The 72089-nt window shown below is 37.6% G+C and overlaps 1 protein-coding gene across 1 annotated transcript; it reads right to left on the bottom strand.

Annotated features, from left to right (window-relative positions):
- Positions 1 to 41023: 41023 nt before the first annotated feature.
- USP38 (ubiquitin specific peptidase 38) lies at positions 41024 to 71720 on the bottom strand. Its single transcript, XM_046656587.1, has 10 exons — positions 71034 to 71720; positions 69346 to 69481; positions 64017 to 64146; positions 62180 to 62281; positions 58254 to 58412; positions 55946 to 56139; positions 52516 to 52609; positions 49994 to 50100; positions 47432 to 48791; positions 41024 to 42107 (listed from the first exon to the last, which is right to left on the bottom strand). Exons 1-10 carry the CDS (start codon positions 71713 to 71715, stop codon positions 41946 to 41948), a joined length of 3126 nt encoding a protein of 1041 aa, XP_046512543.1. The 5' UTR covers positions 71716 to 71720; the 3' UTR covers positions 41024 to 41945.
- Positions 71721 to 72089: the final 369 nt, after the last annotated feature.

Raw genomic sequence — 72089 nt, 5'->3', positions numbered from 1 at the left:
CACACAATACAGGTCCCAGGAAAAATATTCTATGAGGTATTCATGTATAATTTAATTCAAATCAACAGTAAATAGAATTAAGAACTCTACAGCTTTCAGGTGAAAAAAATACGTATAGTAAAGCCTAGTGTCTATATGATAGTGGACACATATGACAGCTGATAAAATGGGATTCGGTCACTCTTTTGCCTTTGTTTACGTATTTGATCATTTTCTGTCATGTGGACAAACGTTATCTGAGTTTTTAAGCTTGTTTTAGATGTTTAGGCTTTCTCTAGAATTTTTTTTTTTTTTCAAATCATTTTTCTTCTTAGCCCTCCAGGTTCTTTATTATAGATAAGTCTAGAAATAATGCTGAAAATTTTTATTACTTCTTCATATTGCAGTGATGGTTAAGGAAAAAAAGCTAATTAAAAATTTTTCTAAATTAAAAAAAATAGCTGCTATGCAAAATGTGATCACTAAACACTATAGAGTATTTCTGACTCTTTTCTCACTACAGAGATAATTAACAAAGAACTGGTTACCTAAAAATAAAAAGTTAAAAAACAATAAAAATAATTGTCAAAGCTAGCAAAGGCAAAATATAGTACAGACGAGTGTGTATATACACATATGTATACATATATATAATATATACGTATATAATGTGTATATATACATAATTATAGTACATACGTATGTGTGTATGTGTATATATATATATATATATCTTTTTCTCTGAATCCTGGATTCATGACAGAATGCTATTAATTTTGTGGCAAATCGCTCATGGGTATTATTGTAAGAGTCATCTTTCTATTCTGTTTCCCTGAGTAAGTGTTTAAAAAGCCAAAAAGGTTGACTCAGCTAGGGCTGGATGCAACCATCATCAACTCATCAAATTCACTAATAAGTGGGCATTTAAAATAGTCTGGGCAAGTTAAGTACTTTTGGCCTAAGTACTAGCGAGCGAGATCATCCTCTGCCTGTACCGCTCCCTGGTGTCAGGCTAGACATTTATAGCAGTTGTCTGAAGTCACAGTGTATATCTTCTGTCTATAGTAAAAATTGGTAACTTTTGCCACATTGGACTATTTTAAAGCTGGTTGCAGACATCATGACCATTATATTTCAACATGCACCTCCTGAGAATTAAGGACATTCTTCCATTATACCATTATCATGCCTAAGACAATTAACAGTAGCTCCATATTTTTATCTAATACCTGGTTCATTTTCAAGTTTCCTCAGTTGCCACCCTGAAACATCTCTTGCAGTTGTTTTTTTTAACCAAGATCCAATCAAAGTTTACGAATTAAAATAGGTGGCTAATCTTCAGTCTTTAAAACCTAGAACAGCACCCACTCTCAGTCCTTTTACTCAAAACGTTTATTTTTAATAATCGTCTAAAAAATGTATCTTGCTGGCAAAAACATCTATAGTACCCATGTTATTTTTTTTTAAATTCATCTTTACTCAAATTTATATTTACTATAGCTTTTTAACTTATGGTGTATATCTTTGTTTTTACTATGTTATTTTGCATTTTTCATAAGTAGCTTTATAATAGCCTCTACTTATTTTGTGCATATGTATTCTTTCTCTACATAGATTCTGAATTCTGTATAGGGGGTTAGTTTTGGTATCTTTTTATAGAGAAACTATTTTATGACTCTGGTATTTTTTGTTTTCTTTGCTGAGGAAAATTCGCCCTGAGCTAACATTTTTGCCAATCTTCCTCTATGTTTTAGTATGTGCGCTGCCAGCACAGCATGGCCGCTAACAGAACGGTGTAGGTCTGCACCCAGGAATAGAACCTGGGCCACTGAAGGGGAGTGCACTGAACTTAACCACTAGGCCACTGGGGCTGGCCATTATGACTCTGTTTTAAAACCTTATTTTTCAGGTATTCTCATACACAGTTGTTGGTAGTATATATTGAAGTCATCTTTTTGGAGGGCAATTTTAAAAGTACCTATCCAAATTTAAAAAAAAAGAAATATACATATATATCCTTTGACTAACAATTCTGTACTTAAGAATTTATCCAACAGAAATATTTGTAAAAATCAGTAAGGAGGGGCCGGCCAGGTGGTGCGGCGGTTAAGTGTACACGTTCCGATTCTCGGCGGCCTGGGGTTTGCCGGGTAGGATCCCAGGTGCGGACATGGAACCGCTTGGCAAAAGTCATTCTGTGGTAGGTGTTCCACGTATAAAGTGGAGGAAGATGGGCACGGATGTTAGCTCAGGGCCAGTCTTCCTCAGCAAAAAGAGGAGGATCGGGAGCAGATGTTAGCTGAGGGCTGATCTTCCTCAAAAAAAAAAAATTAATAAGGAGATATATGGATAGTAATTGTAACATTATTTGTAATAGTCAAAAATTATCAACAATCTAAAGACACATTCATAGGTGGCTGATTAAATCATGGTAAATCCACAAGATGGAAAGCTCTTAGTCAAGAAAAATGAGGCAGATCTCATTTTACCCATGAAAAGATATTCATGAAATATTAAATGACATATTGCCTAATCCCATTTTGTTTAAAATGTTTTCTATATGTATATATATATTTTAAATGTTTAATGGGTACATAGATATGTTTTTATATACATTATGTATATTCGTATATGCATGGGAAAATGTCTTAAAGGTAGAAGTGCTAGTAAAAGTAATTTTGTGTACTTAAGAATTGTTTTCTCCAGCTGAGAGTTTTGGGAGATGGGGAAAGAAGAATTCTTTCCTTGTTATGTTTTAAACTTCTTTTTCTTTTATATTTTGCAATGAGAGCATATTGCTTTTGTAACTAAAAATCTAACAAAGATTTTAAACATTTGTCATATCAAAGTAAATTCTATCATATGTCAACCTACAAAGATAGAAACCAGTTTAAGAGGAAAAGCATTTATTTGGGATCAAACAATTCAGGGAACATAGAATCAGGTAGAAACCCAAAGGGTGTCCTGCTGGGGAGCAAGAGTCAGGGACTTTTAAAGGCAAAGAAAGGAGGTTGTATGACAAAGAATTTTAACTAGAGTTGGAGGCAGAAGCTACTATTGGCTAAACATTGACTGCCTGTTGATTCTGTCTTCAGAAAGTCCGCAATCCTCAGTCTTTGTGATCAGGCTGTTAGTTTTCCTGCTGACTTCTCAAACAATGGCTTATAAAACAATTGCTGTTTTGGTCCAGCCCAAGGTTTTGGACCAGTCCAAGGCTCAAGACAGCAAGGCAGTTTTTCTGGAAAGGCAGCTCTGTCTCCATTTTAAAATGGTTCCACTAGGGGCTGGCCCCGTGGCCGAGTGGTTAAGTTCGCGTGCTCCACTTGGGTGGCCCAGGGTTTCACCAGTTCGGGATCCTGGGTGCGGACATGGCACCACTCATTAGGCCATGCTGAGGCAGCATCCCACATGCTACAACTAGAAGGACCCACAACTAAAATATACAACTATGTACTGGGGGGATTTGGGGAGAAAAAAACCCCTCACTTTAAAAAATAAATAAATAAAAAAGTAAAATGGCTCCACTGAAGTCAACTTTGACACATGTATCAAAATTATTTCCAGAGAATATAGAGATAAATGTAAAATTCCAGTCTTTTAAAGAAAGTAGAAATAAATATTTATCAATTAAAACTAAAGGAAAAAATAAAGAGGCTTTTACAAATGTTATATTTCTGTATGTAAACCAGTAGCCACCCTAATTAAAAAGTCTGCTTATTTAAATATAATTTTTTACGTTTGGTTAAGAAGTTTTGCTAAAGCAAACTGAACAATAATAGGTAGCTTTTAAAAGAGTTTCAAAAGTAAGATGGACAAGTGCTGGGGAACTGTTGCATCACAAGAACATCTTTGCTTTTTTTTTTGAGTCAAAACATGTAGAAGTTTCTTTTTCTCTCAAGTAAACAGCGTTTGGAAGCATCCAGTCCAGGACCGATGCAGCAGCTCCACCTGCTTATGTTTTAAAAGAGTCAGGAAGAAGGAAAGGAGGGCCCTGGGAGACTGGTCTCCAACTGGAATGTCAGAAGCCAGGAAAGGTTTCGAAGAGCTCCAGTGTCAGGGGGACTGGGGATGGGGGAAAGGCAGAAGGAAATATCTGGAAGGCAGGTTATTGTGTTACCGGGTGATCTCTTCCTTTTTCTGTCTGGCCACATGCAAGAGCCTCAGAAGAGACAGGAACAGAACGGCCACTTAAAAAGGAACGCCTGGTAGACCAACCACCCTCTCAGGCCCACCGGCAGCTATGGCTTTTGACACCAAGCTGGCATGCAGAGCCCTGAGGGGGCCTGACATAGAAAGGAGACTCAGGGTCAGTTAGGAAGAAACCAAGCCTGGAGAAGCTGAGTAGATTTCAACCAAGAGGTCATTCTGAACGAGGAAGGAAAGCTGAGAAAACAATTTAGTTGCTCATATTTTTTAAGCGTTAAGCTGATTTTGATTTCAGTATAAACTTAGCATTTAAAATACCAGTTAATCTTTTCATGTAGATTTTTTTTTCTAAATGAAGAGCTCTATTTTGTCATGGTGTTGGTTTTTAGAAGTATAATTGAACGGAATAATATGCTAATATCTTTGTTCCAGTAAAACCACACCTGTGAATGGCCTCATCTTGAAAACCGTGAGGTCACAATGGAAGCATAGCTCCTGTTACGGATGGCCTGGCTCAGGACGGGTCAAGGACATTCCCTCTGATTTCCCATTTTCTCTTAAACTGTACCAGGCTGAGCAAATTAAGCAGCCAACACCCAAAGTGTTCTTGGCACACCTTTAATTTAGCACAGCAATAAAAAGAAGTCTGCCTTACCCTCCCATCCCCTTTCTTCCAGTTCTCCTGGGCCCAATGTGGGGTACACACATAATCAAGACTGTCCTCCTGCCATGAGGGAGAGGAGATGGAATGGTTAGGGGAGGCTCTGAATCAGTGCGCAGCAGAGCTGGGCTGAGTCTGGTTGCTATTTGCAGGAAGGCTGAGGAGCAGAGTTAATTCTAGGTATCGCCCTAAACAGGCAGGATTGGCATGTGCAGAGCCTGGTGGATCCGAGTCAGCCTGCAACTTGCTTGGCTGCCACAGTGTGTGTTCCTTATTTGTGTGTGTTACTTTATAATTACTTATAAGCTATAAGGCTCAGGAAATTGCAGAGTACTCATCATTTACAAACAGGCATTGTAGAAGGTGGACTCGATTTTTCACTGCATCTTTTACTTTTTAAAGTTTGGACCAGCCTTCCTCAGGTCGGCCTTCTGCTAGTTTGCTGCAGTTTCCCAAAGTTTGGCTGCTGTTGAGCATGTGTCCAGTTCAAACTGTGGAAGTCCCTCATTCTCTCTAAGCACTCAGTCCCCAGCTGACCTCTGACCTAGGCTGTGTATTCTGTCCCAAGGCCGTACCTCCTGGCCCCTCTGCCTGAGAGTGTGGTGCTAACTCTTAGGGTATGTTGGACTTTAACAGGTTCAGAACTCACGTGCTGTGTTCAGGGCCCCTTTTTTTCAGTCTGTTCTTGTTTTCACGTATTTCCTGCACACTTGAGCATTTTATTTCTTGTTTTTTTTTTTTAATGCTGAGGAAGATTAGCCCTGAGCTAACATCTGTGCCAATCTTCCTCTACTTTATATTTGGGTTGCCACCACAGCATGGCTGATGAGTGGTGTAGGTTTGTGCCTGGGATCCAGACCTGCAAACCTGGGCCACTGAAGTGGGGTACACCAAACTTAACTGCTAGGCCGTGGGGCTGGCCCCTTGAGCAGCTTTTTGTACTTGCAGTGCAGCTTGGTTAAGGAAAGCTAGCGTTTTTTGTTTGTTTGTTTGTTTTTGAGGAAGATTAGCCCTGAGCTAACATCTGCTGCCAATCCTCCTCTTTTTGCTGAGGAAGACTGGCCCTGAGCTAACATCTGTGCCCATCTTCCTCTACTTTATATGTGGGACGCCCACCAAAGCATGGCTTGCCAAGAGGTGCCATTTCCACACCTGGGATCCGAACCAGCGAACCCCGGGCCACCGAAGCAGAACGTGTGAACTTAACCACTGCACCACTGGGCTGGCCCCAAGCTGGCATTTTTGAACTTTATTTTCTCCTTGCTGGCTCACAGGAACAGTAGTAAATTAATTGTTGCTTCCTCTGGACCACCAGCATTTTTTTTTTCCTTCAATGATGGCTACTAATCAGCATATCAACAATACTTTCTAAATTTACATAATGTGTGAGTGATCCAGTTTCTCTACGTCCTCACCAGCATTTGGAATTGTCACTATATTTGATTTTAGTTGTTCTGACAGGTTATGTAATGACACCTCACTGTGGTTTTAATTTGCTGTCCCCTAATAGCTAATGTTGCTGAGCATCTTTTTATGTGCATGTATACCATCTATGATCCTCTTCAGTGAAGTGTCTGTTCATGTCTTTTGCCCATTTCCCAGTTGGATGTTTTTGTGGATTTTCCTGTTGAGTTTTGAGAATTCCTCACGTGTGCCGGCTATGTACTTTGCAAATATTTCCTCCCACTCTGTACCTTGTCTATTCATCCTCTTCACATGGGTTTTCACAGAATGAAAATTTTAAACTTCCTGAGTTCCAGTTTATCAATTTTTTCCTTTTATGGATTGTGCTTTTGGTGTCAAGTCTAAGAACTCTTGTCCTCGCCCTACATCCTGAAGACTTTTCTCTGTGCGTAGACTGTGTTTTTCACCAAACTTGGGAAGTTTTCGGATGTTATTTCTTCAAATGCTCTTTCAGCCCCACTGTCCTTCTCTGAGTCTTATGCAACTATGATGATATGAATGTTGAAACTTTTGTTATAGTCGCACAAGGAGTTACTTCTTCCTGTCATCCTGTGAACTTCCCATGAACTTCCTTCCATGAAAGTTCGCTGCTTCTATCCTGTCATCTTCACTCTACCATTGAGCCCATCCAGTGAGTTTTTTATTTCTGTTACTGTATTTTTCAGCTCTGTAGTTTCTATTTGGTTCTTTTTTTTTTTTTTTTTTATAACTTCTGTTTCTTTGTGGAGATTTTCTATTTTTTCGTTTCAAGAGACTTTGTTATTGGTGAAGCATTTTTATGATGCCTGCTTTAAAATCAGTTAATTCCTACCCTTGATATGTCTTGGGGTTGGTGTCAGTTCATCATCTTTTCTTACTCAAGTTGTGTTTTTTTGGTTCTTGGTATGATGGTGATTTTCAATTGCACCCTGGACATTTTGCCAATTGTGTTAGGATACTCTGGGTCCCATGGAAATCTTTTACTTCAGCAGGCATTCACCCTGTTAGGTTTAGTGTACAGGTCCCAGCCTACTTTTGTGGGCTGTGGCTCCAATGGCAGTTTAATTCCTAGAGCCTTTGTGGTATTATTTTAGTTGGATTGGATTATCAGTGTTCCTGGGCTTCCAATACTCCCTGCTGGTGCTGGCTGATGAGGTGGAAGGGTTGTCCCCAGGCCTGGATGCTCAGTGACTCTTGGTGAGGAGGGGTGTGGTAGGATTCTCCTGTCAGTACCCCATGGCTCCTATCAGTACCCCATGGCTGCTTCAATGTTTCTGGGCAAAGGAGAGTGTCAGACCCATGGGAATAAAGAGCCTTCTTGGACCAGACTGCTTGCTGTAGCCAGGTCTCTCCTGCCAGTTCTGTCCACCTACCTCAGTTTCTCTTGGCAGAACAGGAAAGTCTCAGGCCGTGAAGGGAAGGAAAGTGCCTCCTATAGCTCGGGGTTCCCCACTGATCCCCCTTGCCTGTGGAGTTGGGCTTGCCTGAGGTTGTCAGAGGAACTCCTCTTCAGTATGGAGGAGGAATGAGCCTTCCATCGCTAGGTCAGGAGCTGGGAAACGATAAGTCTGGGTGGCCTTCTTGTGTTGGGTAGGTGGGGGATGCCAGACGCCCTGCCACAGTGCTGTTCCTTTTGTCCTGGAGTCACAAACCAGCCTGCCTTCTTCTTGCCACTTTTCAGAGTTCTCCAGTGGTTTGCTTGTCTCCTGTGCTGTATCCAGAGTCGATAACTGAGCAGGAGGAAAGGGCTCCGTGCCGTCCTGTCCAGACTGGAGTCTGTGTGTGTTTTATGTCTTCTATTGTCTCCCTTCGAGATGTTGGGCCGGGACATGGTGAGACAGCTGTCCATGTGGCGGGCACATCTTAGTTAAAGTAAGGGGAGAGTTACTTCTCATTGGCTTAGAATTTGATAATTTACTTCTTGTAAGTTTATCTCCTGAAGATCGCCCCCCTATTTGCCTCAAAACATTATTTTTCCCAAGCAACCTTTTTGCACTCACACAAGTTTGTACGACTGGCAGAGTACTCTTTCTGCTCACAGTACTCCGGAAGACCACAGGATGTGCTGAACAGTGAGAATTATCCTTTCTATTTTGTCCCACTTCACCTTCACCTGCGCTTAGCCAAGCTGCAGGAAAAGTTTCTAGAAAGCAACGGCAAACTTACCAGATTTAACAATCCCCAAACTCTAAAATAACTACAGATCTCACAGTTGTAAAACAGCATGCATGTAATAGTTTATCAATAATTATCAGTTGAATGAATGAATCATAATTTCCATTTTCATTTTCTTGGTATATTTGAATCCTTGTTTTTCTCAAGTTTAAATAACCATTTATTCATGATTCGGTGGAATGTGTGTTGGAACTCCGTTGAGTGCTCTGGCTGTGTGTTTCCCCAGCTTCCTGTACTTCCCTTCATGCAAGAGACATCTCCCAGTCTGGTTCACTGAACTCCTCATGAACGATGAAGCTTGCATATGTGTAAGCATAAGCAAGCAATTGGCTTCAGGAATATGGAGAAAGACATTCATTAAAAGGAACAATCAGCAGCTGGCCTGGTGGTGTAATGGTTAAGTTCACGGGCTACTCTTCTGCAGCGGGCCAGACCTACACACCGCTCACCAAGCCATGCTGTGGCAGCATCCCACATACAAAGTAGAGGAAGGTTGGCATCAGATGTTTACCTCAGGCCAGTCTTCCTCATCAAGAAAAGGAAAAAAAAAAGGACAATCAGCAGAGCTGGGAAGTTGGAGGAGCTACAGTCCCCTCTTCCGCATCCCAAAGCCTCAGGATGGCTTCAGGGACCCTTTCAGTTTAGTGCATATACAGGCTGGGTGTGAGGCTCATGCGATTCTTATCAAAGACTCAGAGACGAAGAATTGACATCTGAACTTGCTCAGCTTCCCAAGAATTCATACTCAACCTCAAATGGAATGCTACCAAACACACCACACTTCATTTTACCTGTGGGAGACTGCCCTCGAGGCACTTGTAATGCAGGCATGCCATCAAAATGAACCCTCATTGAACACCTCCACTCCTATCACAGGACGCACAGTGTTTTGTTGTTATTGCTTACTCAGTCATATCTTTTACCCATTCTAGACTGCAAGCACTGGGCAAAGAGAACGGTGCTAACTTTCCTCTCCATTTTCTCTCCAGTAGCTAACACAGTGCCTGACACAGAGTAGGAGTTATTATTTAATAATGAACTCTTCCAGACACTGATGGGGGTGAGGAGGAGTCAAAAAATGAGAAGCACAGGTTGTTTCCCCAAGAACTTACAACTTTGGTAGGGAAGATGGATGAGGAAATAACTAATAGTAGTGTAAGACATTAAACTAGATGCTAGGAGGAGATTAACATTATCAGCCCTAGTAGTTTCCAGCACAGGGAAGTTAATTACTGACTGATGAGATCGAGGAAAACCAAGGAAGTGGTTTCCAGCTGCCTCTGGAAATAGCGCGGTCTAGCATGCTGTAGATTCCTTCTCTAGAATGCATCCGTCCTTTCCTGACTTCTGTTCTTCTTCCTGAAAGGAGAAATTTTTACAATGTCTTCCTGTTATTAAGGGTCTGCTTCCTGCGCAAAGTCCTAAATAGCGTTCAATGATTTAAAAACAAGAACCTCTGTGTGATAATAACAGATCCAGATCTGGGTGCTTAAGACTGGAAGGAAAATATTAGCCAAATTTTCAACCCAAATACTGTTCCAGGGCCTTTGGGAGTCTCTCTGTTTTGGTATAAGCAATTTGTTTTTGGCTCATAAGTAATCTCAGAGGGTAGCAGCATTTCTAATTAGATCTTAGTCCTGCTGACTGTAATTCATTTAAGGGTGTGAACATTTTTTTTTTCTTAATTGGATTCATAGTGTTTTTGAATTCTCCAATGACCAGGAGAAATTAGATGGACTTTAGTAATTGGATTTTCCAACTGAGGGATGATTAACTCTCTCAAAAGAGAGAAAATGTAATACCTCCATTTGAACTGTTATTTTCTTATAGTAGGACTGCACATTTTCATAAAATATTTTGCTAAAATACGACCACATTTTTTGGGGCCATCTCACTGATCTTCACCAGGAACCTGGCTGAAAAGGTGGGAAGGAGACAAATCATATTATTTTTCTTTAAATGATTTCTTCAGCCCAGAAAGTTTAAGTGACATTCTGTTTATCACACAGCAGATCAGAAGCAGAATCATTAACTGTATCCTATATTATGTGCTTGTTTTGTGGCTATAGAAGAGGTTTAAAAAACCTTTGACTCTAATAATAGAGTTTTCACTAACCACTCAGAAAATGAGGATGTGGGGGTGGGGATGAAGGAGGTAAAACGAATGTTCTAAAAAAGGCAGGAGAAGACGGGGAAGACGAAGACTGCCTGAGGGAAGCAGGATTTCTTGAGGCAATGCCATGCCACCAAAATGGTGGGCTACGTAACATCAGAAGAGGCTGTGGCTCTAGGGTAAGAGCTGATCGAGAAAGAGCTGTGGCATAGCTGACTACATGAGGGTTGGTTGAATGAATTAAACATTTCCAGACCTTTCCTCCCTCCATGTGAAGTAGTTTATGTCCCATAATCTTCAACACAACTTGTTGGGGTCAAAACATTTCTTGTCTGTACCTCATAATTAGTTCTCATCTATTTCTTGTAGTGCTGTTTACACTGGCTTCTCCTCAAATAGCTTGTAGTCTCTTTAGGGGTGAGGACCAAAGCTTATAGATTGCATCCCTGCAGGGTCTGGTACAACTCCTCCCACGAGTTAGGAAGTCAATAAATACCTTTTGGTGGTATTTCATTTACCTTAGATATAAGGGGTGTCCACCAGCTCATGTGTTTATCTCCAGCTCAAGACAATTTCCATCTTTTGAGGACTGATGCCTTCTCCTTTTCCACCTGTGAATTACCCGAGGAGGCACCAATAGCCATGCTTTTTGAGATTTTCCCTGATAGGCCAAGTGGAGCCACTAAGATTCTCTCTGTGACATTTAGAGTTTCTTTTTTTTTTTTTGAGGAAGATTAGCCCTGAGCTAACATCTGCTGCCAATCCTCCTCTTTTTGCTGAGGAAGACTGGCCCTGAGCTAACATCCATGCCCATCTTCCTCTACTTTAGATGTGGGACACCTGCCACAGCATGGCTTACCAAGTGGTGCCATGTCCGCACCCAGGATCTGAACCTGCGAACCCTGGGCCACTGAAGCGGAACGTGTGCACTTAGCTGCTGTGCCACTGGGCCAGCCCCGACATTTAGAGTGTTGATCTAAGGAAAAAAAGACATTTGAGTTTGTTGCCAATGGACCTATTAATAGAAGAAAGGAAGGTCCACAAAATCCTTTGTTCCCATATGCAGCACACACTCTGGCTGTCCACAAAGAGGCACAGCTTGCATTCTCCTCCACTCTCAAACACGAAAATTTCCCTCCAGTGTTAGCTGAAGATTCCTTGATCTCATGGAAAATGGGCTCAACTTCTAGTTTAGGGACGATCATAAACCTATGACCCAGTTCCATCTAATGGTAATCATAAATCCAATTCTATCTAACAAGACTTAAGAAGAAGTCTATTGAGGGTACCCTGAGAAACACTTATTACCCCTTGAAAAAAAGAGAAAGAATAATAAGTCTCTCTCTGTCCTAGCCACCATCCCCACCCCCGCTTCTTGCCTTTGAATGAAGTGCCTGGTGTTAAGGCAGCCATCTTGTGATCATAAGGCAACCAAGAATGACTGACACACTGAGGCTGGTGAAATGAAAGAATGGAAAGAGTCTGGCTTCTTGATAGCATTGCTAAGTGGCAGAACCAGCCCTGGATATCTCAAATGTTATTTTGCCAGATAATTAAATCTCTTTATTTCTAAAGCCACTCTTAGTCAGATTTTTGGTAAATAAACAAAAATCAATAATCAATGCAATAAAATATATCCTAAAGGATAGACCGTATGACCCAGATCTTCCTTATAGTCTACTAGATTCACTAATACTTAAAAACTTCCCATAGATTCTTTTTCCCTGTTGTGTGACTCGGGTAAATTTCTCTTTTGTGCAGCCAAAGAAACATTAACTTATTATACAGGCTTTTCCCAAAGTATTGGAAGTTTTTCTTTACATCTCAGGAGGTAATCAGGAAAATATTCATTCAGATACAACAGTAAATGATACTTCCTCTGCCTTCCTTGAGTGTTTTCCTCTGCAATTGGACTTAACTCTGGATAAAAGCAACAAAAAGCTCATAAACTGCTGTTGCTGGTATACTCTCAGCTTTGAGACAGCATTGCAAACAAGAGGTGAGAGAATTTGAGCATAGCTTAATCAGGGAGGTGCTCTTGGTAGTAAGCAAAGAAATGCAATTCAGAGCTACCATTTTACATCACGTGAGGGGAGGGTAAAGTTTAGGTACAAATATGTAGCAAAGAGCTTTTTAAATCGGTATATCTCCTTTTTAAAGGGATGAGGTAACATTTAGTAAAGGATACAAAGATATTCATATCCTTTGACCGAGTAATCCTACACCAGAGAATTTTTCTTAAGGAAATATTTTGACAGATGTTTCCATCCGTAATTAAAAATACTGAAAAAAGAAAAACATTAAATATTCAACAGTAAGAGAATAATGTAGTCAACTATAGTATATCAACAAGAAGGACTATGATACAAGCATTAAATATAATAATTGTGTAAAGAAGGTAAGAATGTAGAAAATGTTTGTGATATGATATTTTTTTAAAGCACAATACATAATGATGTGTAAACTATGATTGCAATTACAAGTAAGATCTGGAAGTTATATGAAAAATATAAAAAATAGTTTTTAGAGCTAGGTGGAATTGAAGGTGATTTCTTTCATTTTTTCAATGTTATTTCAATGTTTTCTTGTTCATGCCAAGCATTGTGTCATGCCAAGATCATCACTTATGCATAGAAAGAAAAGTTTTCTCTCTCTCCCAACATCATGGGGCCTTAAGAATTTGCTTATTTTATATTCTTATGCTGAATAATCTGAGTAATGGAAAACTTTTGAGGAGTACATAGCTGAGAAGTGACAGGACCACAAGAGACACAAATGTTCGAAACAAAGTTCTTCAAGGCCTTAGGATTGATGAGATATGGTCTGAGTAGTGTCAGGGTGGCCTACATTCTTCCTAATCCACAATTTCTCCCCGTCACTTGCGGACAGCTATTTATTTCTTATCCTTGGAAAGGTTTCTGAACCTAAGAAGTGCCTCCTAGGCCTTCTGAAGCTCCCTCACGTGGCTAAGTTCGTGTCAAAGGGCACACCATATACAGTGCTGGGAACAGATCTTAATGAATAAAAGCAGTGCCTCCTACTAGAATTGATAGTCCTTTTCTTGAAGAGAATATAATTGGTACAATAGCAACATCTGGAAAATACTTTCATTCGTCCTTTCACATGAGGGAAGGCTGGAATATAATGAATGTGGGCAGGGCTGGGCTGAGACAACCTGGGCGTGAACTCCTAGGTGAAGCAAACACATTGAATTCTACTGCCATATTTGTTTGTGTCTACAAATAAGATAAGAAAATACTAAATAACGACTCTCAGGTTTAATTGTCAGAATGGACTCGTGTTCAGAAGGAACCATGCTTTCAACAGAGATGAATACAACCCTGAAGACAAACTTCTGCTTTATGCATCAGAAATCCAGTGTCCCAGCCACAAGGAGTGTGAATTGCCTTTTGGGGCTGTGAAAGAGAGCAGCTGTCATACAGAAACAGACGTTTGAGGGATAGTGGTTCTCAACCACATGAGTACCACCTCCTGGTAGGCATTTGGAAATGTGGGAAAGAATCTGTGATGTCAGCGTGACTGGGAGATGTTACTCAATTTCGTGAGCAAGGGCTGGGACTACTAATCTCCTACAGTGTTGTAGACTCCTGCACGGTGAGGAATCAGCCCTCGTCAAATTCCAACAATGCAGTGTTGGATGCCGCGCAACGCAACGATGCAAATCCAACAAATACAGTGCTCCCCTGTAGGAAAACACCAGAAAATCAAAGCTGGGAATAATCACGAATGATCGTCAAAAATGGAAGGAGTAGGGGACTACAGAAGAAAAACAGTTCTCTGAATGTTGAGTTTTGTTTTGATGGTAATGATTCAATGATTCAGGAATGCACCTAGTATATTAGGAAAGGCATTTGGGGAGAGCCTTATACAACACCGTCCCAGGAAAATCCAGCTGCTTTGGAATGCTCCAGTTAGATGCATTCTGAAAGTGGCAACACTGAGAGATTTATTTTAGAGAGGAGCTTACAGAAATCAGGTTTCAAAAATATAACTGCTGGAATATTTATCAGCCTTTATAACTTTTCTAGGCTTTATAATTTCCTCTACACTTCTGCGATGGTAAATCTAATGAGAGAGAATACTAAAGAGATAAATAACACTTTTCATTTACATTTTTCATTTTGAAATTTTTTTGAGCCTAATTCTTACTCAAAACAATCCAATAGTATTTTGGTCTCATATATATATATATATTTTCCAATTTGGGGATAGTTGGGTTTGTACTAATGTTTAGCCATGAAGCATGATGGACTTTTTTTTTTTTTTTAAAGATTTTATTTTTTTCCTTTTTCTCCCCAAAGCCACCCGGTACATAGCTGTATATTCTTCGTTGTGGGTCCTTCTAGTTGCGGCATGTGGGATGCTGCCTCAGCGTGGTTTGATGAGCAGTGCCATGTCCGCGCCCAGGATTCGAACCAACGAAACACTGGGACGCCTGCAGCGGAGCGCGCGAACTTAACCACTCTGCCACGGGGCCAGCCCCACATGATGGACTTTTAGTAGAAACTATCGCACAATGAACTGATTGAACATAAGGAAGTCTAGGTAACATGTGTTCTTCATCTATTAGCTGCATGCAAAGGCATTCCTGTAATCACATGACTGCAGTTATGTTTGTTCAACCTGTAGTTTTAGGGTTTGACTAAGCCTTTTAATTTCAATCTCCTTTTCCTTGTGACTGATTATTCATTATTAAAGGGAATTAACATAAGGGAAGGATTAGTCTAGTAATGATCCTTCCTTAATTGCATTCTACACTTTGTAGTGGGAAAAAACATAAATTGAAGCACACACCCATCAGGCTGAGGGCAAGTGAACACACTGAAAAGAGAAATATTATCAACTTATTTTCAGTCTTTTCTATGTGCTACTAATGTATTTGAAAATGTTTGCAACCCTAAATCCATGTTTTCTCATATTAGAGATTTTAGTTTCTCTTAAAGAAACATTAAAATCCCCCTTGCTCCCTTCTCTCTTGTGGAAGGGTCCTAGTGCTTTGGTTAATTCTTTTTTTTTTTTAATTTTTAAAAATTTTTTTAGGAAGATTAGCCCTGAGCTAACTGCTGCCAATCCTCCTCTTTTTGCTGAGGAAGACTGGCCCTGAGCTAACATCCGTGCCCATCTTCCTCTACTTTATATGTGGGACGCCTACCACAGCATGGCTTGACAAGCAGTGCGTAAGTCACACGAGGGATCTGAACTGGCGAACCCCGGGCTGCCAAAGCAGAATGTAGGAACTTAACTGCTGCGCCAATGGGCCAGCCCCTGGCTAGTTCTGAATGTATTTTTATTCTCCAAGTGCTTTATCTTTACACATCTTGCGTGATGGAACCCAGTGAAGAAGAAGTAACTTTAAAATCTTAATGCACTTGCTTACCCCCTCGCTTCTGTTGTTGCACAACTTCTGCCATGTTGCTTTTGTCTAAGTCCTCTGCTACACTTACTGGAGAGAAGGGGTGTGGTCTTGGGCTGGCCATGGGTCATCTTCGTAGGTGGCTTTTTGGAGCCTGAACTTCCACTGCACTTACAGGAGAAAAACTCTCTAGGGACGGGAGGGAAAAAGATAAAAGAGTGTTTTTCTTGGTTTACAGATCAAAACAGGAACCTGATACTTGGTCTTGTTTTTCAGCACTCCCTAACCCAAGGAAAACTCTCAGAAGAGGGAGAGCAGGGCACTCCCCTCCACTTAGGAGGCCAGAATCCTGTTCCCAGAGGCGTTCCCTCCAGAGCAGATGGCTCACAGCCTGGGTGGCCAGGGAAGCTCCCTACTGGAGAGATGAACTGAGAGCAAGGGAGTGGCCCGAGCAAGAGGGAAGGTGAGCAGTCTGTGCTTATTCTTCCTAACACTGCCTGGGAAACTCAGCTAGGAGCTCAAGTTGGGAGGGCTGATGGAAACAATATTTGGGCTTTGTATTGTTTATATGAGAGGAATATGACTGTACTATTCCACTCTTTATCTTCTCTTTAGTTCAACTTTTAAAGTATGCCATTTTTTCCCCCAACAGCCTTCACTAACCTAAAAAGGGTTTGGAATGGAGGTTTCTTGAGTGGATATGAGAAAACATGTCAGGTAGTCAAGAGAGACACATTTTCCCCTTCTGTTAACTTCCAGTAGAGGCTTGTCAGTTGGTGTTTCTGTTTTCTTTAGTGTCCACTGCATTCTTGTCTGTTTAGAGGACTGCTACTAAAATTTCAACCCTCCTCTGTAAAACCTTCCCTGAGAACACCCACCCTTTCCTCCCCAGCCTGTGTGCCCTCCCAGTGCATCAGGGAACACAACCTGGTGGAGATAAAGCTTTATTGAAATATCATTCTCAAAGCAGTCCACAGGCAATCTGCTTACCAGGGACAAAGTAGTCAGTAGGGCCTACCCAGTCCATATATCTTTCTGTGATGGTACCCAGAGGGATTCTTGAACTTCAGATTTTTAGCAAGACAACAACAGCAAAACTGTAAAAGGAGAATGACTGAATCCACATGATGAGTGAAAGCCATTTACCTTTGACTGTAGACTTAACTAAATCTTTGTGCCAGATTTTCTGTTGGGATCTTAGCAACATTCCAACTCTCATCTATCTCCTCTTGTATTGTAGGGTCTGTAAACCTGGAAACTGCATTTTCCAAATTGCTTTGTCATCAGGTTTCTAGTTTGGTTTCCACGAATGGGAGGCACTCCTTGAGATTTAGAACAAAACGGAAGGAAAAAGAGAAAGAGAAGCCGTCACTGACTCAGCAGCTATGGGCAAGTGTGTAAGCTTTGGCAAAGGGCAGACGTGAGGCTTTGCCGGGAGTTTCTAGGTATTCTTCTGGAAATCACCCACTTTAGTGCTGCAGGAAGCTGACATCATTGGCAGAGGTTTCTTCTGATCCCTGAACTTCCTAATTTCCTGAATGCACTGAGGAGCTTCCCTGACCTGTATTCTCCTCACCTTACACTGGTTTTGTGTAAGAGCTCTAATTCTCTGTGTTAAATCCCTTCCTGCTAGGAATATCTTTGAATACTTACTCTGATGAGAGAATCTATATAACCAAGCAGAAGAGATATTAAGGGCTACAGGGTAGATTTTGATAGGAGCTTTTAGTTACTACTCATCAAGGCTCAGATGACTAAAACAAGAGTCATTGTTTTTTCTCATGCTATCTACACTCTGCTCATCCTCTTTTGTGGGTTCTTCTGTTTTATCTCATACCTGTATTGTAATTTGCTTTTCATATAAGAACTCTTACATTTATATGTTACAATGGTTTGCACAGTAGGTCCATGATTGTTGAATTTTTAAAAAATGAGCTATCCTTTGCTCTTGCTTTATAATCATTTTAGATATATTTGGTAGCTGAATAGCGAACAAAGGACACTTCCAAAACATTTTGCAAAATGTCTGGTACCGAGGAATAGTTCAGCCCTTAGTGTGAAAAATGTCGAATCATTGCTTATTTATTCATGCATATAATCGTTCACTTGGTAAATATTTACTGATCACCTACTATGTGTCAGGAATCATGATATGTGCTTGGGACACATCAGGGAACAAAGCAGGTAGAACTCCCTGGCCTATTTATCTCACTGCTTTGATGTGATCTTGAACCTGAGACTGGGGGCTGCCTCCTTTGTTCCTTTGTGTTAAGTGCCCCATTATGATTAAGGCAATTATTCTTGGTGGGATAATCAGTGTCCTGATTTCAGATCCAAATGGAAACTGCTTCTCCATATTGGGAAGAAGCATAGAGTCCAAGGCCCTGTCTGTGAACCCCATCTTCCTGGGATCCTTAATATAGAGATGATAGTCTCTGACATCCTTGCTACTTGATGGCACATATATATGTGGATAAAATGTCTTCCTGTATGAAAATCCAAACACCCTCATTTTTATTAGTAACAGTAGAAGTTAAGCACAGTTTCTCCTCAAGCCTTGGCAAGTTGTTGTTCTAGTGGGCTGGATAATATTTGGTAGCCCTCTCATTCAAGTTCTTTCTTCCCTGTGGCTTATGATATTGCTGTATGGTTTATATTAAGAGACGAAGTAGTCTGGAGTGGTTTCCTATTCTATATATTGTTTTTTGGCATATTTCCAAGAGGAAGTCTTCATTATCTTTGCTCATATGTCCCCTCTGAGTGATTTCTGGGACGAGACTGACTCATTGCTTATGACTAAGTTTGGTAGATTTCCTTTGAAAAGGATAACTCTATAGTTAATCCTAATACATAGTAATTCTGAAATGTTAATTAATATAGTTATGGGTAAATGATGGAAATGTGTTGACTTCATGTATATATTTTGTCCTTCTTAGTAAATTTAATATATGGGGAGGAAAATTTACCAAATATCCTCAAGGGTAATTTTACTTCTGTTCATGAAGAGGAGGGTGAAGCAGTCACTGTACTCCTGGTGGCCCCAAAGAGTGGCCGGTAGGCAACGAGGGACCCTTAGTGGTTCTGGATGATGAAGTCTCAGGCCATAGAGGGAGCGTCTTTGCCTCTATTTCCTTATTCAGGGTTTACTTCCTGCCTCACACTGAAGGGGTGACGCTCTGACCAGTGCTGAGAAGGGCAGGGCTGGGAGTGGGTGTGGTTGCACCTGCTGATCCAGGCAATAGTGCTGCCTATTTCCAGCCTAAAAGACCTTCGGGCCGCTGGGATTTGGCTCTATTCAAAAGAACCTCTGATTAAAGTCATAACATAGGCCAACTGAACTCAGATTTTCAAAATTTAGGCCAATCGGTACAGCATGGATTATTTTTTTCAGAAGATGGAAAACTTATGCTTCCAAATTCTTATTCTCTAAGTCCCAACGTGAAGATAGAAAACAGCAAGTCATGCCAGATGTATTTTACAGGGTGTATCCTGTTGGCTGCCTGCATATAGGAGCAGACTGAGTTAGGTGGAAGAAAGACCAAAAAATTGTGAAGGGAGTGGGCCGGGAATAAAAAGAGAAAGGTGGTAGGGAAGACTTTCAAATCTGTTATAAAAAAAAAAATACAAGGAAGGGAAATACTGGAGGCCTACTTTTAAATAACAGCTAAGAATTGTCTTTAATAAACAAAAAACTAGGAAATTAAGAGCTAATTTTAATATCTTTTCCACCCAAGGCCATTTAAGTGTTCCAAAAACAAACAAACAAACAAGCCTCATAGGACAGCACACCATTAGAAAAGTTAATTTTACTGTATGTCTAACACAAATAATAATAAACCCAGGGGGAAAAGCGTGTTCCAGGCCTGAGGCAGAGCTGGGGAGAAGCAGAAAGATGAGGCTTAATGGTGACTCTCTCTTTTGTGGGGGATTTCCATTTTAATCCAGTCTGTTAACATTCTGCTTGTTATTTATTTAAATAGAGGAAGGTATATAAATATACTAAATAAAGGAAGGCCTAGCTGGAGATGTTCTGGCTCTGAAAATGTGGTAGGTAAATTGGCAGGAGAGCACCCTTGGCCAGCACATTCCAGTTTTGTTGGCTAACCCAGGGGCTCTACTGCAAAGAAATCCTAAGCAAATATTTTTTCAGTTAATGGGCACAATTACCGAAATCTCACACAACACTTCAATCTTGCTCTGCAGTTCAATTTCCCTTCCACGTTCAATATCCAACCTTTTAAAATACACATTTACAGACCTAAATTTGCTTTAGTAAGTTTTGAAAGGTCCTAACAAATGGGTGGAAACATGCTTTGTCCTGGCTCAGGCTGTGAATTTCTTCTCTTTTCCATTCCTTTTTTTCTTCAGATTTTCCTGTCGTAGGGAACGTGTTGAGGACAGGGAAGGAGATGGGGTCTGGAGGCAAGAATAGGGAAGGGGGCTTCATGTATACTATCTGGAATATCTTTTCTTAGGATGAAATCTCCTCAGGGAGCAGCCACAACTTTTTACTTACCAGTTGACATAACTTTAATATCTTCATTAAATTATCATCTCTATTTCCACCAAGATTATTTCTGCCAAAATTATTTCCACCAAGAAAGATTTGAGCAGATTATAACTAAAACCATTTACAATGAATGGGATAACAAAATTAGGAAGTAAATTTAAAAGCCATATAGCACAAAGAAAATATAATGGACCATTAATTATATTCAGATCTTTATAGTAACCAAAACAAACAAAAAAAGAAATATAAGCATGTATTTATTGAGATCTTGCAATGTTCCCAGCTCTGTATTTGAACACAGAAAAGCACTCATAATAAAGCATAATAATGTCCAACTGTAGCAGTTGGAGAAAAATTTGGTGATAATTAGCTTTATTCTGATGATAGTTAAATGTGATAACCAAAATATGCATTAAGCGAAAGTGATGTCTAGGGAGTTGCAGAGTATTAGTAAGCATGTCTAGGGACATGAAAAGGTGCCGTTACCATACGTAATTGAGGAGTCTGGCTCCAGACCAAAATCCTATGTGTGATCTTTCAAGCTGGACCACAGGCAATTACAAAGGCTTTACGTGGCAGGCCTCTTAAGGTAAAGCTGCCCTCCCACGCTGGGTGCATAGTCTGGAGGGAGTTGCAGTCAAAGACTCAGCCCCACACAGGCTGGCGATGCTCTTAGTGTATCCACACTCCCAGTCTGAATGCCTGCATTCAGAGGCCTCCTTATCAAGGGGCTTTCAAGTCACTTTTCTACATTCTGACTCAGTATTCAGTACTTTTCCACTCCTTGCTCTCCCCCACCATCCCAGGGCCTCCCCAGCAGTAAGACAATCCCCCAATCTGGGCTGATACATCTGACCCCCCGCTGGAGCTGATGGTGGGGAGCACCAAGGGAGCCGGTGCTTTTTCGTGCTTTGCCTCTTGATTATACTGTTGCAGTCAGTGAATAAAGGCTTAACTGTTACTTTCAGTTTGGCTTGTTGTCTTAACTGACCACCTCAACACCTGGCAGCTCAGCTTTCTCCATTTCAGCTCTTGACAGTAACTAGACACCAAACTTCGGAATAGAGTCACAATTTACAGTTCTGACTCGTGGTTGAATGGGTATTTATCCATAACAATTGAGCAGCTTCTCTGAATTTCAGAGTCTCTCTGCTCATTGAGGGGAACTGAAAAGCCTCATGGCTTCGTGGACAGGACACAGAACAAAACGTCAGGAGTCTTGGGTTCTAATATACCTTGCTGTGTAATTTGGGTGTAAAATATCATCCAAATTTTCTGGGTTTCAGTTTTCTCAAGTATAAAATGAGGAAGTCTGGACAAGTGGATATCTAAGATACCTTTCACTCTATGGTTTTATGAGGACAGGACAGTGCTCACCTGGGCCATGGCGTTTTCATTCTGGATGTAGGGCAGAGTATCATTCAACCTTATTAGCACGTGGGAGTGGTGGAGAGAGGAGGTGGAGGTGGAGGGCGTGGTCCTCAGTGCTTTCAGGAACAATGCCCAGTCCTAGATCATCTCATGGGGAGTTCTAGGCCCTAGATAAGAATTTGAGGGGCCGGCCCTGTGGCCGAGTGGTTAAGTTTGTGTGCTCTGCTTTGGCGGCCCAGGGTTTTGCTGGTTTGGATCCTGGGCATGGACATGGCACCACTCATAAGCCATGCTGAGGTGGCATCCCACATGGCACAACTTGAAGGACCTGCAACTAGAATATACAACTATGTGCTGGGGGGCTTTGGGAAGGAGAAAGAAAAAAAAAAAGATTGGCAACAGATGTTAGCTCAGGGGCCAATCTAAAAAGCAAAAAAAAAGAATCTGAGTTTTCTCTAATGTGAAGACAAGAATAATTTGGCCTGGGAATTTTACAACTTTAGGCGTATTTTCCAGAGCCCATGGTTTAGTTTTAGGGCATCCTCAGGTTACTTTCTAGACACTTAGAAAATGATTTGTTGTTGTTGTTAGTGCTGGTGAGTTGATTCTGACTCCTAGTGACCCTGTGTCCAGCAAGCAGAACCCTGCCTGGTCTTCTTGTGCCATCCTCTCACCTTCCAGCACTGTATCAGCCAATGCTCCACTGCTATTCATAGGGTTTTTGTGGCCAATTTTTTCAGAAGTGGGTGGCCGGGTCCTCCTTCCTCATCTGTCTAGTCTGAAAGCTCTGCTGAAACCTGTCTACCATGAGCAACCCTGCTGGTATTTGAAATAGGGTTGGCAAAGCTTTCAGCATCACACCAACATGCAGCTGCTACAATCTGACAACCGACAGATGGGTGGTGTGGTTCCCTGACCGGGAAACGAACCCAGGCTGCGGTAATGAGAGTGCCAAATCTTAACCACTAGACCACCAGGGCTGGCTTGGTAAAGGATATGTTCCCTATTTACAGACATAGGGGAAGAGCTATTCTAGTATTTATTGAATGTGTAGATTTTAAACAAACATGAGTGCTATGGACTAAACTGTGTCCTTCCAAAATTCATATGTTGAAACTCTAACCCTCAATGTGATTGTACTTGGAAATGGGGTCTTTAGGGAGGTAATTAAGGTTAAATGAGGTCATAAAGGTGGGATCCCAATCTTATAGGACCGGCGTCTTTATAAGGAGAGGGAAGTCTTACGGGAGATTGTTCTCTCTCAACCCATGTAGAGAGGAAAGGCCATGTGAGGATACAGGGAGAAGGTGCCATCTACAAGCCCAGAAGGGAGGACTCACCAGAAACCAATCCTTCTGATGCCTTGATCTTGGACTCCCAGTATCCAGAACTGTGAGAAAATAAATGTCTGTTGTTTAAGCCACCCAGTCTCTGGTATTTTGTTATGGAAGCCCAAGCCAGACTAATATAATGGGGGAAACAATGATCTGTATAAAACCCATTGTCTAAATATGAAGCAAACTAAAAATGTGGCATGATATTGAGTGATTGATGGAACGTAAGAAAAGAATATCCATTTGACCCTGACATTGGAAAAGATTCCTTCAAGCAGAACAGGTTTATTGATGTAGGATTATGTTTCAGTCTTTGTGGGTCCGATGACACCCTGTGTTCTGCTGAGAATAGCATTTCCTTATTCATTTAAAAATATTTATAATTGTTTTTCAGTTTTCATAATTCATCCTTTAGACGGTTTAGAACATTTAATTATAATAATTGCATTTATGTAAATCTACATGAGATGAAAATATTATAAGCTTTAATAGTGTAAAACATTAAAAGTAGAGCTGATAAGCTGGAAGGTGGAGGAGGAGAGTTGGAGCAAAATGTAAGGACCTAATTCCTCATTTTATAAATTGGAGAGTTGAGAAATACTATCTGAACTAGATGGATTAAGAGATAGAAGACACAGTTCTTTAAAGTTACAAAGATTGCCAGTAGTAGAGCTAAAAATAAATTTAAAAAAAAGGTTAACAAGTTCTTGGAGGAAAAGGCTAGTTAGTGAGCTAGATCCCTCATTATGTTTTGAACTAAAATCCCAAACAGTTCTTAAGTAGGTGGTATTGGAGCACCAATCAATGGAGCCCCTCTTTGTTTGTTACTGAACAAATTGGGGAACAGACAAGGATAGGTTGACGGGAGATGCGAATGTTACTTTATTATTAATAAAGGCTAAGCTGGAGTGCATAGCTTGCTGTGAGAGCTAAAAGCCTTGTTTAATGCACTCCACGAAGACAACTTTATCCATGCAGTTATAAAAGTGCTGGGCCGGGGCAGCCCTCCCCACATTGCGGGAAGAGCCCACACCTGGAAAAGGGGCAGAGAACGCCTGCCCCTGGAGCTCCAACTCCCAGGGAAAGACAGGAAGGAGCTAAGCTAAGCACACGTGGTTTATCCTTCTCAAATTCACCACCCAGATTAAACCATTTGTAAAATGAATTCCGTGGTAGAACGGAGAGAGGCCAGGACTGACACATCCGTGTGGAAGGAAACAGTTGGAATAGGGAGATTTCCCTTGACAGTTGCCTCTAGGGAGTGGAACCTGTATAGGGTGTGGGGTGGATGGGAGAAGAGTTTTACTTTTCATTTTCTACCCTTTTGTGCTCTTTACACCTCAGTAACTCTTATAATAATATAGAAAGGACTTGGGAAGAATAGCAGTGGGAGGTAGGAGGTGAATGAGGGTTTGGTCTGTGCCTTACCTTCACTTTGACCTGTTTTTGTTCTTATTTTGCCTCTCCTCCATCCACCTGGAGATTTAGGTTGGGCCTACTGAGAGGAGGAGATGATGAAAAGATGAAAGTAAGAAGAAAGGAATAAATGCCAGCTCATTGCCATCAGTCAGTTCTCCTGAATATTTATCTTCGACCCACATTATCTCTAATGTGGAAGCCACACCTCAATGTACTTCCATAGAATTATCTTTATTTTGTTCACTAAGACACAGGCCTGCGAAGACACCTGAGCCACCCCATCCTGTTTGTTTTGGATGCTCAATAGCCTTGTTTTCTTTTCTTCCATGTGAATAAATTCTAACAAGAGTGAGAATTCAGGGAGGACCCTTAGGTCCTTTGAATAGACTGAGGTGGGCTCCTCCCAACAATGCTTGTTTGACCCTTGTCCGTGGTTCTTCCTTCCCTTTACTCCTCCCACTCCACTACACAAAGGACAAATTTCTCTAACCCTCAGAACTAAACATCCCTTCTTCCTCCATTTGCCAGGTGATCAAGAACTTGGTGTTCATAGTATCTTGATCTGGGTGGTAATTATACAGGAAATCTTCGCATGTGAAAATTTATTGAGCTGTATACTTAAAACTAGTGAACTTTATTCAATTTATTATATGTGTGTTATACATCAATTTTAAAAAAAAGGCCTAGCCGTCAATTTCTTGATAGTTTCTACCCCTGCCCCAAACTGGCACAAGAACAGGTGTGGCCCTTCCAACCAGACTTTTATTATGGCAGCACTTTGAAGGTGAGGCTTTGTGAACTCTCCATAATCTGCCAGTGTTTCTCAGTCTTTTAAATATTTCTTTACCCTCAAGTTTTGCTACGCATTTTCAATGCACAATTAAATTTCTTCTTCACCAGATTTTTTAAATTGGGACACAAAATCTATGTCATAAAAATATATTGTTACACTTTGCTGCATTAAAAAAATAACTTCTGCATGACAAAAATACCATGAGTAAAATAAAAATATGGATGAAAAGATTAAAATGGGAAAAAGTAGTCAGAACTGAAATCAAAGACAAAGGATTGTGTCCCTGATATAGAATTCTGGCCAGTTTATAAAGAACCCAATAGAAAAATGGGCAGAGGATATGAACAAAAAATTCCTTAATGTGTAAAACCCCAAACAAATGAAGAGATGCTTAATCTCACTCACAATAAGAGAAATGAAAATGGAAACTACACCAAGATACCATTTTTCAAGCTATCAGACAGGATAAAATTCAAAAATGAGATACCATATGGTGTTGGCAAGGCTGGGAGAAACAGGCTCTGCCATCCATTTCTTGGGAAGGCAAATTTCCAGCTTTCATAGTGGGCAGATTAACAGTACCTATCACAATTATAAATGCATAGCTCTTTGAGCCAGCAGATCCATTTTTAGGAGTTTAGATGGCAGATATGCTTTTGACAGGCAAAATGAAGCCTGTTCAAGGTAACATCATTGTTTGTAATAGTAGAATATTGAAAATAACCTAAACATTAATGAATAGAGGTCTAGTTAAATAAATTATGATACATGCTTTCAATAGAATACTAGGCAGCTGTAAAAAAGTGGAAAGTTCTTTTTAATATGAAAAAGTCTGAGTTATTGTTGAACGAAAAAACCAATAGGTAGGGGCCAGCCCTGTGGTGTAGTGATTAAGTTTGGCATGCTCTGCCTTGGTGGCCTGGGTTCTCAGGTCCGGATCCCAGGCACAGACCTATACTACACCACTCATCAGCCATGCTATGGCAGCAACCCGCATGTAAAGTGGAGGAAGATTGGCACAGATGTCAGCTCAGGGTTAATCTCCCTCAAGCGAAAAAAGAGGAGGATTGGCAATAGATGCTAGTTCAGGGCTAATCTTCCTCAGCAAACAAAACAAAACCATGGGTAGAACCATGTGCAGGATGTGCTAACACTTGTGTAAAAAAAGAGGGTATGGATGAATGCATGAAGGGGCAGGTCCAGATCTGCCTAGAATGTGAGTTTGGGGGACCTAGGAGGTCAAGGTTAAAAGGGAGAGACGCTGAAGCATCTGTAACTTCTTTTGCATAGCCTCCCCTCCCATCCTCACTCTTCTTGTCTTTTAGGTCTTTGTTCGTTTCCTTAACTCTACGCCTTCAATCCCAGGTGCTCAGAGTCCTGCTCTAGCTCTCAGTATGGCCAACCTCTTTGACAAACACAACCACACTGAAGTGTTAGTGAATTGTTGTAGAACTTCTCCCAGTTGTAAGTGAATTTTAAAGGAGGACCCGCAGGATGCACATATCCATCATCCTTTCCATGCTCCATGGCTCATAACTCTTGAGGCATTGTGCTGTATTTGGTACCTTTTGGGCAGCTGTGGCTGGAAATGTTTGAAACGAGAATGCTTAATAATTTATATTCTCAGAAACCAGGAAGTACTGGAAATGAGGGTATTATTTTGTAAGGAGGTTTTCTCCCTGGTGACTCTGCCTGAAAGCCCATTTATTTTATCAAAATAATAATGTTTCTGAAGGAAAATAAAGAGCTCCTTTGACCTTCTCCCTAGAGAGAAAGGAGAAGAAAACATGAGGTCCTTCAAGATATTGCAGAGTACAACATGCCCTCAACACAGAGTGAAGCAAGGACAATGCAGGAGAACGGGCGAGGGTAGGAGAAAAGAGAGGCAGGAAGCTGAGAAATAGAGGGCGTCTAGGAAGGAAGGATGGCAGTCAAAAGAACGGGATGGCAGTCAAAAGAACTGCCAGCACATCTGGTCTCTGTGGTGAGGCAGTGGAACCTTGAACCCTCTGAAGTGCATAGACCATGTGTAGTTGACACTTCAAAAGAGGGTGGCAGGCAAACAACTCCATGTCCATCAGTGAGGACTCGCCTAATGGACCACTCTCTATCTGCGCAATGAGACGGTTCGAGCTCTAAACGGGAGGGAAGACTATCTCTCTATACTACTATAGAGTGATCTCCAGAAGAAATTTCTTAAAAAGTAAGGTGGATAAAATCATGTACAGCGTGCTACCATTTATCTCAGAGATGGATATGAATATACATATGCTTTAAAAAAACAGGAGGATAAATTATAAAATTACACACAATGGTTACTAATGGAGGAGGGAGTAGCATGGTGAAAGGGACTGAAGTTGATCTTTGAATATACTTTGTTTTGTGGTTTTGACTTTGGAATTATGCGTATATTTTACATAATTATGAAATAAAAATTAAATTAAAAAAACAATTCCTAAGTATTGAAATTAAGAAAAAGACAAATGAATCTAACTCTATATCAAGTTAGAGGCATGATCATACAGTGAGTAACTATCCTAAGTGCCTTTAAAACAGTAATTTGATTGTAATCCCTATGGGAAACTACAGAACAAGGAAACTGGTTTATTCAACAGTGACAATAACAAAATTTGCAAGGAAAGTGAAAGAGGGAGATGGAAAGAGAAATTCATAGACTTAAAAATTCTGAAGAGGCGTCTCTAAATCAATCGCAATGTATGGACCATATTTGGATTCTTATTCAACCAAAAACATTCTAAGACAATTGGGGAAATCTGGATACTGACTGGAAATTGCATGACATTAAGAAAGTATAATTAATTTGTAGGTGGAGACATTTTATGATGGTTAACTTTTGTTAAAAAAGAATTCTTAGGATTTAGTGATACAAATGGAAATGTTTAAAGACACAACGGTGCATGGGATTGCTTCAGAATAGTCCCGGGGGAGGGAAAGTGGGTGATAGGTACATGGAGGTTCATTATACATCTTATGTTTTTATATCTTTGAAATTTTCCAGTCTAAAAAATAAGTTATATACACGGCAGCAGCAGAGAGACAGTTCCCATTGAATGGTACATTAACAAATGCCCTTGGTAAGTCTTCTTCGCACAATTGAGGTCTTTTGGTTAGACTTGGGTATCTGTGTTCTCTCCCCTGAGAGTCAAACCCCTAGAGATAATGTTCTCTTTCAGGCCACAAGAGAATGATAAAGGCTTTAAGGAGATCAGAATTTAGACGGTCCATGGGGCCTGCTGATTTTAAAACTGGCCCCAAAACTTGTTTCCCTTGTTCATCTCCTTTTTTTTTCCTGCTGCTTCCAATTCCAATTTAGCCTGATTCCATCCTTTCACCAATTCACGCCTAGGCTATTATAGTAACACTTCCATTTCTTCCCATAGCATGAGGCTAATAGAACAGAATTGTCTCTATAGGAAATGCACTTAAGATCTCCCTAAACATGGACGTTTAAAAAAGGTCTAACCAAGAAGTCATGGCATGGAGAGGCATTATTGATTAAAAACATTTTACACCTAATGATCAGAATTTATTTAGGCTTACTGTTTACTTAGATAAATGGTGATTTCTTTAGAACAAATTGAAAAAATAGAATTACATACGCATAATAAAAAATTCAAAAAGTACAAAAAATATACTGTACAAGACAAATCTCCTTGGTACCTCTCACCCCCTTCTTCTCTCCCTGGAAGCATTCATACTAACAGTTTGTGTATTCCTCCAGAGATATTCTAAATATATTTGCAGAAAATATAATTTTGTATCACACATGGAAGTAAATTACATATAATTATTGAATGATACTTAACTTTCCCCAATCTGTGATTTTTTACAGCTCCTTTTTACTTCTGGACTGTCATTTTCACAGTCAGCACAGAAAAACCATTCTGAAAAACCTTTCCTCATGTTTATTTTTTTCTTTGGTTTTGAAAAATTATTTCTTGATTTTGACAACTCAAGCAATTTCATATTTTCCAGATGAATAGTCACAGGACTGCGTAAATAAAAATTTAACTAGTATGTGCATGAACCCACTGAACAGATTTCAGAGAACATTTTGCTTTGGCTTCTAGCAGTGTCCTAAAATTGATATTTAAAAATATTAATAAAACTCGACGATCCTGCTTTCACCTCTTGTCTCCCTAGTTTCAGAATTGTGAATTTTTATGAAGCCTGAAACCATGGGAATTTTTAATAAAAGGTAACTTGATTTAAGTGACAGTGCACTGCAGGATGGGAAGGCCACTAGGCAGAGCTGGAAGGAGGTGGAGATTGAGGGATGGGAGGGAAAGAGAATTCGGGAGGGCGTCACTCCATTTGCAAGCCCATTCATTCCACATGCATAATACAGGATGGTTATATCAGTCAACAACTATATACATAACTTGATCAATTATCAAAAGGTATACATTAAAAGTGTTAAATAATATTTTACATAAAACGGCACTTTAAGGTATGAAGTAAAATCATAAAAATCCAGCAGCAGTTCTCAAGCTTGCCACTCCCATCTGTGGCCCTCTTTTTCTCTATTTCCTTTTCCTCTCCCCACTCACTTTCTCTTTCTTCTCAGCAGTTCAACTAGTCCCTAAGAAACCCTGGTCATTAATCCTCAAGGATAGGTCAGAGTTAAAGGTGGCTTTAGGCCCTCCTACTCCATGTTGACTGCTTCCATGAGAAAGACCAGGTTATACTTATGAACCTACTTGGAAAAATCATGGGCTGAACAGCTAACCAATTAAACAGAGGTTACAAGAATGCAAAGAGTCCAAGAATTAAATAAATGCCAAACAGAATCCACAGGAATTTAAAGATAACTAAAATTGCTAAACAAAATGATCTTTCCCTATGGTTTTTGACTCTGCATTATAATTAAATAGATTAAGGTACAATTGAGCCAAGTATTTTTCCTCATTCAGTCAAAAATCTAGTGCCTACTCTTTCCAAAATGATATTTTCATACATTATCTTATTCTGACCTTTGCAAATGCTGTAGTCTTATAAATTCTAGTGTAATATGGCTATACATTACTTTAGTATAGAATTACTGATGTCTATAAGTCCTAATGCCAAATTTCCAGAAGGTAAATCTAATTTGTTCATCTTGGGTGGAATATCAATTCTTGGCCCAGTTATGACCAGTGTTCTTCGTTGGGCAGACATACTTCCATCCACTTATCCTAAACCATGTTTTTTTCTTGATGTACCATCCAGACACTTCTTGACCAATTATTTCTATCAACTTCTTTAAGACTTTTATAATTCTGATCTCCAGGAAAATGACCCTGCCTAACACAACCTTGTGTTCAGCTCACTTCCATATGTATCTATTAAGTACCCACTAAATGTCGGGTGCTATGGTAGACAGCGGCATGCAAAGATGAAGAAGGCATTCCTTCAGAGGGAATTCAATCTAATTGCAGACAGCCATATTCCCAAGAGACAGAATTAACAATAGACTGTCCTCACGTACTCCACACTTTAATGAAGATTGTATTAAATATACATTTTTGGAAACTGTAATGGCAAAAAAAATCACATTAATCGATTTAAAGTATGAAAATTAAGAACTGCCTGCTTAGAAACGGTATATCAGGAGAATATTTACAAATAGCTCAGTGCATTGATAATTAATGTTTAAAGTTATTTGATGACCATAAAAACAACTCCTCTGCTTGTGGCAGATTTTCCTAGTGATGGAGAAAACCAGCTCACTCTGTTATGTGCCTGATTATTGGTAGATGATTCAGATCCTTAATTTTCCTGTTTTTATGTTGCCTACTTTTGAGGCACTTTATGTTTTAATTAAAATTCCTCTTTTTTTTTTTTTTTGAGGAAGATTAGCCCTGAGCTAATTACTGCCAATCCTCCTCTTTTTGCTGAGGAAGACCGGCCCTGAGCTAACATGCATGCCCATCTTCCTCTGCTTTATACATGGGACGCCTACTACAGCATGGTTTTTGCCCAGCGGTGCCATGTCTGCACCTGGGATCCGAACTCGTGAACCCCGGGCCGCTGAGAAGCGGAATGTGCGAACCTAACTGCTACACCACCACGCCCGGCCCCTAATTAAAATCCCTCTTAAAGATAATTGGGAGGGGACAAGAAGTGAAGGTTAGAACAATGCTCAAGTATGCTCAAGTTAGTCATGTGGCTCCTTATTAGCTGCTCTGTTAAATTTCTATGGAGAGAGTAAGTCATTGACTAACATGAGCCTTTGGGGTTATCACTGAAGTCTTGCCAGCTGTGATCATGCATGTTTTTTATAAAGATCTTCTTTATTAAAAATACTATTACTCTTTCATTGTTCTTCCTCAAAACCAAGCCTCCAGTGAACTAGGTGGTGCTACCTGACACTGGGTTGCTTAGAAAATGGAGATATGCATTGTTTAAGGCACTTATTCTGAGTCAATAGTAGATCTGGGAAGATAACTTATTTGCCAGATGGCAGCCAATCTATTATTCTGTCTCACATATTTAACACACACTCAGCCCTTTATATATTTTATATACCTATAAGTGTCTAATCATGATGTTCCAACAAGGGATAGTGGAATATTCAATAACTGTTTCAGACAATTGCTGACCTGTCTATATTGGCAAACAATGTCCTTGCTGAAGACACAATAGAATATTCTGGGCAATCACTTCCCAAAGCAAGATTCTTAGTTTAGCTTGGAATGTTTTCTCTATTCCTATTTGTCAGGATTTAAGGGAGGGCAGTGGAGATTGAGAGGCAAGTTTTGTCTTATTATCATTATTATTACTTTACTTTGAGTTTTGTGTTCATCTTAGCCATGGTGAGGAAAGTAAGAAACTTGTCTCCGACCATTGGCTAATTTGATTATGCAGTTGCTTCTGCTATTACTGAAAGCCAAGAGGGTGGAAATTATCCAAGGCAGGAAATTATTCAGCAGAGACTTATAGAGGTGTACCATCAATTATAACAGCAAATGACTTTTCCATGTTTTGAACCTGGATTTCAATATTTTCCTCATTAACTCTGGACCATGTTTGAGAACAAACTGCTCCAGACAGAATCAAATTAAGGTCAAGCCTGTCCTTCACACCTGAAACTGATGAAGTTCTCTGGAAATGTAAGCTGTCAAAAATACAGCATGAATAGTATTTATAAACATATGCCTTGGACTTAGCCAAGCGTAGATCATTCCGCAGAAATTGAATGGCAGCAGTGCTCTCTACTGGAATGTTGTGATTTTGATATCAAGGCCACATACCACAAGGTATCTTGAAAAATACTCACCTCTGTTATTGTCTGTTTAAAGAAACTAGAGTCAGTGCTAGGAAGTGGAGGACAGAGCATAACCCCAAACCCAAGAAATAAAAATATACTCAAAAGGAAGACAAGATGTTCTAATAGGGCAAGCAAACATTATGAGTTATTTCCTTTCTCATACTCATGGACAGACTGGTTAATAAGTGGTCAACAGGAGCAGCATTAAAATAAGTCTATTGCTCTGTTTCCTTAATAATGAGAAGTCATTCATATTGTTGTAAAGTTCCTCTTTCAGAAGTCATATATGATACATCCGCTAAATAGCATTGAGCCTGAAATTTCCGGGAAGCAGGGTACCCAGAATTTTTTTCTCAAGCATTTTCATTTATTTCATAATTAGAAAATAGATATATATTTAATTTTTTAAAAGGCTGCCCAGATAATGGGTATCCAGATGATAAATAGGCGTAAAATTACAAAATATATTTTGCTACCACTATGTTTCATCACCATTATTTAGAGTTGTGCTGTCCATTGTAGTACCCACAAGCCTCATGGGACCATTGACCACATAAATGCGGCTAGTTCACTTGAGGAACTGACATTTTAATTTAAAATTAAAAATAGACACTCAGTTTAGATATATGTAAACAATTCATTTTTATCCTCAACACTTTTCTGCAACTTTCTTAGTTTAACCCCATCATCCATCATTGGGGCTGTTGCAGTATCTTCTTAACTGCTTTCTGGCCTCTAGTCTTAACACTCTGCTAGGCCAATCTCAAAAGAACCGCCACTTATAATTAAATTTTTAAACATTTTTTGAAGTATAAAAGACATAGAGAGAAGTACAAAATTACAAGTATACAGTTTGACATGTTATCATAAAGTAAACATAACTAGTAAATGAACAACCAGGTAAAAAAAAAAAGAATATTAATCACACCGCAGAAGGCTCCCAGTCATGGTCCTTTCTGCTCATTTCTCTCTTCCTTTTCTCCAAAGGTAACATCCTTACTTCTTCCAGTCACAAACTGCCTGTTATATATAAATGGAATCCTAAGAGTATGCATTCCTTTGTGTCTGGTTTGTTTTCCCCAATAATATGCTTGTGGAATTCATCCATCTTGTGATATGTACGTGAAGTTCATTCATTGTCGCTGCCGTATAGGAACATATGAATATCCACAATTTATTTATCTATCCCACTCTTCATAGACACTTGGGTTACTTCAATTTTTAGCCTCTTATGAATACGACTGCTTTGAACATTTTTAAATGTTTTATGCACACATTTCTGTAGCATTTATTCCTAGCACTGAGTTACTGGGTGGTAGAGTACGCCTCTGTCCCATTTTAGAAGGTACTGCCAAAGAGCTTTCTGAAGAAGTTCATCCGTCCACACTCCCTTAAGCAGTATATGAAAGTTTGCGTTCTACATCCTCATCAATATTTGATATTGTCAATCTTTTGAAGTTTATTCATTTTATGAGCATTTAATGGTGTACTATTATGGTTTTATTTACATTTCTTGATGGTTAATGACATTCAGCATCTTTTTGTATGTTTATTAGATATTTATTGTCTTTTGAAGTACCTGCTCCCCTTTTCCTCTGGATTATCTTTTTTTAAAATAATTGATTTGTAGCAGTTCTTTATATATTCACCTATGAGTTGCAAGTATCTTCCAGTCCATGGTTTTCTTTTTCATTCTGAATGGTGTCAGAAATTTTTCATTTTATGTTATCCATTTTATCATTGTTTTCCTTCATGACAAAGTCTTTTTTGGGTCCTAAGAAATCTTTCCATATTCCTAGATTTTGAAGATAGTCTACTACGTAATCTTTTAAAAGTGTTATTTTGCCTTTCCGTTTAGATTTACAATTCACCTGAAATGTATTTCTATACATAGTGTGATGTAAGGGCTTTGTTTCTTTTATTTTACATGACTATCCAATGGCCCCACTATAATTTCTTGAAAAGAGCATACTTTCCTCACTGCTCTGAAGTGCCACCTTGTCTAGGATGACCATCTCATCCCAATTTTCCTGGAACTTTCCTAGTTTTAGTCCTGAAAGTTCTGTGTCCTGGGAACAGCCTGTCTTCGGCAAACCAGGATGGATGTTCATCTTACTTTTGTCACAAATCGCGTGTATGAGTCTATTTCTGGATTCTCTCTTCTTAGAATAATAAGCCCACTCTGTCTTAATTATTTTATCTTTATAATAAGCCTCGTTATCCTATAAAGAAAGTGATCCTACCTTGTTCTTCATATCCAAGAGAGTCTTGGCTATTTTGAGAATTTTTCTATTTCCATTTTAGAATCAGCTTCTCAATTAATACAAGTAAGAATTCCAAGATTAAGAATGCATTGATTCTATAGGTCAGTTTGAAGAAAATTAGATATTTATGATATTGAGCTTTCTAAGCCATGATTTATTTAGGTCTTCTTTAATTTTGTAAATAATGTTTTTTAGTGTTCTCTGTGGAGTTCTTGTGCATCAATCGTTAGGTTTCTAAAAAACTGATTTTTTATATTATTTTCTATTATATCATTAAGTTTTATAGTCTAATGGTTGTTCCAGGTAGATAGATATACACTTGAATTTTGTATATTAGCTTTATATTTCTGGAACTTGCTAAACTCAGTTATTAATTCTAAATGTTTATATGTAGGTTAAACACATGTTAATTATTTTGGATTTTCTACATAGATAAACAGGTGGCTGGCTCCTAGGCCATAGTTTGCCAAACCATGCTTTAGTCCGTGTTTATAATTCTTTTCCTGGAAGGGAGTCTCTTGTCTTTATGGTATACTAGATGCAGGGTGGATGCGGCAGGCGGTCCAAATTGCTGCTCGTGGGCACAGCATGAGGCTTGAGGTTTCCAAAGCTGTCCTTCCTTTCCTGGATAGTCTGTAAATTGAGTCAATGGTGCCAAGTCCATTTCCAGCACTCTTCATTTCTTTGTGTAGATCCAAGTTTCCATCTGGTGTCATTTTCCTTCAGTCTGAAAATTTTAACATTTCATGAAGTAAAATACTCAAGAACAAAATTTTGTCAGCTTTCATCTAAAAATGTCTGTCTCACTTTTATTTTGAATGACATTTTCACTGGTATAATATAGTGAATATTCACTTGGTTGACAGTTTTTTCTTCCTGCACTTTTTAGATGTCATTCCCTTGCCTTCTAGTTTGCATGTTTTCTAATAAGACGACTACTGTCTTTCTTCTATTTTTCTATGATCACAAACTTTTTTGTATTCTAGTAATATTCTTGTCTTTGCAGGCCATAAGTTCTCTGTCACAATGACTGAAGTCTGTGATCGTAGTGTGAAAACAGCCATAAACAATAGGTAAACAAATAGGTATGGTAGCACTCCAGTAAGACTTTTATGGAAAAAGAGGAGGCAGGCTAGATTTGACTTGAGGGTTATATATAGTTTGCTGACCTCTGTTCTATATGTAATGTATTTTTTCCCCTCTAGCTACTTTTGAGAGCTTCTCTTTATCACTGCTTTTAGCTAATTTGATTATGATGTGCCTTGGTGTGGTTTCCTTTATGTTTATTCTGCTAGGGATAGTTGAACTTCTTGGATTTTCCATTTCTTTATTCATTGTGTTAATGTTTTTCTTTACATTATTTTAAACTCCTAGTTTGTCAATTCCTTCCTTTCCATAGTTGCTGAATCTGATTCTATTGATTGGTTTTCCTCCTAGGTGTGAGTTATATTTTCCTCCTTTGAATGCCTGATAACTTTTGATCAGGTGCTGGATATTGTGAATTTTACTTTCTTAAATGCTGGGTTTATTGTATTCCTTTAAAGAGTTTTGGACTTTGTTCCACAGGCAGTTAAATTACTCACAGATGAGTTTGATCCTTTCAAGGACTGCTTTTAATCTTTGTTGGGTGTAAAGGATCAGCCATTACTCCAGGGCTGATTTAGCTCCACTACTAAGCCGTGGCCTTTTTAACTAGAAGAACAAGACACAACCCAGGATAAAAGGAGAGGCTAATCAATTTGGGAGGTTAGTATGAGAAGACTTGAGCATACTGAAAGGTGAGCAGGAATTAGTCAATTGAAAGTAGGGAGGGAAAACTGGGGTGAGGAGAACGGTACACAATATTGAGACTTGCTGGTGCAAAAGCCTCGATGTGGCAAGTGTATGATGTTATCTAAATAAGAACTATGCAAGATTCAATATGACTGAGGGAGGGCAGAAAGGGAAGAATGGAATAGATGAGGCTAGTAAAGCAAGCAGATTAAATGGGTGTAGCAAACGAGTTTGCTAAGAACCATGTTCCTCAACCATTTAGATCACTGCCTCTAAGTTTTAACAAAGCATATCTCACTTTTTTTTTAAAGGAATCATGTTTGGAGTGCAAAATGTTAAGTGAAACAGACTGCAAGCCTTTATTAATAGGTATTTTGCTTAAGTCATTTGCTCACATTTTTCTCCTACTTGTTACTGTCCTTACATTAGAGCTTGACTTTGGAGTTCTGAAGACTTGGGTTAAAATCTCAATTTCTGGATTTCTTAGCTGCATAATTTTGAATAAGTTCTTTAATCTGAGTCTTTATTTTCATCCTTAAAGGGGTAAGGGAAGGCAAAGGTACAAACCCAATTACAGGGCTAGTATAAGATAAAAAGACCTATCAACACCTACCAGTGTCCAGCACATGGTAGACACTCAATATGTTAGTCTCCTTGGATAAAAGCCCTATGAAAAAAAAAGTCTTTTCTAGCCCAGAAGTTCTCAGCCCAGGTTGCATATTAAAATCACATTAAGAACTTCAAAAAACATTGATGCCCAGTCCCCATGTATTTAATTGATCTGGGGTGGGATATGGTATTATTTTTAAAAAGCTTTCCAAGTGATTCTAACATGAATGCAAGGTTGAAAACCACTGATGTAGCCAGGGAAGGCTAACTTTTTCATCCCTCTGAAATCAAGATGTGTGTGTGTGTGTGTGTGTGTGTGTGTCTAGCACACAAAGCAAAACATAAAAACATGAGATCTATTTAAAAGAAAAACAACTGCAGGCCATAACTGACACTTATGAGAGCTGGCAACACACTTGGCTGACTTCTTAGATTCTATTTTTAACGTTAAATCCACACTGGTTATGTAACATTGGAACTAAAGGTTTTACATAACAAATCCCTTTGAATTTGTAAAACCCAGATTGTTGATTTTATAAAAATCTTTATTTCATTTCTTTAAAAATTATTTCTATAGCAAAATTTATTTTTATACGGGAAAGCTGCAGTTCCTTTACGAGCTAGGTTTTTTTTAAAAGCACTGTTTACTTTGAAACCTTGTTTTTTTAAATCCCTTTTTCATTTTGAGGTTCATTCACTTCCAAAAAGGACTCTATAAGAAAATTAACTTAGTAAAGCAAAATAAGGCTGACACTATGATGATACATGACAGTTTGGTAAATGCTTAAGAAGGTGTGTGGAGAGAGAGAGAGAGATATATATATATGTATGGAACAACTTATATTTGACTTATTTTTTAAGTTTCACTGGGATAAATTTTAATTCAAATTTCCTTGCTGTTGCACTTTAACCTCTTAATTACAGGATCACAATTATCCAAAGTTTAACCTTACTCCTCTAGATGATGTTACTGAATTATTAATAATAGTTAACATTTCCTAACAAGTTTTCATAAAATGTGAACTTATCCTTCTCTACTTCAGAAATATTTAGTTTCAGAAATCTACCCATTAGAAAAAACAGAGGATGAAAGGATATACAAAGTACACCATTCTTATGAAAAAAATACCATATATAAATGTACAATATTTTTTACTCTGAAATATTCATCTAAAAAGCTCTCTTTAGGGGTCCAGCCCTGTGGCCGAGTGGTTGAGTTCACGTGCTCCACTTTGGCAGCCCAGAGTTTCGCTGGGTTCGCATCCTGGGCGCGGACACGGCACCGCTCACCAAGGCACGCTGAGGCGGCATCCCACATGCCACAACTAGAAGGACCCACAACTAAAAAATAAACAACTATGTACCGGGGGGCTTTGGGGAGAAAAAGGAAAAAAATAAAATCTTTAAAAAAAAAAGCTCTCTTTGCACAGAGTATATTACATGAAGTACACAATCATAGGAAAAGATAAATTGAGAATAAAGAACTGGACCAAAGTACACAACATCCAATGGTGATTTCCATTAAGATCTGTGTGCTGGACAGACTACACCAATTATGTTTTCCTTAAACTGTGCCAGGCACACAATAAGCATTCAACCTCCTCTTATAAGAGGGTAGCAACAAGTTTTTAAAGAGGTAGTATAGCAAAAGACAATTCCTTTTGTAAATAACATTATAAAAATAACAGAACTAAATGAGAAGGAACACTATAGATATGAGCTTACGAATTACTTTTTAAATACTTTTTTTTTCCAAATGTGAGTTAAAATATAACAGGCCTTTTGGACCTGTCACAACGTTCCCAATACCTCTAGACATTATGAGGGATCTTTATTTCTACATCCAAAGGATTCTTCTGGAATCTTAAGGTACGGAGATAAAGGTCAGGGATCTCTAGCCTGATGCTGCCCTGCTTCTCTGATTTATTCAGCTGGAAGAGGTGTGGTGGGAAGATACTTGGAGAATGAGCTAGATTCCTTGTTCCAACTTGAGCTATGTAAATATCATGAATTAGGGTTGCAAAAGACACCTGCTTAGTAGGGCTTGCATGGCCGACCACATCACACATATTTTGTTCTTTGCATAGCTCTCTGAAAAAAAATTCTACTTTTCTCAATGTGTCAATAAAGATCTTTGAAAGGAACAGACTTAGATTTCCAGTTTTTCATTTTGTTAGTAGTGAGGCCTAATGTGCTCTTTTTAGCAGCAACAAGCAGCTTCACTTAAACTGATTACTTTGGACTGAGTTAAAGAGAAATAGCGGGGCTGGCCCCATGCCCGAGTGATTAAGTGCGCGTGCTCTGCTTTGGCGGCCCAGGGTTTTGCTGGTTCAAATCCTGGGCGCAGACCTAGCACCACTCATTAAGCCATGCTGAGGTGGCATCCTACACAGCACAACTAGAAGGACCTACAACTAGAATATACAACTATGTACTGGGGGGCTTTGGGGAGAAGAAGAAAAAAAAAGAGAAATAGCAATAGTACTCTGGCCAGCCTTCAGATTCAGACATTTGCAAGAAGCAGAGAAAAGTTCAAGGGCTAGGTACAGGGGAGAAAGAAAAGACCTAATATGACAATTAAATAAAACTGCAAGTTAGTAACAGGGATGCTCATTACTGACTGAAGAATAAAGTGATCACAGCAATTCTACGCATTAGCTTTTTAAAAAAGTTCAGGTGGATGAATTTTTTAATGAAGCTTCTGATTATTCTGGTTCCAAGTCTTCCACAGGTATAAATGCTTTACATTCAGCAAATAATTAATGTTATTATATTTTTAATCTTAAAAAGAAGTCTTTAAGTCTCTGGTATTGGTATGAAGTTATTATCTAAATAGTCTCAGTATTATTGCATAACTAGAATGTCACCTTTTTGTTATCATCTTGAAAATTCAATACGTATTACCTTGACACACAAAACCCTTGAGTGACTTGATATTCATAGATAAAACTGTGTATAGGTTTAATTGTCTTTATGGAAGTTCCTAGAAGCAGCTGAGCCCAATATCAAGCCACCAAGTATTAAATGACTTTACCAATTTCAATAAATGCTAAGACTGTATTATAATCTGATTATAAATCATTATCTAGCAGTGGATAACTGAACACATAGGGTAGCTTAGAAATTTGCTATTAGAACAAGAGGAAGCCCACAGGAAAGAAGGTGTAATAAAAATCCTTCTTGTTCACTCATTTATTGGGAAGAGAAATCTCAATCAATTCTGCAAGGAATTTTCAGTTTTTAATCCAATCAAATTTCCTAATCTTTCTAGTGACTGGAAGCAGGTTAGGAGTGAGAGGTAGTGGAATGAAGATGAGGAATTCTGTTTGTAACTAATGACACTAAAAGCCTGGGAAAAAGATAAAACCCAAATCACCAAAGAACATTCTTTCCTTAAAATGTTTTCAAAATAAATATGAGACCAATCTTTAGAACAATGTACAACCATGGATAAGTGAAAGCCCTTAGGAAGGGGGACATTTTGGATAACTCTTGAATCTTGTATAATCAAGACCCAGGAGAACTGGCTTGTTTCCAGTTTCCTGGCAAAAGAAAATGCGGGATGGTAGGGTCTGACATTTCAATGTTTTATCTGAAACTATGAAATAGAAACAACTGTGCAAAACATATGACTCAAACAAAAAAAAACCCAAATGTACAACTCTGAAAATATGCGATCAATGTTTAATATTCTGAGGATTAAGTAACAAAATCAAAAAAGATTTTTTACTTGACTAGGTTCATTTCTTCTGAATTCTTCTAAGAGTTAAAAATGAACTATCACACTTATTGATTTAGAACCATCAGATTTTACTTCAGGAAAATCTAATACCTTTCAAAAAGTTATAATTTTAATGTTAGCACAAAAAATTACTTCCTAACATTTCATTTTAAAAAAACTTTTCCGCAGCCAAAGATTCCTATTTTTGAATTACAATACTGCAAGGCACATACAGAACTCACCTCCTTCAAAACACACAGAAGAAATACTCCCTGAAATATAATTTTAAAATCCTTAAACAATTATAAATACTACAAATTTAGCAATTTTTAGGTAAAAATGTTGCTCCTATAGGATCATGCACCTTTCTTAAAATCATTCAGCACATATGTATAAATAATCCTTTTTTAAAACATTTGTATTTGAAATGCAGATACAGTGATGCTGAAGACAGCACTAAAACCTGAAAAGTACTACAGCTTGATACATTTTATGTTATTGCCTTCATTAGAGACTGTATCATCTCTAGTATTTTTCAAAGACTTGAATTTAATAATGGGATAACTACATAGGAAATAAAGGATTTTCCTTCTTTTTTAACAATATTTCCTTCACTTCTAACATTAATTCTTTTAAAAGATGCTAAATGAATTATATTTTTTCTTAATAGGACCATTTAAATACCTCTACTAAATTTAATGCAGCTTAATTAGGGACCAGGTACACATTTTCCTCTGAAAATTTTTGGTCAAGCATATCTATCCACGAAAGCAAATGGAATTTTAAGAGGTAGATTTTTTTCCCATGATGCATTTTGTTAATAAATGTATTGTCAAGAAAATTAAATCAAGCACTGAGTGTGTTTTCTTAAAGTATAAGGGTCTAATGAAAAGAAAAATAGAAGATATGATATGGTATTTGTTACAGTTTGACATTTTAACAGTCACGGTACTGGATGTTTTGTGACCAGTGCATTTTGGACTCTCGGGATCAAAACACGAGTCTGCCGACTGTATTAAATCCTCCGCCGCCGCCTCCACCAGTTGGTCCGCAGCTTCCTGGCGGATCATTGTCGTCAAATCCATTGGGCCGAAACGAACAGGAGGCAGATGCAGCTTGTAGGGCCCGGGCTCGAGCATTCAACTCTTGTTCCTAAAATTAAAAGTAATTTTTATACAGTGAAAATCCTAAATACAACTGATGGGTATATCACCTATATAAATATTTTAAAACTGCCTTAATCCTTAATAAGCATCCTTCAAATTTCAGTAACTAAAAAATTACTGATTATACTAATCCTTACCAAATCTTACTAAGGTAAGTATGTAAACACAGATGGAGCAAACAAGATAGAGAGCAAAATCCTGGTGAAACTCGACAGAACAACAGATCCTAAAGGCTGTTCTGTTTCAAGAGAGAACACTGTTTCAATACTGCCTCACTTTACAGAAGAGGAAACTGAAACCCACAGCTCTAAAATTTCTCTACAGAAATACTACAATTCTTGCAACACTCATCAACACAAATAGGAAGAGATTTCTTTTCTAATATACAGAATGTAGAGTTCAACAGTTATGACGATGGATTATCCACTCTCTATCAAGTGGGGCTATTTTGGAAGTGGGTGATTACAGGAAAAGGTGCAAATAATGAAAGAGGACTGAATTTTTTCTACCCTTTCCTTAGAATACTTCTCAGTAAATAAAAGTAAGACAGATCTCAAAAACAGTGCTAAGGAAAATGGAACCTATCTCCTTAAAAATTTTCCCTACCAGATTATTACAACTTTTATCAGGAACCACATTTATCATGTGCCAGACACATATTAGGTCCTCAATAAATATTAATGATCTCAGATTATAACACTGTAAGGTACTTAGCCACAAAAGGAGCCAATGTGAATAAAAAATGACAAATTCATTTGGAAAGGTTTAAAACTGGATTCTAAAACTGGCACAAACTCCTTGGAAGCATATGCAAAACATTCTGGCATGTGCTCATCTTTCTGGGAAAGGGTCTATAACTTTCAAATGAGGTGGATGTCAACAAGGTTTAACAGCCACTGGTAATAGCATAACTCTTAATTCGTTAGGCATAATCATCCTGAAGAACTTTCAAATACAGTTAACATTAATAACAGAAACTGTACTATTTCCAATTTTCAACTGAAAGCCCAGTTACTTTGCTCCATCCAGCAAGGTAATATTATAATTTCTAGCTAATTTTTTTTTTAAAGATTTTATTTTTTTCCTTTTTCTCCCCAAAGCCCCCCGGTACATAGTTGTATATTTTAGTTGTGGGTCCTTCTAGTTGTGGCACGTGGGACACCGCCTCAGCCTGGCTTGATGAGCGGTGCCATGTCCGCATCCAGGATCCAAACCTGCAAAACCCAGGGCCGCCGCAGCAGAGTGTGCGAATTTAACCACTTGGCCACGGGGCTGGCCCCTCTAGCTAAATTTTTTTAGTTAACTATTCTCCCCCTTTTATAAGACGCCCAATTTTTTATTATGGGGAAAAAAACCCAGGCTTATTCTGACATCTATCCCTCATATTATAGATACCTTGTTTCTCAGTAGCATACACTGACTGCTGTGTGATTCCCAATACACAAATGATCAAGTGTCACATATTTCTATGGCTGAATGTGACCTTAGATAACAAATCCTTGTAACAGAACGACCTAATTAACCCTGATAGGGCTTAGAGAGGCTTCTAAAATATAATTTGCAGGATATTTCTCAAAAACATTTTTTTTTCATTTTTCTCTGTCATTTACATTTATAATTGCTGTGCCCTCTGTATAAGGTCTAACTACACAATATTTTTCAGGAGATATATTAATTTATTCTTCCATCTCTAAAATTAAAGCAAGAATTACAAATGTTTTATAGATAGAAAATAAAAGCCATAGATAAATCAGAAATAGACACAAAAATAAGAAACAAAATCCTCTGCTGTAGCTCTATAATTTATTAAACTATCTAAACAAGCAATGAAAATATAACTCTGTGCCTAAGAAACAATATCTGGTTTCAGGTACAGATCATGTTATCTAATGAAATAAACAAAATTGAAGGAATGGGCAAGGTAGAGCTCAAGAATTTCTGCTCCCGAAAGACATGGCATTTTGCCTGGACTTTGTAAAAAGTGCTTTCTCCCCAGAAGCTATTTTGAAGGACACACAAAACACAAAATTAAGTGAATAACTCCACTGCTTCTGAGACACCTGAAACCTATATTTCAAGACACAGAGCTTCCCAAGAAAGTAATATTCCTTTTTTGCTTTCTTACCTATTTATATAAATACATGGCTGACAGAGAAAAATGTATGATACTCTGTTTCAGAAGACAAGCTTAAAAATGGGTAAAAGTAGGGAAAATTCCTTTCCATTTTATTTCTCTTAATACAGATGAGAAAATTGTGTATAAAGTCAAAAATTAGGATTCTCACAGAATATGCAATTTATATCCTAATTTTTTATCAAGTAATAAAGTTAATTCATATTTCAGTAGTGGACTATAGGTCTATTCACAGAAAGGAGTTACTGTTGCTTTGGGACAAATAACTTTCAGTATATTTAGATCTCTCATTTAAGTAAATCTGTTAACATGAAATTAATTCATCTTTTATTTTTCTTTAAACTACACAGATATAATGTATACTCTCTGTACGTACGATAAAGAAAAAAATTAAGACATCAAACTACCACCTTTTCCAAAGAAACAAAGAAAAGAAACCTAGTAAGAAAGGAGAGAAGTCTGCCTGCAGTTGACGTGGGACCTGTGGGACAGGTGATATCTTCACAGTGCACTGGTGGTGCAACTTACACAATCTTTCTCTCACTGGATTTTAACCAAAAGCATAATTTTTGTAGTCCAGGCGCTAAAATAATGGAGATACTCCTAATGGAAGTTGGACTGAGGTGAAAGAAATATATGGAGAGTAAAGCCTTTTCCAAAATTTACTTTGAGGTCCACAATTTGTTTTGCTCTCCTGTGTGTCAGGCTATGAAACAGAGTAGAAAATGATTTGTCATATAGTATTTTCTGCCCAGGCTTTTCAAAACCACTAATCTTGCCAATACTAGAAACAGCAAGAGTTTCTTTCTAACACTTGTAAATCTAGTTGTGACTTTAGTAAAATTCAAAAGTGGAATCCTAAAAAAAGCTTGCTAAAATTATACAAGGTGAATTTCTAATGTGATTGTATAGTATTAAAGAAAGCAGCTCCCCGGATATGTACTAAAATGGTAAATTCATTTGCAGTACTGCTCAAAAGTAAAGAAGCTCAAAATGTTCAACTCCACATCCTTACTTTTACTAAAATTCAATTAAATTTTTACAACTGTTTTATAAATAGATACAATGCTATTTCTTAGAGCTAAAGTTGTATTCTAGACTTAGCAATCCACTATAAGCCATTATTACTATTAAATAGGCACAAATTTTGAACTATACCTAAAAAAGCGAATGTAAAAACAAAAATGAGAGTAAGAAAAACATATATATACACACTCTCTGTGCTCAAAATGAAAAAAATGACAGCTGAAAACTGCTGTATACAAAAACCTCAACATCACACACTCCCCCTGCCTGGCAATTCTGAGAACGTGTTCATCAGTAACAGAAGAAACAAGTCTCTGAACACAGACTTAAACGCCAGGATGATTTGGTTAAACAGTATGAGAAACACCACAATTCAAACCAGATCAATTACATCATTGTATTTAAATGTAAATAATACAAAATATAAATATATTTAAGTTTCTAATTAAGACTTGAATATTTATTATTGTAATTTGCTTTAAAAAGGCACTTTGACAATTAAGCTTTAATAGCCTGTCTTAATACAGGTAAATAAATACCTTAACGCAAAACTTAGCAATATCTTTTCTCATTAACAACTTGCTAATCTGAGACTTAAGATAGAATTTAGAACTGCCCAACACTGAAAAACTGAATTAACAAAGTACATAATGCTTTTCTTTTATAGTGACAAAGTACATAATGCTTTTCTTTTATAGTGACATATGGGCCTTAAAACAATAGTAAGAATGACTCATCACACTCAAATATTGTAAAATCAGGATGCAATGGAGTAAATGGCAAGATAGAGAAAATCATTCGGAGCTAGGCTACAACAGAGTTGTTACTGTTGTAAGAGCTTTTAGAATTCCAATCACAGAAATTAGAGTAGTTTATAGTAGTTTTTCATCTTTTCAAAACTCATGTCTCTCCTTTGATAAATACTTCACCCAATCATTGATATATAAATAATCTGCATATTTCCAAAAGTCAAGACTGCATTAGGCTTTATTTTCTATGTTATATAGTACAGAAAATTTCTATTTCAACCCAACCTTCTTACCCTCGCTCCACCCCTCCAAGAGGGACATGGCTGAATACATTCCATTACCTTGACTGTAAGCCTTCTGATTGGATAATAGAATCTTTGGTAGTGAATCAGTTTTAACAAATATTCTGAATTTCTAATTTTTTTCCTGTAAAGTCTATTATTTTTGTGTCACTCTAAAATACCACCATATCCCTTTAAAAATGTATCATGTATCATTGAGCATTTTACAGTAAATTTGAAAACGTCCTTCTAAAAATCAGCACCATAGTGGCCTATTTCTTCTCTTATTCTATCTGTATCTTTTAAGAGTTTTGTGACTTTGTGTGAAACACAAAATTTTTAGAAACTTATCTAAACTCATAAAATCACTTGGACTACCCAATTAATATGCCTACAGTCTCACCTATAATTACTGCTGATCCTTTATGTTGATAGCAAGTTGGCAGGCTTCAAAGAAAAATACTTTCAGCAAGATCTTCATTAACTTTAAAGTAATAAAGTCACTAACTCCTTGCAAAAAGTATATTTACAAGTAAATTCAGGTGATATGAAACTTTTATTCCATGGCTTTTCTTTACTAATTGTTCTATCATCTCCTTGGTTTTATTGCTCAGGTCCTTCAAGAGTAAAAATGTCCTTGCTCTACATAGTCTGCCTCTTAGTGTTCTTTATCTTATTCACCTGAATGTCGATAAACAGCCCTTCAAATATTTATACAAAGGTCTAGAATGGAATAAACACCAAATTTAGCAGTTGTTTCCCCAGGCAGTGGGACTGAAGAGCAGAGGGAAGATACTTACATTTTAGTAAACTTGCCATATTTCTGTGGAATGATTTTATAATGATCTCATCTTTTGTAATTAAAAACAAATAAGGTCTTCTATACTGCAACTAATTGTGACTTTTCATAATTAATTCATAACATTAGAAAGTAAGACAATTTAGTTATATAGGTTGAACCCATTTCATATAAACTCAGACTCAAATTTCAAAATCACCACTGTAAATTCCTTAAAAATGTAGACGTTAAGCTGGATTTCAAAATTAGGGTACTCATTTAACCACCCGTTAAGTGTTTAAATATTTTCTACAAATGATGAAGCTTATATTTCCAACTTACCTGTAAATAGAGTTTATTGTCTTTTGTTACAGCATCCATAAGTTCTTTCTGTAGAGGTGGGTCTCCATTTACCCAGAGTCCACTGGTTGAATTATTAGCACTTAAACTATTAGTGCTGTTCTGTTTTTTATACAAAAGCACATAAGCTGTGTCCTTTGGAAACCTACTTGTAATTTTCTGGACTGAATGAAATGAAGTAAACGTCACTCTGCTATCATTAAATAAAAACCATTCTTTTGACATTTCCTTATTTTCCAAATCCTGTTCAATAACTGCACTGGGACTATCTCTTCCTAGTAAATGACTCCGGGAGGACGCTAATGCCAGAGTTTCAGACTGGTGGCACACCTGGTATGAGGACTCTGAACCTGTGATGTTTCTGGCATAAGAATAGTAATGCCCACTTTCAGAGGATATACCAGAGTGAACGACAACAGAACTTAATAGATAGGGCACCAATCTGGGGCAGCAAACTTCTTCAGTTCCAGAAGGCTTTAATTTTTTAGCTAGGTTCTCACTAATATCAGTGAAGTCGACATCTATAGACCAACTTTCTGACAATGAAGAGAAAGAAGTAGTTCTTTTAACTGGCAACTCCAAAACCAGTGGCAGTGACACATTGTCTAAAATTTTTCTTCTCACATGATACTTCTGATCATATGAAAATCTCAGGAGAGTAAGAATAAGGTATTCAGGTTCCTCCGTGATTTGCATAGTTTTCTCAGCATTCTGCAGAGAGGCACAGTTTTCACAATAATATTGGTTGTCACCAGTTAGAATCTCTGGAGCCAAAAAATAATTTAGTAAGTCAGTTACAGAAGGTGTGGTTTCACCTCCTGGTTTGTGAGGTACATCTTTATTAACAAGAATCTTGCTAGATTCATTAGGGACAGAAGTGTTTTCAGTACAGCAAAACTCATCAGGAGGACTGCCTACCATTCTTTCATTCACAGCTGAGTCACAGACAAAGGCAGCTGTTGCTGGATTATAAACTCCCGGTTCTTCCGAAGGACCGGGGACACTGGCTCGCAGTAGACCACCACCTTGTGTACTGGGTGATAATGCTGGATCTTGAAAAGACAAGTTTTCCAAAGAGGAAGGACAAAAGGCAAGTGAAAGATCCGTAAAGGCTTCCACTTTTTGTGAGGTACTCCTGCAGTTCAAACAACATATGTGAGTCCGTAGTTTTCCACCAAACATTTTTTCTATTAAAGTCTTCTCACCATCACTTGTGCAAGGGCTCTCTGTTAGGAAAGCTGCCTTACTGGCTACTTCCTGTAAAGAAGTTTCACTGCACCCCAGACTTTCAGAAGGCTTGTGTGAGGACTGAACTTTCAAGATCTTTTCTTCTTCATGGAGCCTGCAGGACAGTATATCATTATATAGCTACTTCACTTAAGTTTAAATGTCATTTCTATTTAAAAATATTGATGGCTTAGATAAACAGTCAAATTATTTTTATCAAATATAATGCTTAATTTAAAAAATCAAGTTTCTCCCTTTTTTCAATCAAGCAGAATATTGAACAACTGGAGAATGTAGATTAGAAGAGAAGCCAGGGGCTATTACTTCCCTATAGTCTTATTACATTTTCTTCATACTGCTATTTTATAGCACTTATTACATTACAGTTAATTATATATGTCCATTAATTGTCTGCTCTACCTGTCTGCCTGACATCTCATGGAAAGCCTGGCACACAGAAACCATTTGACATATCCTCAGCTGAATGGAAGGAAGATCGCACATGTTGAGCTCAACTAACTTTACTAGTCATTCATATCACAGAAGGGAAGCAAACACAAGGAGATACAAGAAGAGAATAGGTTTTATTAATGGAGTGGTAAAGACAATAAAATATACCAAACGCACTCAAGTTCAAACTGGTCTAAAGAAGCAGCTATTAAATTTTTTGGTCTCAAGACCCCTTTATATTCTTAAAAATAATTGAGGAACCCAAGAGCTTTCATTTATGTAGTTGTATCTATCAATATTTACTGTATTCAAAAACTGAGAATACAAGTAATAAGATAATACATTTAAAAACAATAATAAACACATTACATGTTAATTAATATAAACAACATTTTTTAATGAAAAAGTTATATTTTCTAAAACTAAAAAAATTTAATGAGAAGAATGGCACCATTTTATATTTTGCAAGTATTTCAAGTATCTGGCTTAGAAGACAGCTGTATCCTCATAGCTGCTTTGCATTCAATCTATTGTAATATGTTGTCTTAGATGAAGCATATGGAGAAAACCTGGCCTCAACTATATATACACAGATATGTAGTTGGAAAAGGGAAGACCTCTGAAAGTGATTTGGAAACCCCTAGGGGTCCTTGTACCACACTTTGAGAACAGCTGGTCTAAAGTAAGAAAATTTAAAAAAGAAACCAAATTAAGAACAAAAGAACACTTAAAAACATACAAGGAACGCAAGGTATTTTAAAGACTTAACACTTGAAATATGTTTTTAAAGGTAAAAACAATATTCTGTAGAAATAATCTGTTATGAAAGAACACAATTCAAATCATAACTTTAAAAATACTTTTTACCTGTCTAGCAGAAATCTGAGGTATTCAGAACAGTCCTGCTGAGATCTAGGGGTAAACCATGGAGGTCTGGAAGCCTCAAAGAATATCCGAGGTGCATAAGCTTCTCTCTTTTGATATTAGTATAGAAAATACAAGGAAGTGATTCTCACACTATGAACCAAATAAATGAAATCTCAATATATGTTTAATAAAGATTACTTAAAATTACCTTGTGCTTAACCTTTACTACAAAGTGCCAAACACGGAGGAAGACAAAATTAGTTCGAAATCAATTTACGTAATCTTCAATCATAACTTCTCATTTTGCAGATGAGAATTAAGATCTAGAGAAATGATGTGACTTGCCCAAGGTCACACAGCTACATTAGTGGCGGGGGAATTACATCAGAACCCAGGTCTAACTCTTAATATAATGCTCTTGGCATCATCCCTCTATGATAGTCATGTACTTGAGTCCACAATTTTTTGAAAAACCAAATCTGAAAAAGATATGTTAATGAATATATATTTTGGATAAAGTAATAAGGGGAATACTCTACAAGGGCCATGCATACATCCTTTAGGTGAACATTTCCTAGACTGGGTCCACACGTCATAAATATACAGAATGTGAGCGCACTGGTTAGGGACCTTGCTGATTTTATTTTTTTTAGTACAGTGGCAGTTTAGTGAAGGGGTTGTTCTTTGGGGAGCAATCTAGACTTTGGAGCAATCTAGGTTCAAATCCTAGATTTTGCCACAAGAAAAAAAGAACTGAAAAGGCATCTGAAAAGATGTGATTATAACTTGAAAATTTACAATTCTTCCAATATTTTGAATATTTGTGGTATATAACAGAGAGTCCTCAGTTAAGGAAAACTAGATTGAGATAGGACTGTTACAGTACTTTGAAGGAAGGAAGTTTAGAGTACTGCTTGAGCATGGGCGCCAGAGTCATTTGGTCTATATCCCAATCTTGCATGAGTTTGTATGACCCTGAAAGAAGGTAACATGAGCCCGTTTTTTCATCTGTAAAATGGGAATACTACCCTATTAACTCATAGATCGGTTTTGAAGATTAAGAGATGACACAAGTAAACCACTTAGCACAGGAGCTAGACCAATTTAAATGCTCAATAAATGTTAGCTTTATTAATTACAAGAAAAAAGTCTTTTCAATTAAAAGGAAATCTGCCTACCTAAAATAATTCTTTTTGGCCTGCTATCAGACAGGGTCTTAACTCTGACAGAACTTTAATTAGGTTCTCTTGTTAATTCTTTTCTTTTTTTCTTGGGAGCATGGAAATCTCCTAAGGTTTTTTCTAATAGTTCTGATTTAATAAGTTAATATAGTATCTATAATGTATTCATGTCTACATGTATATACGTAGATACATATATACATACATATTACATATAGTATACAGTAAATATAGACTAGTGATAAAGCAAGTGCAGAAGTTAATTTACTAGGAAAGAATGTTTGGGAGTTGGAGGGAGGAGATTTCATCTCCCTTGGTCCTGAGATCTAAATTTAATTTGTGAACATAGTTCCCCTAGATAGAGAATAACAACATTATCCCTTTGAGTATATTAGTACTCATAGGCCATCACTATCATCTAATATGTCAATCCAGTCTTAATTCTTTCCATTTAAGAAGTTATACTTGAGATACTTCTCAGCTTATAGAAAGGAAATAAGGCATTCCTGTCAAGTCAATCCCATCAGTTCTGAATCCATCTTCTCTTCTGGCTCTAATGACCTACTCCTTTAGACCTCTGTGAAACTAAGACAATCAGAGTAAAACCAGAAAATAATAATATGTATTATTTATAAATGGTATATATTATTCACACGCATTGCTCAAAATTTACAGTTCCTTGAGCATAAGGATTCCTCTTTGTATGCTTATCAGACTGTATATTGTGTCTCTCAATGTCTGCTGAATGAATGAATACATACTATGTGTGATTTTCTTGCCATTAGTATAAATTCATTTCCTTGGATTAATTTGTGGACATAAAAGATCAGCACAAAATTTTAAGCTCTAGAATGTAATGGATGAACAATTCTTATTGCAAATAAAATAAACAGTTCTGTTTATCCATTACGTTCTAGAACTTAAAGTTTTAGTCACAATGAAAGAGAAGGCAATGTGCCACAAAATTATTTCAATTGTTCATTACTCTGAAAATCTATCAGTCTAGTACCTATAAACTATTAAAGACATATTTAAAAAGATTTCCTCATGAATGAGCTTATTTACTGGATATAAAATCAGATTTTACCTGTAATAATTAGAAGAATAGGTCAGCATAATATTCATCTACAAGAATGGAAAGTAGGAGGAAGAAATAAAAATTTAGGGTATATCCTGGTTTTAGGCAGTATCTCTTTAGTATTTCTAAGTGGATTTGTTGTGTTGGGTGAGATATATATTATTTTATCAATTAAAAAGGTTCACCAAGTTTGGTCTAATGTGAAATTTAAAGAGTGTTATCAATGAAGTTAACATATACATATTACACATATTTACACTTACCTGTGTATGAGCCAAAAAGGCAAAAAGATGCTGTAATTTTTTCATTAGTGAATTGCACCCATTTAGATTTAAAGATAATACTTGTCTCCTGAAACTGAAAGAGAATAAAATATAATGATTTTTGTGTACATATGTTCACCCACATGCATTTCATTAAGCCTAAAAGGTAGTTAGTTCAAGAATATATTATCCTCAAAGTAAAACTTCAGTTACCTGATGGTCCTTTAGCTAGCAAAGTTACTACCTACAATGTAGTGAAGAAGGAAGGGGAGAATGATGTTAAATGAAGACTTATTATGTGGCCTGGCAATGGCCTATGTGCTGTTACATATTATTCCTATTTTCTGAATTAGCAAATAGAAACAGATTAAGCTATTAATTAATAAACTAAGTAAGCAACTTTTAAACACTGCATGAAATTAAAAAAAATAAGCTGTTAACAAAACATACTGTAAAGTTAGAGTGACTTAAAGAGTGTGCTACTAGTACAGGATGCAAAAAGGATAAACTATTCAAAAAATAGCACGTATAGGAACAATTGGGATCTATTTGGGAAAAAATGGAGTTAGATAAGATTTTATATCATTAGAAATGCCATGTAGGAGTAATGAGTTAAAGTACAAAACTACTGAAGTATTTTTTTTTTAAAAGGGGAAATTTAGAGGGGCAAGGCTTCCTAAAATTCACACACTATAAATGAAAAATAGCAGATCTGACTACATAAAATAAAAAACTACAAATGAAACACTACAAATTTGGATCACACTGACTAGAAGAAAGCATCTAACAAAGGATTATCATCTAGAGTATATTTAAATCACTATGAAAAAGAAAAGACCCAATAGAAAGGTGCACAAAGAAAACAACAGGTTACTCAGAAGAGAAGCACAAACGAACAAAGAAAATAGAGTGGGAAAAATTGTAATGGTCAGCAAAATGCAAATTATGACAAAAAGACATTTCTCCCCAGATTGGAAAAAATTTTAAAGACTGATTATCATATGAAGTACTACTAAAGGTATGAGGTCATAGGTACCATCACATACAGTCGTGCATCACTTAACAACGAGGATCCATTCCGAGAAATGTGTCATTAGGTGATTTTGTCATCGTGTGGACATCATAGAGTGGACTTACACAAACCTAGGTGGTATAGCCTACTACACACCTAGGCTACATGGTACTGATCTTATGGGACCACTGTTGTTGTACATGAGGTCTGTCATTGACCGAAATGCTGTTATGCGGCAAATGACTGTATGAGTATGCAAGTTCAAATGCTATAGTCTTTCTGAAGAGCAATTTGGCATACCCTGTTCAGAGAATATCCTCTACATATGCATATGAGCAGAGAGATGTGAATTATGAGCAAAACCACCTAATACTCATCAATAGGAGTATGGTTAAATAAATTATGGTATACCCATTTACTCAGAATGACATAGCTCTTTCATTGTCCTAACATGGGAATATGTCCAATACAATTAAAAGATAAAAACAAGTGGCTGGAAAAGAATACACAAATAAGATTTTTCTATATTTTTTTAAAAAACAATGCATTTGTTTTTGTACTAGATAAAATCTTATAAAAAGGTCTGGGACAATGCACACAAAACTGTTAACAAATTACCTTTGGGAATGGGAATGTCTAATTTTTTTTAATTAAAAAAATTTTTTTTATATCTGATTTTTGTTTTATATACTTCTAGATTTAGTTTTTTTAAACCATGAAGAATTCACATATTACCACAGAAATAAAATATGCCGTCTGCCTATTCTGAAATAGTATCATTGGCGACTGTACAACGGGGTGTGCTCTTTGAAGGGCTGTTGCCAGTTATAATTGCTCTGGGTCTCTGCTTTCCCTATCCCCAAGACGGCTGCACTGGATGACCTCTAGCGGTGAGACATGGATTCTTTCACTTTTACGCCTAGTATCACTTGTGACTAAGAGTACACATTTTCTTAAAAAACAAACAAAAAATCCCAAATATGAACAAACCAGAAAACAAAAGAGAATACTAAACCAAACAAAAAACACCTTAGTGTTGATAGTATATTCTGGGGCCAAGAAATAAAATAAAACTAACTCTTCATCTTTCAGTTTATGATTTCTCTAGGTAGGGAGAAAAACTTAAAAAGGCTTGGAACTCAATTTATACACATCTTTGGTCAAGTTCCACGATTACAGCAGGCCCTCCATACCCGTGGGTTCCACAGTCTGAACATGTATGGACTCTTTTTCTTGTCATTATTCCCTAAACAATATAGTATGACAACTATTTACACAGCATTTACATTGTATTAGGTGTTATAAGTAAGCTACAGATGATTTAAAGTATACAGGACGATGTGCAAAGGTTGTGTGAAAACACTACCCCACTTCATATAACGGACTTGAGCATCTGCGGATTTTGGTATCCTCAGCGGACCCTGGAACCAATCCCCCTCACATATGAGGGGGAACTGTACTCTTTCAGTATTGAAGAGAAAAATTCAACCATGTTTTTTGCCTTTAGGTATCACTATTTTGTACCTTTACATAGAGTATTCACATAGCTAACAATCTCTGATTTCCTATTTGTTTGCTGCAACAGAAAATGAATTTGAAAGTAAATCTGCAAGAGGGCAAAGGAACACGTCTGTTAGTACATGTTCAGTATTTATCAACCTGGGGTGGGACGCAGAGCTTAAAGTTTTTTTAACAGCAACAGAGAAGTTATTGATCTGATAAAAAGCAAAATATCTACAAGCAGAAAAATCTAAAAATGACCCCCTCAAAAGATACATATGTTATTTTATTTTTTATTTTATCTTTTTTGAGGAAGATTAGCCCTGAGCTAACTACTGCCAATCCTCCTCTTTTTGCTGAGGAAGACTGGCCCTTAGCTAACCTCCACGCCCATCTTCCTCTACTTCATGCATGGGACGCCTACCACAAGCATGGCTGTTGCCAAGCAGTGCCACGTCCGCACCTGGGATCCGAACAGGCGAACCCCAGGCCACTGAGAAGCGGAACGTGCGAACTTAACTGCTGTGCCACCGGGCAAGCCCCAATATATATGTTAAAATAAAATACACTGTCTTATACGATAAGAACAAATTAGTACTTAAGGAAACTTAAAACTCTTTGGAATAAACTCAATCAATCCCTTTGTTACACTAATAAATATCAAGTCAGAGTAACTCAAAAGATTCTACATGCAATACATAATATAAATATAAAGTAGACTTTATGTAAGTTAACATTTTAATAGCTCCTGAGTACTAAAAGCAACTTCATTTCTGAATAAGGCAATTATATGAAAATATTAATATTTCTGCCATTTATAATAACGTGAAGACAAGCCCACCATCTTATATTTCATCAGCATGCATCAATTTCTACAGTTAAAATGAAAAAAAAAAAAAGGTCCAAATTTGAACTTACTCTGTGGCCATAAACAACGCCTGTATAACACTGTTCATATAACATGTATTTCCTAGGTTAATAAGACCAGTTTTCCCAGTTTCAGATTTTCCAGAAAGTCTAGACAAGCAAGATGCCAAAGAATTGGATTGCGAAGTCCAGGCACTTTGACTGAGAATCAATTTAATCTTCTCTTCACTGGGCTTAGGAAAATCCTGTCAGTCATGAAAAGGAAAAATAGTTTAAAAATATAAACTATTCTTGTTATTAACATCATAAAGAAAGTTCTTCCACTGACATTTTTCTTTTTTTTGAGGAAGATCAGCCCTGAGCTAACATCTGCTGCCAATCCTCCTCTTTTTACAGAGGAAGAAGGGCCGTGAGCTAACATCCGTGCCCATCTTCCTCTACTTTTTATGTGTAATGCCTGCCACAGCGTGGCTTGCCACACGGTGCCATGTCTGCACCCAGGATATGAACCGGCGAACCCCGGGCCGCCAAAGCTAACAGCTGTGCCACTGGGCCAGCCCCTCCACTGACATTTAACCTTTCTTTTTTCCCACTTAGTTTTGAAATCACTGACAGTACTTGACCAGCCATCAAAAAATCAAATTATACTACATGGTAAAAATAATCATCTCCTAAAATAAATCTCTGCTGAAGGCAGAGTTTCTCAAGCTGAGGAGTACTCAAGAATCAGGAGTTCAGGTCACATTTGAACTACTTATGTTTCCTATTTGCCAGCAAAATGTTTTCAAAACAAAACTTTGAGTTCAGGGAATATACTGCAGTGTTATTCAAAGACAACAGAATGAGGACTTAAAATTAGCACACAATTGAATAAGCTCAACAAATAATTTGCTAATTTTGTAATACAAAGAAATACCTCCTTTTCATTCACTACCAATATCTACCCAGTATTAACCCTTAGAAATAAAAGCTCAAAGTAATCAGGGGATGAAAAACGAAAGCATTTAAGCACAACGACCTCTGACTTTGAAAAATAAAACTCAATCTCACGTTTAACCATAGAGAAAATTATTACAAGACATAGAGATAAAATTTTAAGCATTAAGTGATTTCAAGCACGAGCATTGGAGAATAAGGAAAGTTGGTAAAATCATTAAGGCTTTTTTTGGACTGTTTTTCCCACGTGGTAATCAGCCCTCAGAAAACATTTTCTGAAGGAAGTTTAATCTCCTGATTTTTTGTTGACAGCTAATAGAAAGCGCTTCCCTTGGGTTAAGAGCGAGGCCCTTGCTTCTTCTGAGACTACTTCAGTTATCAGAATTCTCAATATGTAAAGCACTGAAGAATAACAACCAATTAATAACAGCAACAGCTTTCTTCTATGGACATAGTGACATCATAGGAAGAGATTAACATTACTATCAAATCCATGACACAAAGCTCCTACATGTGCAGACAGTTACTTCTGAAGTGTCAAAGCGTCATACCAGTGGTACTCATTAATTGCTGCAGTCTTGTGTTCTGGGCTAAACCAAAACCACTTTGATTTAGCCAACTATATAATAGCAAAAATATAAAACAGCAAAAAATATCAAAAATATGATAGCAAAAAGAACATGTCTTGTATTCATTTAACAGAAGTGATGATGAAACCTTATATTGTATTTCAGATCTCAAAAAGGAACAATATTAATAGAACTGATTTCTAATAACTTCTGATTAAGTGTGAGTGAGGCAGAGTCTCCAACTCTTTTTGCTACACCCTGATTAGCCATTAAGTTTACTAAGAGGAAAGTGGGCTTATTGTGACCCATTCTTCAAGACAAACAGAATCAGTGCTTTTTAGATCCAATATCTATACAAAGTTGAAAAACAGAGTAATTTCACAAATAATTCAAATAAAGATTCTATGAAATATGGACATTCATGAACAGTTCATAGCAAAAATGAAATAAAAGGGAAGAAATCAAAGTTAAATATTTTATTAAACTGCCTTTCCTTGATTCTAAGGTGTATTTTAAATATTTTAATACTTCTGAACACTAGATGTATTCACTTAATATAGCATTTCTTTTTAACAAATTTCCCCAAAAGCTGTTATAAATTTAAAGATACGCTTGTAACTGATGGCATTGTAGAACTGAAGAAATATGGTTATTCATTTAGATGAGTTATAGCAAATAGGAAAAAGATTACCCCCTAAATATTAGTGAACCCTGATTCCAATTGCATTTTCCAAACAAAAAGCATAGTACCATAAAATAGTAAATTGAATAGCTGGTATAGGAATGTTCCACCACATTCACCTATCACATCTTGGGCTGCAGTTCCACAAATATTGGTCCAACTATCATCATACCTTTATTGCTTCCAGAATAGGTTCGTAGAGATCTGGAAATCCAGAATAATGATACATCATACAGTGTATCAATTCTGTCAATTGCACTAAGAAGGCTGTACTGGAAGGCAGACCGTCACTTTTGAAGGAGTGAACCAAATTAACTACATGAGGAACAATCTGAAGAGAAAAAAAGACAAACATTCTTCAACTTATACAAATTGACAATGAATTCTCTAGTCTACAAGTGCAATGCAAATGTTACACGATCAGCAAATACTTTCTTGTATGTTCAGTCACATCCTTTTCCTAAAAAAGTTATGAAGCTAAAAATTTCTAGGGGCCGGCCTGGTTGCGCAGTGGTTAAGTTCGCACGTTCCGCTTCTCGGTGGCCCTAGGGTTCGTCGGTTTGGATCCTGGGTGTGGACGTGGCACGGCTTGGCATGCCATGCTGTGCTAGGCGTCCCACATATAAAGTAGAGGAAGATGGGCATGGATGTTAGCTCAGGGCCAGGCTTCCTCAGCAAAAAGAGGAGGACTGGCAGTAGTTAGCTCAGGGCTAATGTTCCTCAAAAAAGAAAAAAATAATTTCTAGAATATCAAGGTAAATCTAATTTTCAAAGTCACATATAATTGTAATTCCATGTAAGACCCCTCTCCTCATCCTTATACTTCATCTAAAACACAAACTAAGGTACAAAATAAGAGCCTTAGTCACTGCTGCCATTCTAAAAAAAATGCCTTAAGCTGAAAAAATTAGGGCTATTATATTTACCAGATTGTTCAATAGGAACAAACTTTTAAAAGATAAACCTAGAATTAGCTTGAGAGCTCCATCTAGTGCAAATTTTAGATTTTTCACTTGAAAGAATTACACATACTTTGCACATTTAAAGTCTACTTCAAGAAAGCCTTTGAAATAACTTACGAATGTAACTAAAATTACAGCTCAGGCTACAGGATCACCTTTCTTTTGGATAAGCATAGGGACGATGTCCTATGTTAGCATGGTTATTCCCTACCTCCAAAAAGAGGAGATGGTTCTAACGATAAAGGAATCAGAAACTTATTTTTAAGGAACTGAGGTTAAAAATAAAAGGGAACTCTAAAATGCTCATTGCTCATAAACATGTAGAAAACTGTTAGTGTTGATAGTAAGCCCAACAATGTGCTTACATTATAAAATTAGACTAAAAAGTCAATACAGAGTTAATCATATATTTAAGAGGTTATTAACAAAATAAAACAAACTATTTTGCAGAAATGGCTCATTTCATCAGTATAGTTCTAGACTTGTTCTAACTAATTATTAATTATAATCTGATGCTACATATTTACACTTCATATGTAAAGGAAGGCATCTTATTATATTCTATTTGTAGAACATTTTTTTGGTTGCTAATTCATGATAAAAACAAAGTTATAGCTCTATGGTCTAATTCTCAAACAGCAATAACAACAATTACAGTAATATCCCAATTAACTCCCCTTCCTTTCCCCTAAAAAGAATATTCATATTCTTAAATTAACATTGCTATTCTCATTCTGCTCTGTCTGGTTTTACTCTTATGCTTGAGATCTTAAATCAGTTGCTAGCTTTTGCACTACCTTCTTTAATCTCACCTCCACCAAAGGTATTAATTTGGCCATGAACTAACAGTTCCTAATGAGTTCACTCTATTGCTATCATCTCTACATTTCTAAGCAAATGTGAACTATAATTTTGCTCCTAAAGCCATATCTATCAGATACTCTGTTGCTAAAATAGTCAGAAATCCAATATTATTTTGTTTCCTCAGAGGTGAAGAGAAAGAGAGAGAGAGAAGAGAAGATGGGAAAAGAATTTTTTAAATGATTATTTAATTTACAATTCCAAATCTTCCAAAAGCTTTTCTGGTGTAGATTTGGTCTTTGTAATCCGGTAATATAGTCGTCAACTACTGCATCCTATATGGTCAAAATTGTCACCAACACAGAAATAAGACTAAGTTCTTTACAGGCATATAGATAAATGTGCAAGCAGGCCGTTACCTTCTAAATGCTTCAAAACTGACTTTTTTCTGAAAGAGCAAATCTAAATATTTGTAGACATTATTGTAATACTCATTAAACATAGGTTACTATTTGAGAAAACATGTCTAACATTTAATTACAAGCTTTGATATTTTTTCTTCTCTTAAAATAATTCTTTCCCCACTTATAAAAAGCATATGAAAAGCAACTGGGTCCATAATGACACACATTATAAGATCAATCTTGGTTTGCTCTAAAATACTCTCAACATACAATAAAATGAGTAATGATGGTGCTGATTCCAGATTATTACTCATACTTAGCAACTCCTAAACCCGAGTCCTTCGCTGAGTTACTTAGAGTTATAGGTGACTTAACTACCACATGACCTACTACTAGATGCCCAAGTTGATTGTAGTTGAGTAGCAGGTAAGGCTATGCACAGTATGTAGGCAGTAAGTAGGTCTTCGCTTATAGGCTTTACTAAGCCAGATCACAATTTTCAATTTCAGATCTGTTTCTTAAATAAATGATTTCATATTTCAATAAGCCAAATATTTCAAAGTGAACTATTTGTTATTTCAACTACTTTTTTCAGAAAAAAATGCAACTACTACGAAAGGAGATACCTTCCATCTTTTAAAAAACTGTGAGCAAGGAAACAGGTTTAGAATACAGCATAAGTGAATAATCAGAGAGAGTAACGAATGTCCTTGGTGTGAAGAGCAATAAACACTAGAATGGATGATTAAGATATGCCAGAGAATCCCCTTCCCAGAAATTCTGGAAAAAAACCTTCTCAAATGGCCTATACATAATTGTGCCTGAAGGCGGGGACAAATAAATGATGTTTTTTTTCCTTGGAAGACTTTGCTAGTATACTTGCTATATTAGCTCAAGTTTGAGTTTTGTTTGTATAACAAAGACATATAAAGTTACTGATTGATGATCAAACTCACCACTTAGGGCAATTAACTGCAGAAATCACTCATCCTAAGTGATAATGTATAATGTAATTACTTGTTAGTAAAGTTTACTTACTACAATGCCTGCAGATTTTCATTCAGTGGAAATGAGGCACCGAGCAGCCTATGTGAGTAATATGGTTCTCTGAGGCTAGTTATATTTCTAGCTAATAATCAACAATCAGAATTCTGCACCACTTCATCAGTCTCCTTTGAATTTGTTTGTGGTGGGTCCGTATTTCCAAGATTTTTACATTGTGGTTATATTGATAAGGAGTTTCTAGACTTGTAAAACTGAGGATCAGACCCTGGAGGATGTGAATAACCACACAAAGCACTGCTTTCCTATGATGCCCTAGATAGATAAATGGACAGTTTCCCAAAATAACATTTTGTCATTTCTGTAATGCTTATTACAAACTGTAATAACTGATAATCAAACAAGTCAAATCAAATCAAATCAAAATCAGTGATGCAGCTGGTTAAAATTGGTAGGATTCTGGCTGTATGTTAAACACGGGGTCAACAGAATCTGTAGGATATGATTTGAGAGAGAATGAAAAGCTCTAATTATGGGGCTATAAAACAAAGACCGACATTTTCATGCTTTTGAAATTCTAAAGCAGTCACTGGTTTTCAACCACTTTTCTCCTTCTACACTGTTCACATGTGCAACAGACAACCAGTAGTGACACTGACATGTGACATCTCTCATGTGGAGCAGTAACTTTCAATTGCTGATAGTGATTACAAGTGGAGCAGTTTTGGTGAGACCCAAAACATTCTGAAAATATATTCTTTGGAGAGAGATCCCACAGTCCTAATTATCTAAGAAATCATAAAGCTACCTGAAAATACATAGATTTAGAACTAATTTACAATCTTTCACCATATACAAATGTGACTCAATATTAAACTAAAATTTTAAAATGAGGTTTTTCAAGGTAGAAAGCTTGTGTCATAACATACCAAATGGAACGCCTCTGGAGAATGCTGAAAACTGAGCAGCATGTGAGAAAGAACTGCAAGAGCACCGGGTCTCACAAGAGGAAACCAAAGTCGATTAAAAACCTTCAAAAAAGACAAGACATTCACCTTAAGAGTTTGTAGGGAAATCATTAACCCAATCAGTAGTTATTTTCCTAGGGCCCAAAATTATTTATGTGAATATCCCCCTTCCTGGAAAGTTCTATCATAACATAAGTTACTAAACTTTGGGGATGAAGAAATTGGGAAATAACAAAAATATGACAGAGATCAAGAGACTATAATGGCCTAACCAACTCTTAAAACCCTCTGACCAAATAAAAATCTGTCAAACCATGTTTACAAGGTGGATAGCTCCCTGGTCCACTATTCATTCAATTCATTCAAGAAATATTTATTGAGCACCTACTATTGCTTGGCACTATTTTAGGCGCTGGGGATCAAAAAAACAGTCTCTGATTGTACAGGGCTTACTGTCTAGAGGTTGGGTGGACACAATAAAAACTAAAATGGAGATAAGTGCTATGAAAGCAGGGTATGATATATAGGGAATGCTGAGTGGCAAAGGGTCTATTTTACATAGGGCATTGAAAAAACATCTTATGAAAAAGGTGACATCTGACTATAAAAAAACTGAAGAGAATGAGAGTAAGCCTGGAAGATAGCAGGAAGAAGAGCATAATAAGCAGGGCAAAGGCCCAGCACTGCAAAGGCCCGGAGGCCTCCAGCCTGGTGTATTAGAGACATAGTAAGGAGGGCAGTGTAAGTAAAGCACGGAGACTGAAGCAATAATAGCGGGAGATTAGATGAGAGAAGCAGCAGGTCAGATCATGTGTGACCTTGTGTGACACCTGTAGGAGACCAAGGGCAGAAGCAGGGAGGCTACTGCAATCAGTACAGCAAGGGATGATGATGACTTTGGACAAGGGTGATAGTGATGTAGCTGGTTAAAAGTGGTACGATTTTGGATGTATTTCAAAAAAGTAGATTCAACAGGATTTGTAGGATACAGGCAGACAGAGAACGAAAAGACACAAGGATGCCTCCAAGGTTTTTGGCCTGAGCGAGTAAAGAGATGGAGTAGACATTTAAGACGGGGAAGCCCAGGTCTGGGAGGGAAAAATCAAGGGTTAGACTGTAGATAAGTTAAATTTGAGATCCAAGTACAGATAGCTGAATACATGAGTATTGAGTTCATAGGGGAATAATGGACTAGAAATATAAACCTTGCAGTCATTAACTTAGAGATGTTATCTAAAGCAATGGGACACATATGTTGTGCACATGAACTGAGAAGAAAGTGGACTAAAGACGAAACTCTAAGGCACTGTAAACTTGGAAAGATCCACTAAAGGAGACTAAGATGCCAGTGAACTAGGACAAAAACTAGGAGAGACTAATGTCCTGGAAATTAAGCGAGGAGAATGTTTCAAGAAGGAGAGATCAACTGTGTCAAGTGCTACTGACAGGTCAAATGAGAGGAGGCCTGAGAAATAATTCCTGGGTTTAGCTACATTGGAAAGCACTAATGTCAAAGACAGTTTTGGCAGAATAATGGTGGTAAAAGCTTGATTAGTTGGATTCAAGAGATAATGGGAAGAATATGTTTTCATGTTAGATATTTGAAAACAGCAAGATTATTTTAATTACCTATACTTAAACAGAATTTTAATTTCTAAAGCCTATTCAAAATCACCAAAAACAAAACCAAAAACAAGAACATATTCAAAATCAGATGCTTTAAAGGGGACAACCCAAAGATAAAAAGATTGATTATACAAGTCCGTACATTCTAATAGATTTATACACTCCCACTTACCAGTTCTATTTTCAGTAAAGTAACATCTATCAAAATAGTAAACTTCTGAACAGCAGCCAGTCCTTTCAGGAGTGCAATCACCCATGTATCCACATGCTGAGCCAATGGCCAGGACAGCCAGTCAATCATTCTGAAAATGGAAGGAAACAAAACTATCAGTATTGAAAATATTTTCAACATTACTTAGTTAGGAATAACAAGAGTTACAGTAGATAAGTACTCACTCTGTGACTCAATATTTACTGAGCTTGCTTGTGAAAAGCACTGTTCAAGATGTAGAAATCAGTATAATGGGTGTTTGTACTCAAGAAGTTTCCAAACTTATAAGCTGATAGTTTCTTACATAACACATTTCCATAATAAGAATTTCTGATAAATATCATTTTGCATAAATGCCAAGTTTTAAATTTATGCTATATAGCAGTATCAAGAATTTATTAGGCAAATTTACTCTAAGAAGAGCAGTTCAAATATAGCTATCTGAAGTAAGACATACGGATATAAACCAAAATTTCTCCTTTCTGGTGATTACAGTCTAAATATGAAATGCACTGCTAAAAAAGACTATATTTTTGAATTGTGAAACAGGTTTCTTCATCCCTTTCAAAATCCTATGCAAAGACAGCAAAAGGAAACTTCAAATAGATAAAGGGGTGCTGAATGCGTAAATATCCTAAATGATCTCATTTTGCATTAACGAGTATTTCTCTTCTTGCATATCAACCCAGTTTAACAGAAATAAAGACAAAGTAATATGAGGTCTGATGCAGACTGTCCCTAATGTTAGACATCAATGACAATGAAGACTGGTACAACTCTTTTGGAAAGCAATTGGGCCAAATGTTCCTATTATTTGATCCAGCAATCCACTTTTTGGGACTGTATAAGAAAAGAGTAGTGAAAAAAACAGGTTTTTAATGTCAGAGTGATCTGGTTTAAAAATCTCACTTTGCCATTTATTAGCTGGGGAAGCCTAAATACTTCTGTAAATTATTTAACCTCTTTGTGTGTCAGTTTTGTCATTGATTGATTACAGATAAACATGCTTATTTTACACGGCTGATGTGAAGATTAAATGAGTTAATATAGGACACTGGGAATACTCATTGTGAATGCCTCTCTTCCACCAAATACTAACACATGGCTATAACTAAATAAATATCTTGATCGTACAAAATGTCAAATATAAATCCTCAGTATGTAAAAACACATGACGAAAAGAGCACCTGACATATTAAAAGGACTGGCTTCTAAATTGACATGGTTATTCTCACAATAGCGGTGTTATAACTATCTACATTAATCCTGGAGTGCTACCTTTATTACTATTTTTCTCTTAAGATAAAAATGTTCCATCAAACATTAAGTGTGGCCCCAAAGTCCAAATGCATGTAAACTACAGTATCTGTATGTTCTCTCTGTTCCCTACACACATTTTATTTCCCTTCTTGTTTTTGGCCATCTTCTTCCAACAATGATGGCTATAAGTCATAAAAGTCTGCTTCAATTTGATTGGACTTGCATCTGCCCAAATCCTCTCAGGCACAGGCAATGGAGGATGAGTTATTTTTATGGTTAACTACAGTAACCTTATCCACCATGTACTGGTTACTATTTGAATTTTAAGGACACTCGACCCTGATATACCGATTCAATTTCTTACTATTTAAAGAACATTTAACTATAGTTGTAATTTATGTACTCTGAAGTCTTGTTTCCTCCATTAGACCAGGAGCCAGAGAGCAGTGATCTTGTTCATTTTTGTTTTTTGTTTTTAATCTTTGATCTTTGGATCTCCAGTACTCAGCATAGTGCGTGGCACTGAGAAGGAGCTCAAATTTGTGAATAAATGAAACCATTTCTTTCTATAGCTAAAAAAAAAAATACATGCAACTTGAAAACCTTCATTAAAACCGGCAATACTATGAAAGCCCACAAAATAGATTTAATCTTAATTTGTGGAGAATAAAACTAATTTTCACTTTTAGATGGCAACTTAAGTGCTAGATTCACCTTCAGTTTTGTTTGTTCCAATGGTTTAACATTTGGGAAATTTCACATAAAAAAGTGGATTTCAGGCTTCTTTTGAAAAATCATACCAGCAACATTGAACTCAAATTTCCTTATGGCAACAAGACAAGTGGAGTTGAGGATCAGCTTTCTCTTTTAGAAGGTGCTTGTGTACCCCATTCCCTATTATTTCAGTTATACCTGGCCTATTTCATATTTTAGTGTTACTTTCTGGTCCTGGTATGGTATTTGCATTTCTCTGTATTAGAGAAAATGACAGTAAAGCATGATAAGTGCTATGTATGGGGAAGTATAAGGTAGGAGTATGGTAAAAATAAACATCCTTTTCAATTACACACGCAGTATAAGAATAATTACTCCAGGTAGATTATTGGCTAAATAGGATCATGTAGGCTAAATTGGAAATGCAATAAAAAAATTGCATCACAACATCCCATAGAAACAAATAGGTAAAAACTAAATTCCAAATATATTTTAAAAACAAAATAAATTGATAATGGTTGTTTTGAAAAGGTTGAAAAATTAAGACTGAGTGTTGAATGCCAAGAAGTAGAATTTGCATTTGATTTAGAAAGTGGTGGAAGTCACTGTAGTTTCTTGATCAGAAGAGAAAAAGAAGTAGGTCAGGATGACTTAGAGAAGAGAGCCAAGTCACTGCTGGCAAAAAGACCAACTAGAAGGCTCTGTTGATTGCATGACTTACGACTTATGAGATGTAAGGAAAAATATTAGCTATTATTACCTAGGCAATGAAGGTGATGGACCAACTGATTTCTAATTTCACTTTCATTTGTGAAATCCATAATTCTCTGAATCTTCCTATTTTACTTACAGGATGACATAATTTAAGATATATTCATCCCAAAGAGAAAGAAATTTTAGTGCTGTTGCAGTCACACTGACAAAGGAATGTTGCTGCTAAGCAGGACACAGAGTTTCATTATGGAGAGATGGATGAGGTCAGTGTGTTTCTTAAAGTAAATGAACAATGATAACTTTACATAAAGACTTGGAAATCAACCATGTATAGGTGAGAATTGATAAAGTGGTAAGAAGAAAGGGAAAACGAAAATATAAAGAATGGATAATATGAAGAAAATCCTAACAGCACGGTGTCATAGGACTTCTAGAATTTCAAGAACTATAAGTACAAAGACATCAAGAAGATGAGAATAAAACTATAGACCACAGCAAAGACGGCAAGGAGATCACCATAAACTGAAAGCAGTAGGGAGAGAGGCCACTCAGCAGGAACAATAGTTATATAGACTTTTCTCCAATCACAAAGCACTTTCACAAATCTATGGAAGTTAAAGAGGGAATGAGCAATAAGAAATTGGAAGTAAAAGTTACAGGCAAATTGATTTAAGTTCAAGAGCACATGGAAGAAGGAAGAAAAGCTAGAAGAAAAAAGACTTTAAATACTGAACAAAAAGGGGAGAAGATGGAGAATGAAAGTCCTCAAAGTGTGTGTTACAGAGAGTGAGATTTGTACACATGTAACTTTATGAGAACCCAACATAAATACTTAAGCTTATATGTTACCTCATGGCTGTAATTCTGTAATAAGTTTACAGAAACAATTTTGTTCCAAATCCCTACATTTTATTTAAATGTGCTACACATACATGCATGAAAAAAATAGAAAACAATTACAAAACAAAAACAGGCAGATATGAAGCAAGACTAGGTAGATAGGAAAAGCTCAAATATAGTCACTGAAATAAAGAAACTCACTAGCTAGAATAATCGGGAGAAAACGAATGAAGTGTACGACAGTATTCACGATCTTCCCTTTAGATCTTTTCAAGGTTTGCTTCCCCATTTCCTGAATGGTCACCTTCTCAGTGAGGCCTTCCTCACCTATCTTATTTAAAATTGCAAACCACTCCCCCACCCTCTATTCCCTTTCTGTCTACTTTTTTCCCCAAAACAGTCATCACTATCCAACATACTAAATTATTTTATCATATTTAATCAAATCTAAAACATAAATCAATTTTAGATATATAATTATGTACCACTAAAGCAGGCAAAGTCCTGCCAATTGAACTAGAACACCAATGACTACACCTTTTGACATTTTAACATCTCTGAAATTAAGATGCGTCTTGGAATCTTGAAATTATTAGTTTACTCTCTGCCTCCCCAACTAGAAAGTAAGCCCCAGAGGAGAGATATTTTTATCCATTTGTTCAAGGAGGTTTTGAAACACTGCCTGGCACTCATGGTAAGTGCCTAAGAAATGTGATTTGAATAAATGAATGAATGATTGAATAAATAAAAGCGAAAAAAGTGCTGACAAGGATAAATAATATTATGTTTACAGCTAGAATTACAAGAATAAAACTGCAAAACAGGAACTGGCCACCTAGTCGAGTGGTTAAGCTGGTGCGCTCCACTTCAGTGGCCCAGGGTTCACAGGTTCAGATCTTGAGTGCGGACATACACACGGCTCATCAAGCCATGCTGTGGCCACACCCCACATAGAAGAACTAGAAGGACTTATAAGTAGGATATACAACTATGTACTGGGGCTTTGGGGAGGAAAAAAAAAAGAGGACAATTGGCAACAGATGTTAGCTCAGGGCCAATCTTCCTCACCAAAACAAAAAAAGTATATATATTAAAAAAAAAACAAACTGCAAAACATCAAGGATAGAGAAAACCATAAATGTTCCCAAAAAAGCCTAACTACTCACCAAGGAATGACAACTGGACTGACAGCCGACTCCACATCGGCAACAATAGATGCCAGAAGACTATGCCGTTATTATTTTCGAAATGCCAAGAGTAAAAAAGACTATAAAATTAGAATTCTGTATCTTGCCAAATCATCTATTTAAGAATAAGGAAGAAAAAACACATTTCAAACAGACAAAGGCTAAGAGTGTACTATTTCCTGGTTGAAAGAGAAAGCAAAAGTATGCACTTAGCTAGAAAAAAAAAAGATTCCAGAGGGAAGAAATAGGTTGCAGCAAAAAACAACGAGCAAAGAAATTAGTAAAATATATTGATAATCCAACCAACTCCTGACTGTACAGTAAGTGTATATGTGTGTACGTTTTTGGAATTTAAAAAAAGTTGAATTGAAAATGGGTTTGTGAATTACTGGGATGCCTGTAAAGACTATAGCAAGGTAAACAATTCATTCCAATTAATTTGGAGAATTTCTATATATTTGATTCCACGATTTCAGTTTTAAACATTTCTCTAAGTTTTTCACTACCCACAAAATACAACAAAATATCTCCTCCTCCCAAATCTACAATTACCATCTATAGTGTCATGAAAGTACCTGCAAAGAGCTTGGGTCATACTTGCATCTTTTACATTTGGATCCGTAGTAAGGCTCCTGATGAGAACTGTTATCATCTGAAGAGGAATATGCTGCACAAGGCTTGCCAATGCTACAGAAGGTTCAAATGACGCATCTATTTTTTTAATTAAAAAGAAAAAGGAATATGGCAAGAAGGTTCAAGTGAAGTATTTAGAGAGAACAACAATTTACCAAAAAAAAAAAGTAACTGCAGCAAAGGTGTTAATCAGGAAGCAGTTGTTATGCTCCACCTCATGGGTAGACTAACATACAAGGAATGTTAAATTACAGAAATGAGAGAGGAAAAGTGAGTAGCAACGATGGCTCATTCTATAGACAGAACTATTGCAATATAAAAATTATTGTTCACTATCACCATACTTAGTCCATAAATTATTTTTTCTTGCCCTCTTTCATAAAGTTGCTATTGTGCTAAAATATTCATTTGTAAAGCAGTAGTCAGAAAAGAAGTGCAAGGTATCTTTTAAATTCCCACTTCAGATCCTCCACAGTAACTTACAACTATTAATCACCATAGTCATTACATTGCTCTAAGGAAGATTTTACAAATCTCTTAAAGAAGTAGAAATTAAGATGAATTTTGGGGGGACTCTGCTTGAACTATATAACAATTAAGCAAGCACAAGGTGAGCACCTTTACTACTACAGTTAGAAAAGTTCTGGGGAAATCCAACAGTTCTAGCAACACAGGCAACACACAAAAAATCACAATTAATAAAATCAACTCAGATACTGCAAATATATAGCTGGTAATTCTTTCATAAATGTATTTAATTCATCAGAATGCATGGAGCTTGCATTGGAACTCTACTCTTATTCCCACTTCTTAAGATAGAAGGAGGACACCTCCTTTGCAAGTTCAATTTCGAGTAACAGCCAGGGAGAATGGTTGTGGCAAGCAGAGAGGAAGTGAACATGGTTTTGGATCTGTTGTTTCAAAACTTGCAGAGCTGGGAAGCTCCAAGTCCCAACAGGGAACGTTAAATGCACAGGTAAAATTCCTGGATGAGAAAGCATTTTCTTGCCAAGTATCACTTGACTCTGTCCTGCTTTCTAAGGATGCAGTTCGTGGGCTATACCGAGAGCACAAAAACACCTACTGAAGGTCTCATACTCCTTCCTTTCCCTCATTCTACCTATATCCTCTCTCACAAACACTACTGTAGACAGAAAATGTCAATATTCAAAAACCACATAGTTAACTGAGATAATCCAGTAATAAAACACACTGCACCGATAAAAGGGGAAAATTCAAAAATGGGGGAAAAACTCATCACAACAAGATGATAGGGTCACAGTACAATAATATGATAAACATCATTACACTACCATTAGTCACTAAGGAATGGAAGCTTTATATAATAGCTGTCATCCTCAAAGGATTCCCTAACTTGAGCAAAGGCTGGTAATTAAGCAACTTGTTTAGTGTCAAAGGTCTTAGACCTCGGCGTCCCCAATCTTCAAAATAGGAACACTGGCTGTTTTTTAAGGTACAAAGTCACAGCCTGAATAGAGCAGCGGATGGGAATAAAATTTTGGATAAGGGTATTCAAGTTTGTGCTCCACGAAGGATGTTTTTAAGACGTGTGTGAGAGAAACACAGAGAATTTCCAAGAGAGATTTTCTCGGAATCTAAAGACACTTACCTGTGGAAGAAATGCTTGCAAAAACTTCCTGCAGGGAAGGCAGAAGCGTGGAGGGCTCGGCCTTCCAGATGTTCTGCAGCAAGTTACTCACTTTCGTCACCTGGGAGACATATTCCCGCAGCTCTTTCTCTTGGGTGGATACGCACTGGAAGTGGCCGATGGTTCGAACGAGCTGTTGACAGAAGGTGATGGACAGTTTCCCCTTGGGGATGCACTGCACGAAGTCGGTCAGGAGGTCGCTCAGGCGGGCACAGAGCTGCGGCTCCGGCCGCTCGCACACCATCCGCAGCACCTCCACCTGCAGCAGGCTGAAGAGGTCCAGCACCGACGGGCAGCTCATGATCAGCCTGAGGCCGTTGTGAATGTAGTCCAGGATGGCGACGTCCTTCCTGTCCAGCGAGTGGTAGCCCTGCTGAAGGAGGCCCAAGACGAAGGTCTTGTTGAAGAAGGACTCGAACTCCGGCCGGTGGTACCGCGCGTAGGCCTCCAGCACTTGGTGCCCCACCTGCCGCTGAAAGGGGTCCTGGCCCTCCAGGATGAGCCGGGTCGTCAGGTCAAACATGGCCTCGCACTGCGCCTTGTCCAGCCAATGCTCCGCCGATTCCACCACCTTCCGCACAATCATCCGCTTTAGAGACAGCGGGTGCGAAGAACTCACCAGGCCCTCCAGGATCTTGTCCATTGTCGCCACACAGCAAGGCCAGGGCCAGGGGGTAAGGAGCGGGAGGCCACAGCCCCGAGATGGAGCAGAAGAGCCCCGCGGCGGAGGTGAACTTCGAGCGCAGCAAGAGCGGGACCGACCACCGCCACCGCCGCCTCAGCAGCCACATTTATCAGGCAGGGGGCCCATCCAAGCCCGGGCGGGAGTTGGCAAGCCTGGGATGCGTAAGAACCGGCACTGCCCGCGAAGGGCCTAAGGAGCCAGAGGCCCGCACTCCGCCGCCGCCCCGGGCCCGAGGTCCCTCTCAGCATCAGCGCGGAGCGGCCAGCGGGGGCCCCCGGCGGCGGCGGGCGCTCAGGGCCCGGGGCTGCGAGCTGGGAGATGGAGGAAGCCCG

This window comes from Equus quagga, chromosome 3, assembly GCF_021613505.1.
Source record: "Equus quagga isolate Etosha38 chromosome 3, UCLA_HA_Equagga_1.0, whole genome shotgun sequence".
In the NCBI taxonomy this organism is placed as follows: Eukaryota; Metazoa; Chordata; class Mammalia; order Perissodactyla; family Equidae; genus Equus; species Equus quagga.
Note: the sequence above shows the minus strand (reverse complement) of the source record. Positions and strands in the feature narration are given on the sequence as shown.

What these genes read in the sequence shown, in the direction of transcription:
- USP38 (XM_046656587.1), bottom strand. Translation starts at nt 71,715, where the DNA reads ATGGACAAGATCCTGGAGGGCCTGGTGAGTTCTTCGCACCCGCTGTCT. An exon ending in GCGTTGTTTATGGCCACAGA is followed by an intron (nt 52,610 to 55,945) that starts GTAAGTTCAAAT and finishes ATTCTCTTTCAG; the next exon opens with TTTCAGGAGACAAGTATTAT. An exon ending in ACAATAAACTCTATTTACAG is followed by an intron (nt 42,108 to 47,431) that starts GTAAGTTGGAAA and finishes TTTTAATTTTAG; the next exon opens with GAACAAGAGTTGAATGCTCG.